Source organism: Hordeum vulgare, chromosome 2H, assembly GCF_904849725.1.
Source record: "Hordeum vulgare subsp. vulgare chromosome 2H, MorexV3_pseudomolecules_assembly, whole genome shotgun sequence".
NCBI lineage: Eukaryota > Viridiplantae > Streptophyta > Magnoliopsida > Poales > Poaceae > Hordeum > Hordeum vulgare.
Genome location: NC_058519.1, coordinates 340833430 through 340905518, shown reverse-complemented (window position 1 = coordinate 340905518; position 72089 = coordinate 340833430).

Sequence of the window (72089 nt, the reverse complement as noted above, 5' to 3'; positions counted from 1 at the left end):
GCCGTGATACGTCTCAAACGTATCTATAATTTTTGATGGTTTCACGCTGTTATCTTGTCAACTTTGGATGTTTTGTTTACCTTTTATATCTTTTTGGGACTAACTTATTAATTCAGTGCCAAGTGCCAGTTCCTGTTTTTCTGTGTTTTTGACTCTTTTCAGATCTGATTTTGGAACGAAGTCCAAACGGAATAAAATCCCCGAAATTAATTTTTCCAGAATGGAAGAAGATTGGGAGGCTTGAGGGCCAAGGCAGTGGGCCCATAGGGGGCCCACAAGCCCTGTTGCCGCAGCCAGGGGGGCACGGCAACCAAGCTTGTGGCCCCCCTGGCACTCCCCTGCCCTAGGTTTTTGCCTATAAATTCCCTAAAAATCTAGAAAAAATCAGGACATCCACGAAAACACTTTTCCGCCACCGCAAGCTTCCGTTTGCGCGAGTTCTCATCTGGAGACCCTTCCCGGTGCCCTGACAGAGGAGACTTTGGAGTTGGAGGGCTTCTACATCAACATCATCGCCTCTCCAATGACTCGTGAGTAGTCCACTTCAGACCTACGGGTCCGTAGTTAGTAGCAAGATGGCTTCTTCTCTCTCTTGGATCTTCAATACGAAGTTCTCCATGATCTTCATGGAGATCTATCCGATGTAATCCTCTTTGGCGGTGTGTTTGTCGAGATCCAATGAATTGTGGATTTGTGATCAGATTATCTATGAATTATATTTGAGTCTTTGCTAATTTCTTTTATGCATGATTTGATATCCTTGTAAGTCTCTGAGAGTCTTGGGTTTTGTTTGGCCAACTAGATCTATGATTCTTGCAATGGGAGAAGTGCTTGGTTTTGGGTTCATACCGTGTCTTGACCTTCCCAGTGACAGAAGGGGAAGCAAGGCACGCATCGTGTTGTTGCCATCAAGGGTAACAAGATGGGCTTTTATCGTAGATATGATATTTTCCATCTACATCATGTCATCTTTCTTAAGGCGTTACTCTGTTCTTTTGGACTTAATACACTAGATGCATGCTGGATAGCGGTCGACGTGTGGAGTAATAGTAGTAGATGTAGAAAGTATCGGTCTACTTGTTTTGGACGTGATGCCTATAGATATAATCATTGCCTTAGATAATGTCACGACTTTGCGCAGTTCTATCAATTGCTCGATAGTAATTTGTTCACCCACCGTCTACTTGCTTTCATGAGAGAAGCCACTAGTGAACACTACGGCCCCCGGGTCTATTCGCACCTATCGCTTCCACTTTCACTTTTACTTTGCTTGTTTACTTTGTTGCTTTCAGTTCTCACTTTGCAAACAATCTATAAGGGATTGACAACCCCTTCATAGCGTTGGGTGCTAGCTCTTTGTGTTTGTGCAAGTACTTGTGACTTGACGAGATCTTCCACTGGTTCGATACCTTGGTTCTCAAAACTGAGGGAAATACGTACCTCCGCTATGCTACATCACCCTTTCCTCTTCAAGGGAACACCAACGCAAGGCTCCAAGGCCACGGGGAAATCCTTTGCATGTTTGCCAAGGAAGTCCCTAAAGGCGTAGCCGTAGCAGAAGGATTCCTGGCGCCGTACCAGTGAAGATCTGTTGTCGCAGTAGCAGAAGGATTTCTGGCGCCGTTGCCGGGGAGATCATGTCAAGAATAGTCTCTCTTCAACGTGTTGATTTCTGGCGCATGGAGGAGATCTATCCAAGTAGGTGTCACAAACTCATCTCTTGCATTTACTTTTTTTTGCGAGTTGCCTCTCGTTTTCCTCTCCCCCACTTCACATTTGCCGTTTTCATTTGCCTTTCTTCTTTGCCGTTTTCATTTGCCTTTCTCCTTTGCCGTTTTCATTTCCCTTTTTGCCTTTTTGCCGTTGTCGTTTTCTTTTGTCCACTTCACTCGCTTGCTTCCTGCTCTTTCGTGTGTGGGGTAGTCCATCAATGGCTAGACCCACTACTCCAAAAGATACCCCTGAGAATGAACTTCTCAATTTCAGGCAGAATGAGGAAGAAAATTTAAAGGACGCTTGGTACAGGATTTGCAATGCTCAAAGTAGATCCACTCGTAAGCAATCCACTACCGTTCTTCTTCGCAGTTTTTATGTTGGAATCTCTCCTTGGAATAGGTATATTCTTGATACCATCATAGGCGGGAATTTTTTGGGGAGCCATACTGTTGACTCCTATGGAGCTATCATGAATTTGGTAGGCTCACCCCCGCTCATGGTTAATGGAACTACCTTAACCTTGGAACACGTGATGCAAAGGATTGACGCTATTGAAAACAAAATTGCCACAGTTGAACTTATTGAGGGTTTGAATAGAAAGATCCACAATCAAATTACTCAGTACGGATCCATAGTGGGAAATGTTTTGACAAATTTAAGGGAGAAGGAACCTATAGTTAATGATTCCTCTAGAATTGGCAAACTAGAAGATGTCATAACCAACTTGGGTTCCGCTTTTGCCGCTGTGCAAAATACTCCAAATCTCACTCTCAAAAAGACCTCAAGTCCGTTTTCGTTCCTAAATCTATCGGTGAGTCATCCAAGAAAGTTGAAGATCTTAAGATGATAAATGATCACACTACTTATGGTTTGAGCACCAAGGATGACTATACGTGATTCCATCACCTTATGCCTAGCTAAGGGCGTTAAACAATAGCGCTTGTTGGGAGGCAACCTAACGAATCTATCCTTTTTCTTTCTGTTTTGTGTTTTCCACACTTTCATAGTTCTGTTATGATTGTGTTTTTTGTGTTTCTTTTTGCGTTTGTGCCAACCAAAACCGTTATGATTAGTCTTGGGAAGATCGTTTGGTCATGCTAGAAAAAACAGAAACTTTCTGCTCACGAAAATAATTTTCATGTTTTTTCTGTAAGAGCTTTTGAGTTGATTCCTTTTTATGCTGATTGCTACACAATTTTTTTTGACCGCCTGCTATGCAAATTCTTTAGACTGTCGTAATGTTTCATAATTTTGGAAGTACCAGAAGTATACAAAGTATACAGATTGCTACAGACTGGTCTGAAGTTAACAGATTCTGTTTTTTTGAGTTGGTTGCTTATTTTGATGAAACTATGGATAGTATCGGGGGGTATTTACCATGGAAGATTGAATATGCAGTAACCCAGCATCAACATAAGTAGAATTTAAGTTTCCTACAGTACCTAAGGAAGTGGTGGTTTGCTTTCTTATACTAATGTTATCACGAGTTTCTGTTTAAGTTTCTTGTTGTGAAGATTTCAAGTTTTAGGTGAAGTTCTTATGGAAAAAAAGATAAAGAGTGGCAAGAGCTCAAGCTTGGGGATGCCCAAGGCACCCCAAGTTGATTCAAGGATGTCGTAAAAGACTAAGCTTGGGGATGCCCCGGGAAGGCATCCCCTCTTTCGTCTTCAATCCATCGGTAACGTTACTTGGGGCTATATTTTTATTCACCACATGTTATGTGTTTTGCTTGGAGCGTCTTGTATCGTAGGAGTCTTTTATTTTTGTTGTGTCACAATCACCCTTTCTGCACACCTAGAGAGAGAGACATGCACTCACCGTGATTTTGTCGAGCTTCACTTATATCCTTTGGTTAGACAAGTCAGCTCACATGTGCTTCACTTATATCTTTTGAGCTAGTTGCTTTTGCTCTATGTGCTTCACCTATATCCTTTAGAGCACGGCAGTGCGTGGCTTGGTAGTTGATCTATGCTATGAAAGTAGTCTCAAAAGGGGTAGTTATCCAAAGGGATACGAAAACTTCCACCTTCATGTGCATTGAATAGTTAGAGAAGTTTGATTCATCTCAACTAGTTTTGAGTTGTGGTTATGGTAATATTGAAGTTATATTAGTAAGGTGTTGTGGATCTAGAAATACTTGTGTTGAAGTTAGTGATTCCCATAGCATGCACGTATGGTGAACCGCTATGTGATGAAGTCTGAGCATGATTATTCTATTGATTGTCATCCTTTGTGTGGCGGTCGGGATCGCGCGATGGTTTATACCTTCCAACCCTTCCCCTAGGAGTATGCGTTGAATGCTTTGTTTTGATTACTACTAAAACTTCTGCAACAAGTATATGAGTTCGTCATGACTATTGTTGAGTCCATGGTTTAGATGCACTTTTATCTTCCACCATCACTATCTTCTTTAGTACCGTGCAATTTTCGCTGGTGCACAAAACCACCATTAGCCTCCCTCAAAACAGCCATCATACCTACCTACTATGGCCTTTTCAAAGCCATTCTGAGATATATTTCCATGCAACTACCACCATGACATGTGCCACCACTTCTACATTGCCATTGCATGATCGTCAGATAGCTAGCATGATGTTTCCATTTATGTCTATGCCATGCTAGATCATTGTCACGGTACACTACCGAAGGCATTCCATATAGAGTCATCATTGCTCTAAGTTTTGAGTTGTAAGTGTGATGATCATCATTGATGGAGCATTGTCCCATGTGAGGAAATAAAAGAGGACAAAGATGCCCACAAAAAATAAGAGGCCAAAGAGCCCACAAAAAAAATATGAGCGAAAAAGAGAAAAGGGACAATGCTACCACCTTTCCACACTTGTGCATATTAAGCACCATGATCTTCATGATTGAGAGTCTTTCGTTTTGTCACCACCATATAGCTAGTGGGAAATTTACATTATATAACTTGGCTTGTATATTCCAATGATAGGCATCCTCAAATTTGCCTTAGGTCTTCGTGAGCAAGCAAGTTGGATGCACACCCACTAGTTTTCTTTAAGAGCTTTCACATACTCTTAGCTCTAGTGCATCATTTGTATGGCAATCCCTACTCATTCACGTTGATATCTATTGATGAGCATCTCCATAGCTCATTGATATGCCTAGTCAATGTGACCATGTTCTCCTTGTTTGTCTTGGAACCTCCACCACACTCCACACCACTTATAGTGCTAAAACCCTGGCTCACGCTCATGTATTGCGTGAGAGTTGAAAAAGTTTGAGAAAGTAAAGGTGTGAAAACAATTACTTGGCCAATACCGGGGTTGTGCATGATTCAAATTCGTTGTGCAATGATGATAGAGCATAGCCAGACCATATGATTTTGTAGGGATAACTTTCTTTTGGCCTTGTTATTTTGACAGTTCATGATTACCTTGCTAGTTTGCTTGAATTATTATTCTCTCCACGTCAATAGGAAACTATTGTTTTGAATCTAATGGATCTGAACATTCACGTCACATAAGAGGAGTTACAAAGGACATCTGTGTTAGGCAGCATGAAAGCATCAAAAATTCATTCTTTATCACTTCCCTACTCGAGGACGAGCAGGAGTTAAGCTTGGGGATGCTTGATACGTCTCAAACGTATCTATAGTTTTTGATGGTTTCACGCTCTTATCTTGTCAACTTTGGATGTTTTGTTTACCTTTTATATCTTTTTTGGGACTAACTTATTAATTCAGTGCCAAGCGCTAGTTCCTGTTTTTTTTCTGTGTTTTGACTCTTTTCAAATCTGATTTTGGAACGGAGTCCAAACGGAATAAAATCCCTGAAATATTTTTTTCCAGAATGGTAGAAGATCGGGAGGCTTGAGGGCCAAGGCAGTGGGCCCACACGGGGCCCACAAGCCCTGTTGCCGCGGCCAGGGTGCACAGCAACCAAGCTTGTGGCCCCCCTGGCACTCCCCTGCCCTAGGTCTTTGGCCTATAAATTCACTAAAAATCCAGAAAACATCAGGGCATCCACGAAAACACTTTTCCGCCGACGCAAACTTCCGTTTCCGCGAGATCTCATCTGGAGACCGTTCCCGGTGCCCTGCAGGAGGGGACTTTGGAGTTGGAGGGCTTCTACATCAACATCATCACCTCTCCAATGACTCGTGAGTAGTCCACTTCAGACCTACGGGTCCATAGTTAGTAGCTAGATGGCTTCTTATCTCTCTTGGATCTTCAATACAAAGTTCTCCATGATCTTCATGGAGATCTATCCGATGTAATCCTCTTTTGCGGTGTGTTTGTCAAGATCCGATGAATTGTGGATTTGTGATCAAATTATCTATGAATCATATTTGAGTCTTTCCTGATTTCTTATATGCATGATTTGATATCCTTGTAAGTCTCTCCGAGTCTTGGGTTTTGTTTGGCCAACTAGATCTATGATTCTTGCAATGGGAGAAGTGCTTGGTTTTGGGTTCATACCGTGTGGTGACCTTTCCAAGTGATAGAAGAGGCAGCAAGGCACTCATCGTGTTGTTGCCATCAAGGGTAACAAGATGGGCTTTTATCGTAGATATGGGATTGTCCATCTACATCATGCTATCTTGCTTAAGGCGTTACTCTGTTCTTTTGGACATAATACACTAGATGCATGCTGGATAGCGGTCGATATGTCGAGTAATAGTAGTAGATGCAGAAAGTATCGGTCTACTTGTTTTGGACGTGATGCCTATAGATATAATCATTGCCTTAGATAACGTCACGACTTTGCGCGGTTCTATCAATTGCTCGACATTAATTCGTTCACCCACCGTCTACTTCCTTTCATGAGAGAAGCCACTAGTGAACACTACGGCCCCCGGGTCTATTCGCACCTACCGTTTCCACTTTCACTTTTACTTTGCTTGTTTACTTTGTTGCTTTCAGTTCTCACTTTGGAAACAATCTATAAGGGATTGACAACCCCTTCATAGCGTTGGGTGTAAGCTCTTTGTGTTTGTGCATGTACTTGTGACATGACGAGATCTTCCACTGGTTCGATACCTTGGTTCTCTAAACTAAGGGACATACTTATAACCGCTGTGCTACATCACCCTTTTCTCTTCAAGGGAACACCAACGCAAGGCTCCAAAGCCGCGGCGAAATCATTTGCATATTTGCCAAGGAAGTCCCTAAAGGCGTAGCCGTAGCAGCAGGATTCCTGGCGCCGTACCAGGGAAGGTCTGTTGTCGCAGTAGCAGGCCGCCACAAGAGCAACCCCCAGGGAAGGTGGAGGAGTTGGACTAGCGCTCCACCTCCCCCGAGCTCGGCCTCCGCGGCAACCTCGGCCCGTCGCCCTTCCTCCACCACGGGCGTTTGGGCGCCTTCCACCCCGGCACCCTCAGAAGCTGTGGCATGATCCGAACGGGATCCCCTTGCCGCCCTCACGGCAGACGGTGGCCGACCCCGTCCCCTAACCATGGTTAGGGGAAGCGCCACCAGTAGACAGAAGAAGATTCAGAAGGCCAAGATCGAGGAGTTGGAAGATTCAAGGGGAGTTGAGTGAGCAAAACCCCTCGCAAACCCCTCCCAATTTATAGGACGGGTCTCGGGGGCTAGCCTCCCTCACTCGAGAACCAACCACCCTCTACGACCAATCGCTCGAGCACACGGGCAAACAGAGAACCGCCCTGATGCGCCAATGCATGCACGGGTAGGCCCAACCACTATTGCGCCTTTCAAGGCCTCGACTGCCACATATCCATCAATGACTACGCATGCCACGCGCGTGGCGAGGCGTTTCAGGAGGTGAAGAGTCCACTCCGCGCACGATCTCCCACTTCGCGCATCTGATGTGCATCATGGGGAAAGGCAACCGTCAGCAGATCCAGCGGCAAAGGACCGTACACCTCTTTGGGCCTGGCCCAACAAAGCTCCGCGCGTGTGTGTGGCCCAGGTCTGGGGGCTCCTGTCGGTGCACTACAGACTGGGGTCTCTAGTGCCCCAGACTTGTGCACGTGCGCAAAGAGCCCATGACGGTAGGGCGCGGCAGAATCCATACAAGTAGCATCCTCAAGGAATCCAAGGCCCCGGCAAGCCTGCCTTACCGGAAAGACACCCAAGGCCACGTACGTCTAATGGACGTGATGAACGCACCTAGCGCAAGGCCCCGGTGAGCCTCCCTTGCCGGGAAGACAACCGAAGCCCCCAGCAAGCTTCCTTGCCGGGACGAAGCACCAAGGCCCCGGCAATCACCCTTGTCGGGATGACGTGGCAAGGTACTAGAGGGCGACCGCCCTTGCCCCACCGCCCTCGAGTTCCAGCGCATTCCGCATGCGCCAGCGGGGCGTCCAGGTGTCGAAACACCTGGACACATGTCTTCACCAGCACTTAGCTGACATGGACAAGACGTGCATTTAATGAACCTCATAGCGGTAGAAAGATAAGCACCGATATAGGTTCACTGTAACATCTCGTGAACCTACCATCAAGCATTGTAGGTGACCCCTTTGCCTGTAAAAGGAGGCCCTTAGCTCATTCATAAGGGGTTATACCTTTTCGATATTGGTCTAGAAGATGGTTATCATCACTGTAAATGAACAACAAAAGAATGCTTAATACGGTTAGACGAGCATGACATAGGGTTTTACGCGTAAGCGGACCGAACCTGGGTAAAAAGGCTTGGCGGGTGTTGATCGTTAGGTCTGCTCTCGACGTTGTTTTTCCCCTCCCTATGATCACAAGGGTATCACACTGATCCGCATAAGTGTAGACCTAGCATCGCCGACACACTCGGCGGGAAGTGTCACCAAAACGACCATTTTGATAGGGGATAAGACTGCGGCCTTCCCTAACAAAGATGGTCTTTGCATGCAAAAGTCCTTCTCCATGACGTGTTGGTTGGATTGAAGGTGACCTCCGTACCGCGAGCCCCCAACTTTTGTCCTCTAGCACCAATCGGGAAACCTTTGGGGGGCTTTGGGAACCCGCAGGTGGCTCGGGTCCCTTAACACCAATGGGGAAAGATTCTCTGTCCGTGCCTACTAGCACCGACCCTGGTGCCACGCAGCATGGCTCATGTCACCCACATGGGGAGGTTGGACCGTGCAATGATACGTCTCCAACGTATCTACTTTTCCAAACTCGTTTGCCCTTGTTTTGGACTCTAATTTGCATGATTTGAACGGAACTAACACGGACTGATGCTGTTTTCAGCAGAATTGCCTTGGTATTATTTTTGTGCAGAAATAAAAGTTCTCGGATTGACCAAAAAATTTACAGAGACTGTTTCTAGAAATAATAAAAAATATTGGCGAAAGAATCAACCGGAGAGGGGCTACCACCAGGACACAAGCCTGTAGGGCGCCCCCAAGGTCGCGCCCGTGGCTTGTGGGGTCCCTATGGCTCAACCAACCTCGTTTCCACTCATATATATTCCTATCCGGGGAGAAAAAAAATCAAGGAGAAGAGTTCATCATGCTTTACGATATGGAGCTGCCGCCACCTCCTATTTATCCTCGGGAGGGCATATCTCGAGTTTGATTTGGGATCCGAAGAGGGGAAATCAACGCCGTCGTCATCACCAACCATCCTTCACCACCAATTTCATGATGCTCTCCATCGTTCGTGAGTAATTCCATCATAGGCTTGCTAGACGATGATGGGTTGGATGAGATCTATCACGTAATCGAGTTAGTTTTGTTAGGGTTTGATCCCTAGTATCCATTATGTTCTGAGATTGATGTTGCTATCACTTTGCTATGCTTAATGCTTGTCACTGGGGCTCGAGTGCCATGATTTCTGATCCAAACCTATTAGGTTTTCATGAATATATATGTGTTCTTGATCCTATCTTGCAAGTTATAAACACCTATTATGAGTTATGATCCTCATCCCCCAGGGTGACAATAACGGGCATTCTTTCCGATGATTACCGTAGTTTGAGGAGTTCATGTATTCATTAAGTGCTAATGCTTTAGCCCGGTTCTCTATTAAAAGGCGACCTTAATATCCCGTAGTTTCCATTAGGACCCCGCTGCCACAGGAGGGTAGGGCAAAAGATGTCATGCAAGTTCTTTTCCATAAGCACGTATGACTATATATGGAATACCTCGCGACATTACATTGATGAATTGGAGCTAGTTCTGTATCACCCTATGTTATGACTGTTGCATGATGAATGCCATCTGACATATTTATCCATCACCGATCCATTGCCTACGAGCTTTCGATATACTGGCCTTTGCTAAGTTACTTTTCCGTTGCTACTGTTACAATCACTACAAAACTGCTACACTTATGTTTGCCACCGTTACCGTTACTTCCATACTACTTTGCTACTAAATACTTTGCTGGAGATATTATGTTTTGTAGGTGTGGTTTAATTGACAACTCAACTGCTAATACTTGAGAATATTCTTTGGCTCCCCTTGTGTCGAATCAATAAATTTGGGTTGAATACTCTACCCTCGAAAACTGTTGCGATCCCCTATACTTGTGGGTTATCAACACCTTTTTCTCACACTGTTGCCGGGGAACATAGCTTTATTCTCCGAGTCACTTGGAAATTATATCTGTTGATGACTATGAAGAATTAGAAAGACGCTAAAACCAAGATCTACCCCGCAACTATAAGGGCAGGTAAGGAACTGCCATCTAGCTCTGCATTTCATTCACCGTCTGTTATGAGTAAATTTGCGACACCACCACGTACTACTGAATCTGATATGTCGCAAGTAATTGATGATGCTACTTCTGCTATGCATGATGCTTATGATGATACTTTGCTTGATACTATTGTGCCACTTGGTGAATTTCTTGATGAATAAATTGCTACAGTGAATGCTAAAACTGATAATTTTTCTAAATGTGATGAAATTATTGAAACTGAACATCATGATGCACCTACTAGACCTAGCTCTCCTAGATATGAATTGCCTAATATACCTGAGGGTTATGTTATGTAAGGAGAAGTAGTTAGGGACTTTCTTGCTTGTAAGGATAGTGATGATCTTAAGAAATTGCTATGCAAGTGGAAGGAAAAATCTTTGACTGCTAGAATACAATATAATCCCAAGTTTGCCACTTCACCTCTCTGTGTTACTGATAAGGATTACAAATTCTTTGTGGATCCTGAGTTAATTACTTTGGTAGAATCTAATCCTTTCCATGGTTATGATCTGAAACTGTTGTGGGACACCTTACTAAATTGAATGATATAGCCACCCTACTTACTCATGATGAAAAAATTTGTTATTACTATATTCTCAAGCTGTTTCCATTCTCATTAAAGGGTGATGCTAAGATATGGTTTAATTCTCTTGCTTCTGGTTGTGTGCTTAGTCCCTATGATATGATTTATTACTTCTATGAAAAATATTTTCCCGCCCATAAGAAACAAGCTCTCTTGCAGGAAATATTCAACTTTGTACAAATTGAAGAAGAGAGTCTGCCACAAACTTGGGGGAGGCTTCTCCAGCTAATTGATATCTTTTATAATGGAATAACCGATGCTTCTAGGGACCACCTAGATAGTTGTGCTGGTTGTGTTTTCAGGGAATGAACTGTTGAACAAGCTGAACTATTATTGAATAATATATTAAGCAATGATAATGATTGGGCTATTCCCGAACCACCTCCAAAACCAACTCCGACGAAAAGAGGTACTCTATTCCTTAGTCTCGAAGATATGCAAGAGGCAAAGAAATCTATGAAAGAAAAAAGTAGTAAAGCCGAATATGTTAAGAATCTACCACCTATTGAAGAAATACATGGTCTTGATAACCCGACACACGTAGTAGAGGTAAATTCTCTTTGTTGATTTGATGAAGGTGACATTCCTTATAATAAGTATGCTACCCAATGCTTGGATGAATTTGATAACTTTGTTGCTAAACAAGAAAATTTCAATACTTATGTTAGTAGACAATTGAAACATAATGCTTACATGCTTGATCTCTTGGGTGACTATATGAGTAGAACTGTTAATGACCTTAGGCTTATTAGTTAACATGCTTCCATGGTAACTACTCAAGTAGAACAGGTACTTGAGGCACAAAATGATTTGCTCAATGAGATGATTAGTAAGAACAATGATTATTTTGTTAGAGTTGTGAGTAGAGGTGGTAGAATGACTCAGGAACCTTTGTATCCCGAGGCCCATCGTAAGAGAATTGAGCAAGAATCTGAGAGAGTTAATATTGATGTACCTAGTCCTTCTAAAAAAAAGAAAAAGAATGATGATAGGACTTTGCATTCTGCTAGTGAACATGTTATAGAGTCACATGAAAACCCAAATGATATATATATTTCTGAATGACAATGATGTGGAGATTGAACCTGCTGTTGATTTTGATAACCCAGAACCTAAGAATAAGAGATATGATAAACTAGATTTTGTTGCTAGGAAGCATGGTCGAGAAAGAGAACTATGTGTTCAGAAACCCATGCACTTTGCTCCTAAACCATCCAAGAAAAAGGATGATGAGGATTTTGAGCGCTTGGCTGAAAGGCTGAGACCTGTTTTCTTACGTATGCGCTTAACTGATATTCTGAAAATATCTCCCTATGCTAAGTACATCGAAGATATTGTTACTAATAAAGGAAAGATACCGAAAGCTGAGATCTCCACCATGCTTGCTAATTACACTTTTAAGGGTGGTATACCTAAGAAATTTGGAGATCTCGGAGTACCCACTATACCATGCTCCATTAAAGGAAATTATGTTAGAACTGCTTTATGTGACCTTGGAGCTGGCGTTAGTGTTATGATGTTCTCTTTATATCGTAGACTTGACTTGAATAAGTTGACACCTACTGAAATCTCTCTTTAAATGGCTGATAAATCAGCTGCTTTACCTATTGGTATTTGTGAGGATGTGCCTATTGAGGTTGCAAACATTACTATTTCAATGGACTTTGTTATTCTTGATATTCCCGAGGACGACAACTTTTTGATCATCCTTGGTAGACCCTTTCTGAATACTGCAGGGGCTGTTATTGATTGTAACAAAGGCAATGTCACTTTTCATGTTAATGGTAATGAGCATACGGTAAACTTTCCGAAGAAACAGTCTCAAGTTCACAGCATCAACTCCGTTGAAAAAATTCCAACATTCACTATTGGAGACTTTGAATTCCCTTTTTCTACATTCAAAAATAAATATGATACACTTATTGTTGGGGACATGCATATCCCCATTGAGGTAACCTATTGTTATTCGAAAGTTCTCCGGCTCCACATCATTCAAAAAAGTGTCAATAAGACTTGATCAACCTCATTGATGGACTCTTTTTGTTGGGCATGAGATGGGTGAATTTAGAAGGCACAACCTCCTGTACCCAACTTTTATTTTCTTTTCCGTAGTTTCAATTTAGTAAAAATGTTATTATTTCTCTGTTTTCTGTTTTATCCGTGCAATAGAAAAATGACCTGAAAGTAAAAGTTCTCAAAACTCCGTGAAAATTTAGTATGATTTTTCTGGAATATTTAAGAATTTATGGTACTAAGAACACATCAGGGGGCTGCACCAGCGGGCCACAAGCCTGCAGGGCGCGCCCCTCACTTGTCGGATGCATGTGGGGCCCCTTCACTTATTCCAATACCCATCCACTCCTTCTTCCTCTAAAAAAAATCCCACCATTTCTCAAACCCGTGTTTTAGCTCATCTTGCTGCCATTTTTGATCTCCCTGCTCAAATCCCCATTTGCAAAACAATCTGAGGGGATTGGTCATCGGTATGTAACTCCTCCAATGGTCCAATTATTTTTTGTTCTATTGCTTTATATATTGCAACATCTTGCTACTGTGGTGACCTTGTTCTTGAGCTTGCATGTCAATTTTTTAGGGTCCCAAGTAATTTTGATGCATGATATAGCTTCTAGGCACTTGTGGGAATAGTTGCTATAAGTTTGGATTGAGTTTGTTCATTTTTATGTGGAGCTACTAAAATTTTCATATTTATTTTTCGAAAAAAGTAAAATGTTAAGGAAAATATACCAAGGTGGTTCCTCGAGCAAGAAGACCCCGAGACTCGCGATACGCGACCCCGACTTTGAGCACCCAAGTGAAGCTCAAGTACGACCTTGTGAATGGTCGTCGGAATCATTCATGGTCCAGGACAAATTCAAGGCAGAATTTTACGCGTACGTACGGAATGCTGGCCTTGAAGATTTTGTTTCAGACTAGTGCAAGAAATATCATCAACTCATTGATTCCTTCATGCAGAGGTTTGAATTGTCATCCATGCGTAATACGCATTCCGTTCTATTTAATCTTTATGATGAATCTTATACTATGGACCTAGAGGACTTTAACCATGCATGCAAAATTCCACAATGGGGTAGCCATAGTGATCCTCATAAAGCCGAATATAATGATTTTCTTTCTAGCATCACCTTGGGAGAAACTAGAAATATTACACAGGCTACCTTGGGGAGCATTCACTTCCCAGCCATACATTATCTTGCTCTCTTCATGGGTACATGTATTAACGGTAAACATGAGCATTCCCACCTTTGTGTACCTGACCTTAGTATTCTTAAGAGTGCGGTCATGGGTGATAGACGATATAACTTAGGAGCTATTATTGCTAGGAGGCTACATAAAAATGCTAAGGACGGAGATTTTTTTGGTGGAGTTTATCCCACCCGTGTAGCCAATTATCTTGGGATACCTATAAGGGGGAATGATATTGAGCTACCACATGCTTTTCTTGATTATGAGGCTATAGTGCGCTACCAGTTCCTCAAGAGAAATGAACAACATCTCCTATACCGGCTAATTTTTGATAGGCATCATGATGTCCATATTACCCTTCCTGCTCGTGCCTTCTTTAACTTTCAGGAAAAAACAAAGGTACTTTATAGCCAGAGAGGAGGCAGATGAGTATGAGAGAGAGGCAAAGGCAACTCTCCTCCATGCTGAAGCAATTCAAGCGGCAGCTACCGCACCCCTGTACAATCCCAACTACGACTTTGGATATTATCCAGGCCAGCCATGGCCTTAGACCAACTTTGGCCAAAATCCTAAGCTTTGGGGAGTACGTATTTCTCACTGATATTACATTCAGGTTCACACACTCATTCCAGTTGTCGGTGTTCATACTTTTTGATTGTACCATCCATAGTAGTTTATTTCTTCGTTTCTTTTTCTTCTTGTGTTTTTCATTAACCTTGAGAAAATCTAAAAATTTAGTTCTAGCTTTACGTTCTAGTTTCTTTAGTTGTAGTGTTAAAAGAAAACCCAAAAAGATTTTTTCGTTCTTCTTCTGCTTATTGGGGGCTTCCCCGTGTAAATAGTTTTTCTTTGTTCTTTGGATCATGATGACATGCGGAGTGGCTCTCATATTCATTATCGTTTATCTATCAGAGAGCCCATACTACCTTGTCTTCTCCTTTGAGTTATTGCCTGCAGATTCCAGCTTAGTCCAATGCACGAACACTCTTATTATTATTTTCACACCGTTCGGTCGTGCAAGTGAAAGGCAGTAATGATGATATATGATGAAGTGACGGAGATGCAGAAAAGATGGTATGAATTTGTCCTATCTTGTTTTTGTAAATATGATTAGCTCATCGTTCTGGATTCAGCTCATTATGGATTGAACATGTTTGCAATGACAATTAGAGATTATAGTTACTTATGACATGCTTAAATATCCAGGAGTGAATAATGGTTTGTCTTGACTGCCCACATGCATATTAAAATAATTGTGATGTAGTATGATAAAATGGTATCCTCCTTTGAATGATTCGAGTGGCTTGACTTGACACATGTTTACGCATGTAGTTGAAACAAAACCAACATAGCCTCTACGATGTTTATATTCATGGTGATTTATATCCTACTCATGCTTGCATTCAATGTTGGTTAATCTCTAAGCATGTTTATGACTGTTGTCGTTCTCTAGTTGGTCGCTTCCTAGTCTTTGCTAGCCTCCACTTGTATTAAGCGGGAATACTGCTTGTGCATCCATTTCCACAAACCCAAAGTTCTTCCATATGAGTCCACCATGCCTACCTATATGTGGTATTTACCTGTCGTCACAAGTAAATTTGCATGTGCCACACTCTAAACCTTCAAATAAATATTCTGTTTTGTATGCCCTAATCACTCATGTGGTGACTAGGGGCTATCAGTATCTTCCATGCTAGGTGGATTATTCTCAAGATATGTGTTGATTCACTATTATTCAGGAGAAAGTTTCTAGTAATCGGGATGTCGAGTTCCATGCACAAAATTCAAATCAAATTTAATGAAACAAAACTCCCTGAGGATTGATGTTTGTATGGACGGTACCCGTGGATTCAGCCCGAGGATTGGTGGAGGGGGAGTAAAAACTTTACTCTTCTTTTTGGAAACCTCCTATAATGTATTTAGCATGGAAGATATTGAGATATCTTAGTCGTTTTGTTGACAATGAAAGCATACCACCAAATTTTTTGATTCATATCTATTTTAAAAGCTTGAGCTCTGGCACCTCTGCAAATCAATGCTTCCCTCTACGAAGGGCATATCTATTTTGCTTTATTGTTGAGTCACCCTCTTCTTATAAAAAGGCACCGGTTAGAGAGCACCTCCGTCATTTGTATGCTTTGTTATTAATTGATATTGAGTATGAGTATGACTGGATCTCTTTTACCATGAATTACAATGTCTATTTAGTCCTTGTTCTTCAGAGGTGCTCTGCATTTATGTTTTGCGGTCTCAGAAAGGGCTAGCGAGATACGAGTTTATGAAATTGTGTTATGATTGTTTTGATAAAATTGTTGGAAATATGCCCTAGAGGCAGTGATAAATAGTTATTATTATATTTCCTGTTTAAAGATAATCGTTTATTATCCGTGCTATAATTGTATTGAATGAAAACATAGATACATGTGTGGATACATAGACAAAACAATGTCCCTATCAAGCCTCTAGTTGGCTAGCCAGTTGATCAATGATAGTCAAGGTTTTCTGACTATGTGCAAGTGTTGTCACTTGATAACTGGATCACACCATTAGGAGAATCATGTGATGGACTAGACCCAAACTATGAACATAGCATATTGATCGTGTCGTTTTATTGCTATTGTTTTCTTCGTGTCAAGTATTTGTTCCTATGACCATGAGATCATATAACTCACTAACACCGGAAGAATACCTTCTGTTCGTCAAACGTCACAACGTATCTGGGTGACTATAAAGGTTCTCTACAGGTATCTCCGAAGGTGTCAGTTGAGTTAGTATGGATCAAGATTGGGATTTGTCACTCCGTGTCACGGAGAGGTATCTCGGGGCCCACTCGGTAATATAACATCGCACACAAGCCTTGCAAGCAATGTGACTAAGTGTAAGTCACTGGATCTTGTATTACAGAACGAGTAAAGATACTTGCCGATAACGTGATTGAAATAGGTATGCAGATACCGACGATCAAATCTCGGGCAAGTAACATACCGAAGGACAAAGGGAATGACGTACGGGATTATATGAATCCTTGACACTGAGGTTCAATCGATAAGATCTTTGGAGAATATGGAGGATCCAATATGGGCATCCAGGTCCTGCTATTGGAAATTGACCGAGGAGTGCATCGGGGCATGTCTACATAGTTCTCGAACCCGCATGGCCTACACACTTAAGGTTTGGCGATGTTTTAGTATATTGAGTTATATGTGTGGTTACCGAATGTTCCTCGAAGTCCCGGATGAGATCACGGACATCACGAGGGTTTCCGGAATGGTACGGAAACGAAGATTGATATATAGGATGGCTTCATTTGGTTATCGGAAGGTTTTCGGGCATTACCGTGAATGTACAAGGAGTGACGAATGGGTTCCGGAAGTTCACTGGGAAGGGGGCAACCCACCCGGGGGAAGCCCAATGGCCCTAGGGTGGCGCACTAGCCTTTAGTGGGATGGTGGGACAGACCAAGAGGACCTTGGAGCCAAGGAAATAAAACCAAATAAAAAGAAAAAAAAGAGGTGGGAAGGAAGAGAACGACTCCACTTTCCAATCCTAATTGGAGTATGATTGGAGTATGACTCCTCCTCTCCCTTGGACGGTGCACCCTTGAAGGCTTAGCCCTCAAGGCAAGCCTCCTCCCCCTCCCTCCTATATGTAGTGGTGATTTGGGGCTGATTTGAGAAAACTTTTGCCACGTGCAACTCAAATCTAGACACCATAGTTTTACCTCTAGATCGTATTTCTGCGGAGCTCGGGCGGAGCCCTGCAGGAGTAGATCATCACCACCACTGGAGCACCGTCAGGCTGCCGGAGAACTCAGCTACTTCTTCGTCTTGTTTGCTGGATCAAGAAGGCCGAGATCATTGTCGAGCTGTACGTGTGCTGAACACGGAGGTGCCGTCCGTTCGGCACTAGATCAGAACGGATCGTGGTACGGATCGCGGGACGGTTCGTGGGGATGATTGATACGTCTCCAACGTATTTACTTTTCCGAACTCTTTTGCCCTTGTTTTGGACTCTAACATGCATGACTTGAATGGAACTAACCCGGACTAACGTTGATTTCAGCACAATTGCCATGGTGTTGTTTTTGTGCAGAAATAAAAGTTCTCGGAATGTCCTGAAAATTTACGGAGAATTTTTCGGGAATAAAAGAAAAATACATGCCCAAAGATCAACCGGAGGGGGCGTGCCAGTGGGCCACAAGCTCACAGGCCGCGGCCACCCCCCTAGGTCGTGCCGTGAGGGCTTGTGGGGCCCACGTGGCACCACCGCCCCATACTTAGCTCTATTTATTCCGTCTTGCCCGGAAAAAAATCAGAGAGAAGGTTTTATTTACGATACGGAGGCGCCGCCACCTCCTTTTCTTCATCTGGAGGACAGATCGGGAGTCCGTTCTGGGCTCCGAAGAGGGGAAATCGTCGCCATCGTCATCATCAACCTTCCTTCATCGACAATTCCATGATGCTCTTCACCGTTCGTGAGTAATCTCATCGTAGGCTTGCTGGACGGTGATGAGTTGGATGAGATCTATCATGTAATCGAGTTAGTTTTGACGGGGATTGATCCCTAGTATCCACTATGTTCTAGATTGATGTTGCTACTACTTGGCTATGCTTAATGCTTGTCACTAGGGCCCGAGTGCCATGATTTCAGATCTGAACATATTATGTTGTCGCTAATATATGTGTGTTTTAGATCCTATCTTGCAAGTTGTAGTCACCTACTATGTGTTATGACCCGGCAACCCCGGAGTGACAATAGCTGGAACCACTCCCGGAGATGACCATAGTATGAGGAGTTCATGTATTCACCACGTGTTAATGCATTGGTCCGGTTCTTTATTAAAAGGAGAACCTTAATATCCCCTAGTTTCCATTAGGACCCCGCTGCCACGGGAGGGATGGACAATAGATGTCATGCAAGTTCTTTTCCCTAAGCACGTATGACTACATACGGAATACATGCCTACATTAGATTGACGAACGGGAGCTAGTTACATATCTCTCCGTGTTATAGCTGTTACATGATGAATCACATCCGGCACACTCATTCATCACCGATAGACTGCCTACGAGTCTTTTACTACTGGTCCTTGTTATGTTACTTTGTTCAGGCTTGTCCCTTGCTACAAAAGGGATTGGGCCACTTTGCTACTACTGTTGCTACTACTTTTACTCTGCTGCTGTTGTTACTACTGTTGCTACTTTTGTTACTCTGTTGCTACTGTTGTTCCTTGCTACTTTGCTGTTACTTGTTGCAAGACTTTTTCGACACCGTTGCCAGGGAAGAATAGTTCCCCGTCCACGTGCAACTTACTGGCTCCATTGATACAACTGTTAGGAATAGTCTGCCGTCAACAGATCTGTTTCTGACACCGTTGCTATCATACTACTTTGCTACTGATACTTTGCTTGCAGACACTAATCTTTCAGGTGTGGTTGAATCTGACAAACTCAGCTGCTAATACTTGAGAATATTCTTTCGTTTCCCCTTGTGGCGAATCAACAAATTTGGGTCGAATACTCTACCCTTGAAAACTGTTGCGATCCCCTACACTTGTGGGTTATCAAGAACATTTTCTGGCGTCGTTGCCGGGGAGGCACAACTATATTCTCTGAGTCACTTGGGATTGACGTCTGCTGATCACTATGAGTAATCCGAATGATCCAAGAACTAAAATCTTGCCTTCCACTACGAGGAGAGGTAAGGAACTGCCATCTAGCTCTGCACTTGATTCACCTTTAGTTTTGAGTAAGTTCGCGACATCGCCTCCTGCTAGAAATCTTGATATGTCACTTGTGCTTGATACTACCGTGCTTGATGATGCTACTTCTGCTGCCCATGATGCTATGCTTGATAATATGCCTGATGATGCTATGCTTGATACTATGTCTGATGATTCTATGCCTGATACTGCTTTGTCACTAGGTGCATTCCTTGATGCACATATTGCTAGAGTTGCTGCTAAACGTGATGATACTTCTGAAACTGCTGATGCTATTGAAGTAGAACCTGCTACTATGCCTGAATTGCCTGTTATGCCTGAACACTATGTTATGGAGGGAGAGATAGCTGAGGATTTTCTTGCATGTAAGCATAGCTATGATGTTGAGAGACTACTGCGCAAGTGGAAAGAAAAATCTCTGAACGCTAGGATGAAATACGACCCGAAGTTTGCTACTTCGCCTATCTTTGTGACCAATAAGGATTATGAATTATCTGTCGACCCTGAGTTAATCACTCTGGTCGAATCTGATCCCTTTCACGTTTACGAGTCTGAAATGGTTGTAGCCCATCTTACCAAACTGCACGATATAGCCACCCTATTCACTAGTGAGGAAAAGATCTGCCACTACTATATCCTCAAGCTGTTTCCTTTCTCGCTAAAGGATGATGCTAAGACTTGGTTCACTTCTCTTGCTCCTGGATGTGTGCGTAGCCCCCAGGATATGGTCTACTACTTCTCTGGAAAAAATTCCCTGCCTATAAGAAGCAAGCTGCCTTGTAGGAAATATACAACTTTGCTCAAGCTGAGGTAGAGAGTCTCCCACAAGCTTGGGGGAGGCTCATCCAGCTACTCAATGCTTTGCCTGATCACCCTCTTGAGAAGAATGAAATACTTGATATCTTCTATAATGGACTTACCGATGCTTCCAAAGACAGCCTAGATAGTTGTGATGGTTGTGTTTTTAGGGAACAAACTGTAGAACAAGCTGAGATTCTACTGAATAACATCTTGTGCAATGAGAATGCTTGGACTATTCCCGAAGCACCTCCTAAGCCAACTCCGAAGAAAAGATGTATTCTATTCCTCAGTCCTGAAGATATGCAAGAAGCTAAGAAATCTATGCGAGAGAAAGGCATTAAATATGAAGATGTCAAAAATCTACCACCTATCGAAGAGATCCATGGTCTTGATAACCCGATACAGGTAGTAGAAGTAAATTCTCTGCGTAGGTTTGATGAGAGTGATATTCCTTTTGATAAACCTGCTAGCCTATGCCTAGATGAATTTCATAACTTCGTTGCCAAACAACAAAGTTTCAATGATTATGTTAGCAGACAATTGGAACAGAATGCTCGTATGCTTAGTCATTTAAGTGCTTGTGTGGACAGAAATGTCAATGATCTTAAGCTTCTGAGTAAACATGCCTCTATGGTTACTACTCAGGTAGAACAAGTACTTAAAGCAGAAATGACTTGCTCAACGAGTTGAATAACAATTCTTTTAGAGTCATCACTAGAGGCGGTAGAATGACCCAGGAACCTTTGTATCTCGAGGGTTTTCCGAAGAGAATAGAACAAGATTCTCAAGAAGTTAGCACTGATGAACCTAGTCATCCTAGAAAGAAGAAGAAAGATGATAGGGATGTGCACGCTAGCAACCCTGTTACTGCTACACCTCAGAGTCCAAACGATGCCTCTGTCTCTGACGCTGAGACACAATCTGGTGATGAACATGAGCCTAATGATAATATCAATAGTGATGTTCATGAAGATGCTCAACCTAGCAATGAAAAACATGTCGAGATTGAACCTGTTGATCTTGATAACCCACAACCTAAGAATAGAAGATACAATAAGAATGACTTCACTACTAGGAAGCATGGTAAATAAAGGGGACCATGGGTTCAGAAACCCATGCCCTTTCCTCCCAAACCATCCAAGAAAAAGGATGATGAGGATTTTGAGCGATTCGTTGAAGTGATTAGACCTGTCTTCCTACAAATGCGTTTGACATATATGCTCAAAATGTCTCCGTATGGTAAGTACATAAAAGATATTGTGACTAATAAGAGGAGGATACCTGAGGTTGAGATTTCCACCATGCTTGCTAATTATACCTTCAAGGGTGTAACTCCTAAGAAACTAGGTGATCCCGGTGTGCCCACTATACCTTGCTCCATTAAAGGCAACTACGTGAGAACTGTTTTATGCGACCTTGGAGCTGGTGTTAGTGTTATGCCTCTCTCCCTTTATCATAGACTTGAACTGGATAAGTTGACACCCACTGAAGTCTCTCTGCAAATGGCCGACAAATCAACTGCTTTCCCTATCAGCATTTGCGAGGATGTGCCTGTTGTGGTTGCTAACGTCACTATCTTAACATACTTTGTTATCTTGGATATTCCCGAGGACGATGCCATGGCGCTCATCCTCGGAAGACCCTTTTTAAACACTGCAGGGGCTGTTATAGAATGCAACAAAGGCAATGTCACTTTCCATCTCAACGGTAATGAGCATATGGTGCACTTTCCGAAGAAACAATATCGAGTACATTGCATCAATGCTATCGAAAAGACTTCATCGATTCTTATTCGGAGCTTTGAATGCCCTATACCTCGTGTCAAGATGAAGTATGATTTGCTTGTTGGGGAGATACATATCCCCATTGAGGTGACCTAGTGACTATTCAAAAATTCTCCGTTCTCTTTTGCGATTCGGAAAGTTTTGTCGAGGAGGCTTGATCAACCTCACTGACGGATTTCTTTCGATGACCATGAGATGGATGAATCGAGGAGTCACATACTTCTGTTCCAAGCTTTCACCTTCGGTTGCTTAGAAGAAAAATGATAGGTTTATTTTAGTTTTCGCTATTTTCTGTTTTAGCGTCCGGCAGAAAAGTACCCCAAAAATAAAAGTTCTCCGAACGCCGTGAAAATCAAGTATGATTTTTTCTGGAATTTATGAAAAATTCTGAGACAAAGAGCTTGTCTGGGGGCCACACCAGTGGGCCATAGGCCCTAGGGGCGCGGGCACCCCCTGGCCTCGCCAACCAGGCTTGTGGGGCCCACAGGCACCCCTCAACTCATTCTTGCTCTCATCTAGTTCTCCTACCTCCAGAAAAAATCGTTTCGTAGCTCAAACCCATGTTCTTGCTCCTCTTGTTGGCATTTTCGATCTCTTTGCTCAAATCACCATTCTTCGAACTGTTTTGGGGAAATTACTCCTTGGTAAGTGACTCCTCCATTGGCCCAATTAGTTTTTGCTCTAGTGCCTTATACTCTGCGTATTTTTGCTGCCTTGGTGACCATCTTCTTGAGCTTTGTATGCTAATTTTAGCTGATCCCAAGTAGTTTTGATGCGTAATATGGCCTCTAGGCACTTGTGGGAGTAGTTGCTACGACTTTCATTGAGCCTTGTTCACTTTTGCTTAGAATCACTAAAAATTTCAGAAATTTTCAGAGATAGAAAAGGGAAAAGATGAGGAGGTTCTTGAGAGGCTCTTCAAGCCGTGACCCCAAGGATGATGGAAGTGAGAAGAAGCCCAAGTATTTGGTTCCTCAAGTCGCAGAAGTTCGAGCGTGTGAGTGGCCATGCGATGTGTACTTACCCGCCGCTGGAATTTATGAGGACTTTTATCACTTGGTGGAAAACGTAGGCCTTACCGCCTTCGTTGAAGATAAGTGTCCGCAATGCCTCCTCCTCACTAATATCTTCGTACAAAGCTTTAATTTCTATCCGAGGAAGAATAATCCTATGGTTGAGTTCAAACTTTATGATATCCCCGAGCGCATGTCACTCCAGAATTTTTGCAATGTTTGCAAATTACCTTACGTTGGGGATATTCATGAACCTCGTCCACGGGACTTGGAAGCTTTCATCGATACAATTGCTGTAGGAGAGGAGAGAGGAGTGTCTTGTGCTAGAGCTGCTAGCATTCATTTTCCCGTTCTTCGATACTTCTCACTATTTGTGGGAGAATGTTTGATTGGCCGTGGGAAGGCTGGGTCACTTAGTTCCCCAGATCTTGCGGTCTTGCGCGAAGCCCTTTATAATGATAAAACTTATAGCTTGGGCACTATAGTAGCTCAATGGTTGAACGTGAACCGTTCTAAAGGTGTTGTCTATGGAGCTATCTATGCTACCCGTTGTCGGGACCCCGATCCTAAGCCATAGGAATCCAGCCTGTAACACATCGCATCTCTTTGTGGTCTCACGCACGGTTATCCCCACGGCTGTACACTTACCTTAGCCGGGACCATTTGCGCCTTTTGACTCGCGTATGCAATTGTGTAGCTAGTAATCCAATGACAAAGAACCTGGATCCACATGTCTAGTCATAAACCAAAGTGGCAGTTCCGCACAGGGACATGCATACATGACCCAGCAAAGCAGGTGTCGGTCACCAGCGAATGTAGACGAGTTGTAGCAAGCTACAAGGACTCCATTACATCGCGTGACATTTCCCCAACGGGGACAGACACAACAGCTAAGAGGGACACATGCCGGTCAACCAATGTGCCCGGAGCAGTAGCGAACTACCATGGCTCGTTGGATCACAAAGGGGCATTTCCCTGTAAGGAATGCTACTAAAGCCTACGGCTAGGTAATCGAACCCCATACATATCAAGTACACCACACGTACGCATGGCACACCGATATGTATAGATACATCGATGGCATCACAACATAACCATGAACAGACAAACTTTATTTGGAAGGCTCGGAAGAGCCACACACATAATATTACAAAGTAGGGGTCTCACGACCCATCATCACAAGTCATACACACAGTTCTTACAAACCAGCGGAAGAGTAAAGCTGTCTGAGTACACATAGATGGAAAGATAAAGGCACATGGCCTGACTATCTACAGACCCACCCTAGGGGCAGATCCTAGTTCGGATACCAGCTACTCGTCGTCGTCGATGTCTAGGTAGAACCCTCCATTAGGGTCATTAACAACCTCTGCAACAAATTATTAAGCAAATGTGAGTACAGAGGTACTCAGCAAGACTTTAGGATAACTATCTACTCATGCGATGTATCAATAAGGAGTTGTGGGGTTTCATGCGGAAGGCCAGCATTTGACTCGTGGCTAGACAACTTGCATTTTTAAATAATTTTGATAACTTGATTTCTCGCACACGAGTCCACTAACACCACAGCAATACTCCATCGTGGAATCATTCCATCTCCATACGAAAATGCCGTCCACGACACTCACGCTTATCTTGACAATTTTATGAGTAGCCATTAAAGTTATCTATGAACAACATATGTCTCCAAGTAGTCCATATCCGCGGACGCGGCTATTCGAATAGATCATAACCCTGCAGGGGTGTACTTCTTCACACACGCTCTCGCCACTTATCGCCATGTGCATGTCATGCACCTCGGCAACCTTCAAGCGGAAGCCCAGCGAGGGAGTAGGCCACAACCGTTAACCATGCTAATACTTAGTCCAGGTCTATCGCCTATCTGAGGGTAACCCGCAGGTAAGGACGGCCGAGGTTTCCGCCACGGCCCCAAACGATGTGCGCAGGATTCCCAAGCCCACCATCAGGGTGCCACTTGGTACACCGTGCCACTGCCTACCGCATCACAACCCACCTCTCAGGTCAGCGCTATGCACGGCCTCCAGCATGACTATAAACACCACAAACTACTTGCAACTCCTGGACCGAGTACTAAGCGATTAATAAGTCGAGAGGGTCAATTAGGTATCCCAACGTGTGGTAGTATCTAGTCTTGGATTACATACACGGAACTCAGTTCCTAAGGACGGTTCCAACGAAACAACCCGCCATGTACTCCTACATAGGCTTTCACCGGTACCTTTACCAAATCAGGTTCAACGCACAAACTTTACTTACTAAACACATTCTCACAATTCTGTTCATCTCCCAGATGACAGACCATACACAACTCTAAGCATAGCATGCATAGCAGGATAAGGCACATCATGGCTCAAGCATCTATCAGGTATGCTAGGTTGCAAGGTTTAGCTATTTACTGTGACAAAGTGAGGTCAAGCAAAGGAAGTGGGTTCAACTAACGTGGCAAAAGCATTCGAAGCATTTGATCCTAATGCAATAAGTAAGTGCAGGAGCGAGAACATGGGATTTATCGAGATGATCAAAATGGTTGCTTGCCTTGTTGCTCAGCAGAGGGACAATATCCGTCAGTCGGATATTCGGTGGAATCCGGAGGAGCGGAACCTACCGATAGAAATGACATCAATCAATGACAATCATATGCAACAAAATGAGGCATGAGCATGGCATGAAGATGCAAGGTGGTATGCTAATATAGCTACCATTTATTAAGTTGAAGTTGATTTGATTCAGGATTCAAATTATTACTTCGAACGAGGTATTTTCAAATACCCTTTTAATTGATTCGACCTGATGCTCAGATCATCTTGTTTTAGCATGCATGGAAATGGTATGATGGGTTGTTGGTTGTTATTGAACATTGTTTGATCATAGTATTTGAAGTGGGATTCAAATGATTTTCATATTCCAACTCCAAAGCATTTATTAAATTTAACCTATTGATCATTTTACATGTTTGGTCAAGTTAACATTTTCAAACATGTTTGAAAATGACATATTCAGATTCCTTGGATTTTTCTGATATTTTTCATATATAAATTATTTCCATTGGAGTTACAGATTATTTTCTATGATTTTTAGAAGTTTTGGGTATTTTCTGGAATTCTTTTAAATCAGAAAACTCTTTACTGCATCAGCATGACATCAGCAGGTCCAACTGGCCGTTGAAAGAGAAACCTGACCAGTGGGACCCACTGGTCAGTGACTCAGGCTAGATTTTAAATTAGATTTAAGTTAATTAGTTAATTAACAGGGTAGGACCCACCTGTCAGTGTCTGATTAGTTTAATTAATTTTATTTTTATTAACTCTAATCATCCAGAAGGACGAGCCGTTCACCGGAGAGCTACCGGCGACGAGCTCCCGCGGCGGATCTCATCGGGCTCCGGTGAAAACAGAGCTAGAGGAAGGGATCGATGGGGTAAAGTGTGGGGAAAGCTGCGCAAGCTCACGGGGAGTGCAGGGGTAGCGCTAGTTTGCTCGGGGGTGGCCTGTAGAGAGAGAAACGCCGACGACGAACTTCGGTGACCCGAGGAAGAAGACGACTGCGTCTCGTCGATTCACTGCGTCTCGGCGTCGGGCTCGTGGCTAGAAAGCTTCAGGGAGCTACGGCGGATCTTCTGCGCGACTTAGGAGGGAAGGAGGTAGGCTAGAACGAGGGCGAGCTCGAGCTCTGCTCGGGCGCCAATGGCGGCCGAGAGGAGAGATAGCAAGGGGGAGATTGGGGAGAGGATGAGCTCTCGCATGCCTCGGGAGGGTTATCCCCTCGCGTGCCAGCGCGAAGCGGCGGCCAGGCAGGCAGGGAGCTGCATGGAGGCGCCGGGCGTCGCGGCGGCCACCTCCTGCTGCCCACTGGCGGGGAGGAAGACAACAGGGAGGAAGCCGGGCCGGGCCAGGTGAGCGACACGTAATCTTTTCCTATTTTTTCTATTTTGCTTTCTGTTTTGCTAACTAATTTGATTTGCTATTTGTTTTAGCTCCAAAATAGTTTATAAAAATATTTTGAACACACGAGAATATTAGTTGGAATATTTCCAACCTTTCCTGAAGTTTTCAACATTTTTGAAAACTTAAAAGTTTTTGAATTCAAATTTAAACTTGAATTCAGTGGCTTTTTGCATTTAAACAAAATTCCAAATTTGTTTTAAAAATAGTTTTCTTCCCTCATGATTTTCTTTCAAGAGTTATCAGAAAAGTTGAACTTTTCTTGAGGCCATTTTGGGTTCATTGATTTTAACAAGTTTGGAATTTCTTTGAATTTGAGAAGTGGCTAGGGTTTTTGAGTTTTGCTTGACCACTTGCCTTGATCTTGTTGAAATTTCTTGGATGCAATGCAATGAAGATATGAGCACAATGCTAAACCTTGGTTAGGGTTCCAGGGATGTGACAACTCACCCCCACTCAAAAGAATCTCGTCCCGAGATATAGAAGTCGTCGGGAATAACACGGGATACTCAAGTCGGAGAGGATCCTCTCTTTCCCATGTTGCCTCCTTTTCAGAATGATTTGACCATTGAACTTTAAGAAACTTGAGGTTTCGACATCGAGTGGTACGCTCAGCTTGATCAAGAATACGCACAGGGTATTCTCGGTATGAAATGTTATCTTGGAGATCAAGCGTTTTGTGGTCCACTTCACGGATAGGTTCCGAAAAGCAACGCCTGAGTTGCGAGACGTGGAAGACATCATGAACCTTGGAAATATGCGGAGGAAGTTCCAACTGGTAGGAAACTTCTCCTCGTTTGGCAAGAATGCGAAAAGGACCAATGTAACGAGGAGCCAACTTGCCCTTGATACCGAATCGATGGGTACCCTTCAAAGGTGTAACCCGAAGGTAAGCCTTCTCATCAACTTCAAAGGTCACAACCTTATGATGACGATCATATTGGCTCTTTTGACGAGACTGGGCTGTTTTCAACTTTTCACGAAAAATGCGAACCTGCTCTTCTGCATCTTGGATCATATCCGGGCCAAAGAGTTGCCTCTCTCCGGTTTCTGACCAATTAAGAGGTGTTCAACATCTTCGTCCATAGAGAACTTCAAAAGGGGCTTTGCCCAAGCTTGATTGATAACTATTGTTATAAGAAAATTCGGCGAATGGAAGGCACTTCTCCCAATTCATACTGAACGATATAACACAAGATCGGAACATATCTTCTAAGACTTGATTCACTCTTTCTACTTGACCACTTGATTGAGGATGGAAAGCAGTGCTAAAAGATAAGTGAGTCCCCATAACATTATGCAAACTATCCCAGAAGCGAGAAGTAAAGATACTCCCACGGTCTGAGTTAATCTCCAGGGGAACACCATGAAGAGACACTATTCGAGAGATATATAACTCTACTAGCTGGCTAGCTATTATACTCTCACGAACTAGAAGAAAATGAGCTACTTTGGAGAGACGGTCAATGACCACAAAGATAGCATTATTTCCTTTCTTGGTCTTGGGAAATCCGGTAATGAAATCCATACTGACTTTATCCCATTTCCATTCAGGAAAAGCTAAAGGTTGAAGGGTGCCAGCAGGCCTTTGATGTTCTTCCTTAACTCGACGACAAACGTTGCAGTTAGCAACGTACTCAGCGATTTCTCTCTTCATCCTAGTCCACCAAAACCTGTGGCGTAGGTCCTGGTACATCTTAGTACTACGAGGATGAATGGTGAGAGGAGAATCATGAGCCTCCTTAAGGATCAATTGCCGCAGACATTTGCTCTTAGGAACCACGAAACGGTTCTGAAAGAACACAACACCTTTCTCACTGATGGAGAAATCCCTAGCGTTTCCGCTAGCAATATTCTCCTTTATCTGGGATATACCCTTATCATAAGCCTGCACGACTATGATTTGATCCCTAAGAGTAGGCTTCACCACCAGGGTAGAAAGGAATCCTTGAGGAATAATATGAAGATTTAACTTCCGAAATTCCTCATAGAGATGTGGTTGAGCTCGTTGTAGCATCAAGTTGATACAATAAGACTTACGACTTAGTGCATCAGCGATAACATTGGCCTTCCCCGGGGTGTAAGTTATCCCTAAGTCGTAATCCATGATAAACTCAACCCACCGTCTTTGCCTGAGATTCAAATCCGGCTGGGTGAAGATATATTTCAGACTTTGGTGATCAGTGAATATTTCGCAACGATTACCAAGAAGGTAATGTCGCCAGGTTTTAAGTGCATGGACTACAACTGCAAGCTCAAGATCAGGTGTGGGATAATTATCCTCATGTGAACGCAACTGTAAAGATGCGTATGCAATCACATGACGATCTTCCATGAGAATGCAACCTAATCCTTGTCGCGAGGCGTCGCAATAGATAACAATGTCCTTAGAAAAATCTGGTGGTAGCAACACAGGTGCGGAAGTCAGGCGTCTTTTTAGTTCCTGAAAACTATGCTCACACTATGGTGTCCACTCGAACTTTTTATCTTTCTTGAGGAGTTCAGTTAGAGGCTTTGCAACCTTGGAGAAATTGTCGACAAAGCGGCTGCAATAGCTCACTAGACCAAGAAAACTCCTAACTTGCTTAACCGATTCAGGTTGAGTCCAATCAAGGACAGCTTGAACTCTCTCGGGATTGACAGCAGTACCCTTACAAGAGATTACGTGACCTAGATAGGTCACTTGTGGTAACCAGAATTCACAATTTTGAAAACTTGGCATAAAGGCAATGCTCTCGAAGTTTCATCAATACTAGCCTTAGATGCTCGGCATGTTCTTGTTCGTTCTTCAAGTAGATGAGAATATCGTCGATGTATACCACAACGAATTTATCCAAATACTCCATGAAGATTGAATTCATCAAGAGAGACAAGGTGGCTGGGGGATTGGTTAAACCGAAGGCCATGACGGTGTACTCATATTGGCCATAACGAGTGACAAAAGACGTTTTTGGAATGTCCCCGTTCTTGATCTTGATTTGATGGTATCCCAATCTCAAATCCATTTTTGAGAAGACTGAGGATCCAGCGAGCTGATCATACAGGTCATTGATCCTGGGGAGCGGATACTTGTTCCTTATGGTGACCAGATTAACTGGTCGGTAATCTACAACCATCCGATCCGTTCCGTATTTCTTCTTGACAAAGAGGACGGGACAAGCCCAAGGAGAAGAGCTAGGATGAATGAAACCTTTATTCAAGGCCTCATCTAGTTGCTTCTTAAGTTCGGCTAGCTCCAGGGGTGCCATCTTATATGGTCTTCTAGATATTGGAACAGTTCCCGGAACAAGATCTATCACAAACTCTAAATCTCTGTCAGGTGGAATTCCTGGCAGTTCCTCTGGAATAACATCCGGGAAGTCACGGACTACCGGAATGTCTTCAAGTTCCGGAAGAGGGTTGTCATTGAGGGAATAGTGTTGGCATTTGGCAACTCGAGTAGAGACATTGACTATCTCACCCGAGGGATGGGTAAGCTGAACATTTCTAGAATGAGTATCAATCTTGGCGTAGTGAGCTGACATCCAGTCCATACCCAATATGATATTAATATCCGAAGATTTCAGGGCTATCAATGATGCTAGGAAAACTAGCATGTCTACTAGAATTTCATTGTCATGGGTTATCCTAGAGGTTTTCCACTTACTACCAGGAGTTTGGACAACCAATGGAATTGGCATATCACAGAAAGACATGTTATGCAACTGTGCATAACTTTCTGAAATGAAGGAATGAGAAGACCTAGTGTCAAAAAGAAAAGACGCTGGGTGATGATTAACAAGGAGCATACCCAGTATGACGTCGGGATCCTCTGCAGCTTCTTCTGCTGAAACATAGTTCACACGGCCATGTGCAGGAGTTGGCTTCACATAGTAAGCTTTGCCCGACTTGCCTTGCCCGACGGACTTGCCGGGTTGCTTGGCACCCACATTCTGAGGACACTCACGGGAATAGTGCCCTTGTTCTCCACACTTGTAACAGATCACTTGATTGGCACGTGGTGCAGCATTGCTAGCTGGACCACCATAGGTTTTTGCCGGAGGGTTGGTTTGATTCGTCTGAGGCGCCACATAGGATGGCCTCGGAGTGTATCTTGGTGGCAGAGAACTGTTTGGAACCCACAGCCTGTGATTTGGAAACGCAGAACTAGACGATGAGCCAGAGTCACGGGAGTGCTTCTTTGTGGCTTCATAGTCGGTATGACCAGTCTCGGCACTGATTGCCTTGTTGACCAGGGCTTGGAAGCTTGTACACTCATGGAGGCGCAAATCACAATGAAGCTCAGGGCTCAGACCCTTACGGAATCTTGCTTTCTTCTTGGCATCAGTAGACACCTCCTCTGTTGCATAGCGGGCGAGGTTACCGAACTCGCGGCTATAGGCATCCACGGTCAACTTTCCCTGGGTGAATGCACAGAACTCCTCTCTCTTTCTGTCCATAAGGCACTCTGGAATATGGTGCAGACGGAAGGCTGCACTAAAGTCTGCCCATGTGGATGCTGGTTCAGTAGGACGCATAGCTTCAAAGTTCTCCCACCACAGATTGGCGGGTCCTTCCAGAAAATACGCCGCAAAGGTCACCTTGTCGGCCTCAAAAACATTCGCAGAGCGAATCTTACGTGAAATACTGCACAGCCAATCATCAGCGTCGAGGGGATCGACGGAGTGATGGAACTTTGGAGGATTCAGCTTCACAAAGTCATTGAGGGACACTGCAACATTCCTAGGCCGACGAGTTGTATTTTGCTCAATACGCTCTAACAGTCGGTTGGTCTCCCTTTTGTTTCTCTCTGCCTCAAGCATAACTTCCGCCAGAGAGGGCGGGTGAGGCAGTTCTTCCTGCGACGCCTGACTACCCTCGCCTTGCTCATGAGCAGGGGCACGGTTCAACCTGGTGAACAACATCCTGACAAACAAACTCACAGCTTAGACCAATATCATCATCAATACTAGCTCTGGATTAAGAATGCACTGAACACATGGAATGCGGAAATGAATATCCAAACAACATGGTAACAAGCAACTGCTATATATACACCATGGTTCATACACACCATTACATAGTTCAGTACAACCTTAACCGAGAAGCAAACTACTGAAGTTATGAAACTACTCATCAGAGGCTTACAAGCTTCCTATACATTATTTATCTACGCCTCTGGAATTCATTTCACGACACAAGCATACTTCACAAGTCACACAAGACTGTGAAAGTACAGCTACTACCATACTATCCTTCCACTCACGGTTCAGGCATCCGCATAGAACATCTCATAAAGATTGCCTCCATGGCCTGGAAGCTCAACCTGCGAATCAGGAAATACTCTAGCCTGAGATCCCTGGGATCCGTAAGGACACGGATGTGGCCTTGGTCCCCTGACTGGTGGTAGTAGAGGTCCCTGAAGAGGGGTGACTCCTCCTATAGCAGGCCAGTCAACATGAGCCGGAAGATGGGTCCTAACAGGGTTCAGCATCTCCATATCTCCATACCCTGTCTGGACTACAGGTGCCAGCTGCGTCAAAACCATCCACAGACGGGCACGTGTAGCATAAAGCTCCATACGGAGGGCACGAGCATCCCTGTCTCTATTCTCTAGCATCTCAGCAGTGGACTGCAGCAGTGGATCCTCCATAGAGTAATCAAAGTAGACCCCGCTGAGGTATCCTTCTTCACCTGGCTGAGAGGCAGAAACATAGCAGAACTCTGAATTCTGCAGTAGTGCATGTCTAGCCCTCATGATGGTCAGCATTGAATAGGCAGCATCTTGTACTGCCATGTCAACACTGCCTCCCAATCCATAAGACCAATGGATTGGCTCCTCAGCTCCAGGGTAATCTGGGAATACCCTAACAGTGCAGAGGTACTGGCTCGGATTAAAATCCCGGTACTGCTCCTCCACTGTGTACTCTGGGTACCAACGGTAACCGGACACTGACATCATCCTGACTAGCATGGCCGTATGATGCAGCACATCAATGCACCTTTTCAGACGAACCACCTAACGAGAAGGACGGCCAGGCATATGAAAATAGAGAGTAATGCAAAAGCATTAGAGCTCTGAATGCAAAATTGGGCAGCATAATGGCTGTAAATGCTCAAAAACAATTTTGAGACAACCCAAAAAATAGAATAGCGTAACCACTCAGCTATCAAGTTCAATTCTCATCATCAAACTTACTTCCCTTTTCCTAGGGATAAAAGAAACCCAAAATAACTCTCGACCTGTAGTCCTATAATCTACCGATCAGAAACACAAGCCTAGAAGAAGATGGGTAACCTAGTCCTTAATCCCCGCAGAAAAGACGAGGATGACCAGAATAGAATAACTTGAGAAGAGAACAAGAGTCTTACGTTCCCTTCCACAAACAATTCCCTTATATATAACTAAAGCAATTCTAGACTCAACTTCGACCAGTTTGGCTTAGTAATCCTATAGTCAGTCAGGCTCTGATACCAACGCTCTCGGGACCCCGATACTAAGCCATAGGAATCCAGCCTGTAACACATCGCATCTCTTTGCGGTCTCACGCACGGTTATCCCCACGGTTGCAGCCTTACCTTAGCCGGGACCATTTGCGCCTTTTGACTCGCGTATGCAATTGTGTCGCTAGTAATCCAATGACAAAGAACCCGGATCGACATGTCTAGTCATAAACCAAAGCGGCAGTTCCGCATAGGGACATGCATACATGACCCAGCAAAGCAGGTGTCGGTCACCAGCGAATGTAGACGAGTCGTAGCAAGCTACAAGGACTCCATTATATCGCGTGACATTTCCTCCACGGGGACAGACACAGCAGCTAAGAAGGACATATGCTGGTCAACCAATGTGCCCGGAGCAGTAGCGGACTACCATGGCTCGTTGGATCACAAAGGGGCATTTCCCTGTAAGGAATGCTACTAAAGCCTACTGCTAGGTAATCAAACCCCATACATATCAAGTACACCACACGTATGCATGGCACACCGATATGTCTAGATACATCGATGGCATCACAACATAACCATGAACGTACAAACTTTATTAAGAAGGCTCGGAAGAGCCACACACATAATATTACAAAGTAGGGGTCTCACGACTCATCATCACCAGTCATACACACAGTTCTTACAAACCAGCGGAAGAGTAAAGCTGTCCGAGTATAGACAGATGGAAAGATAAAGGCACATGGCCTGACTATCTACAGACCCACCCTAGGGCCAGATCGTAGCTGGGATACCAGCTACTCGTCGTCGTCGATGTCTAGGTAGAACCCTCCATTAGGGTCATTAACAACCTCTGCAACAAATTATTAAGCAAACGTGAGTACATATGTACTCAGCAATACTTTAGGATAACTACCTACTCATGCAATGTATCAATAAGGAGTTGTGGGGTTTCATGCGGAAGGCCAGCATTTGACTCGTGGCTAAACAACTTGCATTTTTAAATAATTTTGATAACTTGATTTCTCGCACACTAGTCCACTAACACCACAACAATACTCCATCGTGGAATCATTCCGTCTCCATAAGGAAATGCCGCCCACGACACTCACGCTTATCTTGACAATCTTATGAGTAGACATTAAAGTTATCTATGAACAACATATGTCTCCAAGTAGTCCATATACGCGGACGTGGCTATTCGAATAGATCATAACCCTGCAGGGGTGTACTTATTCACACACGCTCTCGCCACTTATCGCCATGTGCACATCATGCACCTCAGCAACCTTCAAGCGGAAGCCCAGCGAGGGAGTAGGCCACGACCGTTAACCACGCTAATACTTAGTCCAGGTCTATCGCCTATCTGAGGGTAACCCGCACGGAAGTCCGGCCGAGGATTCCTCCACGGCCCCAAATGATGTGCGCAGGGTTCCCACTTGGTACACCGTGCCACTGCCTACCGCATCACAGCCCACCTCTTAGGTCAGCGCTATGCACGGCCTCAAGCATGACTATAAACACGAGAAACTACCTGCAACTCCTGGACCGAGTACTAAGCGATTAATAAGTCGAGAGGGTCAATTAAGTATTCCAACGTGTGGTAGTATCTAGTCTTGGATTACATACATGGAACTCAGTTCCTAAGGACGGTTCCAATGAAACAACCCGCCATGTACTCCTACATAGCCTTTCACCGGTACCTTTACCAAATCAGGTTCAACGCACAACCTTTACTTACTGAAAACATTCTCACAATTCTGTTCATCTCCCAGATGACAGACCATACACAACTCTAAGCATAGCATGCATAGCAGGATAAGGCACGTCATGGCTCAAGCATCTATCAGGTATGCTAGGTTGCAAGGTTCAGCTATTTACTGTGACAAAGAAAAGTCATGCAAAGGAAGTGGGTTCAACTAACGTGGCAAAAGCATTCGAAGCATTTGATCCTAATGCATTAAGTAAGTGCAGGAGCGAGAACATGGGATTTATCGGGATGATCAAAATGGTTGCTTGCCTTGTTGCTCTGTAGAGGGACAATATCCTTCAGTCGGATATTCGGTGGAATCCGAAGGAGCGGATCCTACCGATAGAAATGACATCAATCAATAACAATCATATGCAACAAAATGATGCACGAGCATGACATGAATATGCAAGGTGGTATGCTAATATAGCTACCATTTATTAAGTTGAAGTTGATTTGATTCGGGATTCAAATTCTTACTTCGAACGAGGTATTTTCAAATACCCTTTTAATTGATTCGACCTGATGCTCAGATCATCTTGTTTTAGCATGCATGAAAATGGTATGATGGGTTGCTGGTTGTCATTGAACATTGTTTGATCATAGTATTTGGAGTGGGATTCAAATGGATGAAAACTGCGTCTCGTCGATTCATTGCGTCTCGGCATCGGGCTCGTGGCTAGAAAGCTTCAGGGAGCTGCGGCGGATCTTCTTCCTGACTCGGGAGGGAAGGAGGTAGGCTAGAACGACGGCGAGCTCGAGCTCTGCTCGGGCTCCAATGGCGGCCGAGAGGAGAGATAGCAGGGGGGAGATTGGGGAGAGGATGAGCTCGGGCATGCCTCGGGAGGGTTATCCCCTCGCGTGCCAGCACGAAGCGGCGGCCAGGCAGGCAGGCAGGGAGCTGCATGGAGGCGCCGGCCGTCCCGGCGACCACCTCCTGCTGTCCACTGGCGGTGAGGAAGACGACAGGGAGGAATCTTGGCCGGGCCAGGTGAGCGACAGGTAATCTTTTCCTAGTTTTTTCTATTTTGCTTTCTGTTTTGCTAACTAATTTGATTTGCTATTTGTTTTAGCTCCAAAATAGTTTATAAAAATATTTTGAACACCCCAGAATATTAGTTGGAATATTTCCAACCATCCCTGAAGTTTTGAACATTTTTGAAAACTTAAAAGTTTTTGAATTCAAATCTAAACTTGAATTCAGTGGCTTTTTGCATTTAAACAAAATTCCAAATCTGTTTTAAAAAAAAATTCATCCCTGATGATTTGCTTTCAAGAATTATCAGAAATGTTGAACTTTTCTTGAGGCCATTTTGGGTTCATTGATTTTAACAAGTTTGGAATTTCTTTGAATTTGAGAAGTGGCTAGGGTTTTTGAGTTTTGCTTCACCACTTGCCTTGATCTTGTTGCAATTTCTTGGATGCAATGCAATGAAGATATGAGCACAATGCTAAACCTTGGTTAGGGTTCCAGGGATGTGACACTCGTCTTGCCAGACACTTTGAGATACCCATTAGACTGGAGGAGGAAGAAGAGGTACTTCTTCCCGAGAGATATCTAGATTACGATAGCATGGTTCACCATGACTTTCTTGATAGAGATATAAATAGAAGGATGATTTATAACCTGGTATTTAGTCAGGGTACTCGTGAGACTATTACTTTTCCTGCTCCTTCTTTGTTCGATTTTCATGCAGGCAGGTACATTATTATGCCCTCGGACATCTATGCATATTGGGGCCTAGCCCAATCACAGGTGCCCATGCCCGAGCCACCAGTCGAGTACCAGATGCCAGTTTATCAGTGGGAGCCAGAGGAGCTCACACAGCTGTGGCATCCTCAATCCACTCCGGAGTATCCCGGAGCTGGTTATTTCCCTCCTTGGGAGTAGACCAACTTAGGCCAATAGCCTAAGCTTGGGGGAGTACATGTTCTCACGGACTTTACATTCTTGCTTATGCTTTCACTTTGTTAGTCGGTGTTCACACTTTTCCACTGTATCATCCATGCTAGTTTATTTTCTTTTTCTCGTTTTTCATTTAGTGTGTCTGTCTAGTTTGAGAAAAAACCAAAAATATTTTCTTTTTCTTCTTTTGCTTGTTGGGAGCTTTCCCGTGTAAATAGTTCCCTTTTCTTTGGGTCAAGGTAGAAGACCACGGTTACAATGTTTAGTGGCTCCTGCATGCATACCTGTTTAGCTTTCAAATAGCCATATTATTTTGTCTTCTCCTTTGTGTTTGCCTGCAGATTCCAGCGTAGTCCAATGCACGAGCACTCTTATTATTGTTCACATCATTCGCTCGTGCAAGTGAAAGGCAATAATGACGATATCTGATGAAGTGACTAAGCCTGGAAAAGCTGGTATGAACTCGATCTATTTTGTTTTTGTAAATATGACTAGCTCATCATGCCTGATTCAGCTTTGTTGTGAGAGAAACATGTTTGTAATGACAACTTAGAGATCATAGTTGCTTATGCCATGCTTAAATAGCTAGGAGCTTATAATGGTTTGTCTTGGATGCCCACATGAATTTTGAGATGACTGTGTTGTAGTATGATAGGATGGTATCCTCCTTTGAATGATTCAAGTGGCTTGACTTGGCGCATGTTCACGCATGTAGTTGAAACAAAATCAACATAGCCTCTATGATGTTCATGTTCATGGTGATTTATGTCCTACTCATGCTTGCACTCAATGATTGTTAATCTCAATGCATTTTGATGACTGTTGTCACTCTCTAGTTGGTCGCTTACCACTCTTTTGCTAGCCTTCACTTGTATTAAGCGGGAATACTGCTTGTGCATCCACCTCCATAAACCCAAAGTTGTTCCATGTGAGTCCACCATACCTACCTATATGTGGTATCTACCTGCCATTCCAAGTAAATTTGCATGTGCCACTCTCTAAACCTTCGAGAAATAATCTGTTTTAAATGCCCGAACCGCTCATGTGGTGACAGGGGGCTATTGGTATCTTCCATGCTAGGCGTGTTATCCTCGATATGTGTTTATTCACTATCATTCATGAGAAAGGGGCCCGTAATTGGAATTCCCAGTTCCATGCTCAAATCGAAAAGATAATTGCAAACAAAACTCCCCCAGGATTGATGTTAGTATGGACGGTACTCGAGGATTCAGCTAGCCGCGGAGTGTGATTGATTTGTGGTGGGGGAGTCAAAACTTTACTTTTCTGTTTGGGAACCGCCTATAGCATGTGTAGCATGGAATATGTTGAGAACTCTTAGTCATTGCGTTGACAATGAGAGCATGCCACCCAATATTATTATCTCTGTTTTCAAAGCTTGCACTATGGCACCTCTGCAAATCAATGCTTCCCTCTGCGAAGGGCCTGTCTATTTATGTTCCTGTTGAGTCATCCTCCTCTTATAAAAGCACCAATTAGAGAGCACCTCTATCATTTTTATGTTTTCTTTTAACTGTGTTGAGTATGACTGTGACTGGATCTTCATTGCCTTGAGTTACAATGTTTAGTCAGCCATTGGTCTTTGAAGGTGCTCTGCATTTATGTTTTGCGGTCTCAGAAAGAGCTAGCGAGATACCATCTATTCGTGCTGCTTCATGATTGTTTTGATTGAAGTGTTGACGTTTGAGACTTATTATTATTTGCTCGCTAGTTGATTATGGCATTGATATGAGTTTACCATGAGACCTAGATGTTATTTGCTTATGTGGTTTGCTTGTGATCTTGCTGAAATTCTGGTTATGAGTTAAACATAGTTGCAACAACAAGATCAAACAGAGTTCGTCAAAGTTTTTCTTTTGTTTCTTTCAGTTTTTCAACTGAATAGCTTGAGGACAAGCAAGGCTTTAAGATTGGGGGAGTTGGTACGTCTCCAACGTATCTACTTTTCAAACTCTTTTGCCCTTGTTTTGGACTCTAACTTGCATGATTTTAATGGAACTAACCCGAACTTACACTGTTTTCAGCAGAATTGCCATGGTGTTGTTTTTGTGCAGAAATAAAAGTTCGCGGAATGTCTTGAAAATTTACGGAGAATTTTTCTAGAATAAAAGAAAAATACCTACGCAAAGATCCATCGGAGGGGGTGTGCCAGTGGGCCATGCTACCTTGGCAAATATGCAAAGGATTTCCCCGTGTCGTTGGAGCCTTGCGTTGGTGTTCCCTTGAGGAGGAAAGTGTGATGTAGCACAGCGGCGGTAAGTATTTCCCTCAGTTTTGAGAACCAAGGTATCGAACCAGTGGAAGATCTCGTCAAGTCACAAGTACTTGCACAAATATAAAGAGCTTGCCCCCAACTCTATGAAGGTGTTGTCAATCCCTTATAGATTGTTTGCAAAGTGAGAACTGAAAGCAACAAAGTAAACAAGCAAAGTAAAAGTGAAAGTGGAAACGACAGATGTGAATAGACCCGGGGGCCGTAGTGTTCACTAGTGGCTTCTCTCATGAAAGCAAGTAGACGGTGGGTGAACGAATTACTGTCGACCAATTGATAGAACCGCGCAAAGTCATGACGTTATCTAAGGCAATGATTATATCTATAGGCATCACATCCAAAACAAGTAGACCGATACTTTCTGCATCTACTACTATTACTCCACACGTCGACCGCTATCCACCATGCATCTAGTGTACTAAGTCCAAAAGAACAGAGTAACGCCTTAAGCAAGATGATATGATGTAGATGGACAATCTCATATCTACGATAAAAGCCCATCTTGTTACCCTTGATGGCAACAACATGATGCGTACCTTGCTGCCCCTTTTGTCATTGGGAAAGTTCACCACACGGTATGAACCCAAAACCAAGCACTTCTCCCATTGCAAGAATCATAGATCTAGTTGGCCAAACAAAACCCAAGACTCGGAGAGACTTACAAGGATATCAAATCATGCATATAAGAAATCAGCAAAGACTCAAATATAATTCATAGATAATCTGATCACAAATCCACAATTCATCGGATCTCGACAAACACATCGCCAAAGAGGATTACATCGGATAGATCTGCATGAAGATCATGGAGAACTTTGTATTGAAGATCCAAGAGAGAGAAGAATCCATCTGGCTACTAACTACGGACCTGTAGGTCTGAAGTGGACTACTCACGAGTCATTGGAGAGGCGATGATGTTGATGTAGAAACCCTCCAACTCCAAAGTGCCCTCCGGCAGGGCACCAGGAAGGGTCTCCAGATGAGATCTCGCGGAAACGGGAGCTTGCGGCGGCGGAAAAGTGTTTTCGTGGACGCCCTGATTTTTTCTGGTTTTTTAGGGAATTTATAGGGTAAAGACCTAAGGCAGGGGAGTGCTAGGGGGGCCACAAGCTTGGTTGCCGCGGCCTCACCCCTGGCCGCGACAACAGGGCTTGTGGGCCCCCTGTGGGCCCACTTCCTTGGCCCTCAAGCCTCCCGATCTTCTTTCATTCTGGAAAAATTTATTTCGGGGATTTTATTCTGTTTGGACTCCGTTCCAAAATCAGATCTGAAAAGAGTCAAAAACATAGAAAAAACAGGAACTGGCGCTTGGCACTAAATTAATAAGTTAGTCTTAAAAAGATAAAAAAGGTAAACAGAACATCCAAAGATGACAAGATAACAGCGTCAAACCATCAAAAATTATAGATACGTTTGAGACGTATCAAGCATCCCCAAGCTTAACTCATGCTCGTCCTCGAGTAGGGAAGTGATAAAGAATGAATTTTTGATGCTTTCATGCTACCTAGCATAGATGTCCTGTGTAACTCCTCTTATGTCACGTGAATGTTCAGATCCATTAGATTAAAAACAATTGTTTGCCATTGACGTGGAGACAATAATAATTCAAGCAAACAAGCAAGGTAATCATGAACTTTCAAAATAACAAGGCCAAAAAAAGTTATCCCTATAAAATCATATAGTCTGGCTATGCTCTATCATCCTTGCACAACGAATTTAAATCATGCACAACCCCGGTATTGGCCAAGTAATTGTTTTCACACCTTTACTTTCTCAAACTTTTTCAACTCTCACGCAATACATGAGCGTGAGCCATGGTTTTAGCACTATAAGTGGTGTGGAGTGTGGTGGAGGTTGCAAGAAAAACAAGGAGAAGATGGTCACATTGCCTAGGCATATCAATGAGCTATGGAGATGCTCATCAATAGATATCAACGTGAATGAGTAGGGATTGCCATACAAATGATGCACTAGAGCTAAGAGTATGTGAAAGCTCTTAAAGAAAACTAGTGGGTGTGCATCCAACTTGCTTGCTCATGAAGACCTAAGGAAATTTTGAGGAAGCCTATCATTGGAATATACAAGCCAAGTTATATAATGAGAATTTCCCACTAGCTATATGGTGGTGACAAAACGAAAGACTCTCAATCATGAAGATCATGGTGCTTAATATGCACAAGTGTGGAATGGTGGTAGCATTGTCCCTTCTCTCTTTTTATTTCATTTTGTTTGGTGGGCTCTTTGGCCTCTTTTTTTTATATTTTATTTTGGTGGGCATGTTTGGCCTCTTTTATTTCCTCACATGGGACAATTGAAAAGACCTCGATGAAGCCTAGAGGGGGGGTGAATAGGCTATTTAAAAACTTCTTCGGATTTGGCTTGAACCTTATGCGGAAATAAACTAAGAGGGTACTTGTCAAGCACAAATCCTAAATGCACTAGGCACTACAACGTGTATCAACAACACGATCTACCAAGATGGACACAATACAGTTACTAACAAGCACAAGTAAGTTACACAAACTTACTTGAGCTATATCACACGACAAGTAGGTGAACAACACAAGATACTAGATCACACTATATCAACACGATGTATCAAGGGATGCAAGTATGAACGTGTGGATATAGAGGGTATGCTTGAATGATTAATCTTGTACAAGAAATGGCTAACACAATATAATGAGCACAAGCAATATGCAATGTATGTATGCTCAAATAACACAAGTAAACCACAAGTAAGGAGTTAGGGTTAAGGATAACCAAGGTCACTGAGACGAAGATGTATCCCGATGTTCACTTCCTTGGAGGGAAGCTAGTCACCGTTAGAGAGGTGGATGTTACCACGAAGGCACACGAACGCCACGAAGGCTCACCCTATTCTCCCTTTGAGATAACACCACGAAGGCGTTTCTCAACCACTAGTGGTAAGCCTTTGAGGTGGCTTCCAAACCCTCACAAACTTTTCCGGGGGAAATCACACGGATTGATTCCTCTCCGAAGAACTCCTACCGCCTAGGAGTCTCCAACCTCCAAGAGTAACAAGATCACGGGGAATGCTCAAAACTTGCTCAAATCACAAATAGCTTGGGTTGAGAGAAGGAGAGGGAGACGATCTATCTTTTGATTGGAACAACTCTCAAAGGGGCTCACAAATGCTCTTGGAATCTAAGATTTGGAGTGAGCAAATGTGTGTGAGGTGGAAATGTGTTCTTATGAGGAGAAGGCTATGTTGGGAAACCCTCTCACGAAGTGGGAGGGGGGTATTTATAGAGGGGAGAGAAAAAGAGCCGTTGGGGACACTTTAAGTCACACAGGGTCCGGACGTCCGACAGTTCTCGGAAGTGCGGGCGTCCGCGAGGGGTCGGACGTCCGACGGGGGTCGGGCGTCCGAGGCGTGTAGATACGACTGAAACTATTTTGAATTAAACAGCGACCGGACGTCCGACAGGGGTCGGTCGTCCGAGGCCTGAAGATACGACTGAACCTATGTTGAATTTATCAGCCACCGGACGTCCGGAGAGGACCGGAAATCCGAGTTATACAGCTAAACTTCTACTCGTGGTAGGTTCCGGATTTCCGACGGGTGTCGGACGTCCGGCGCTCGGACGTCCGGTGGGAGCCGGATTTCCGAGATATAGAACTCAACTTCTACTGGTGCAGGCTTCCGGATTTCCGGGTCTTGGTCGGACATCCGGGCCTCGGACGTCCAGAGGAAGCCGGAAGTCCAAGTTATATGGCTTTGATTTCTCTGGTATAGGATTCCGGATTTCCGAACTAGTCGGTCGTCCGGTCCTCGGACGTCCGGAGAAAGCCGGATGTCCGAGGCACTGGTTCTGTTTTCAGATAACAACAAAGAAGTGGAGATGTGGTCTGAGCAGAAAGTGATGATGTAGTTTGAGCAAGTTCATCGCAAAACCTGTGATCCTCTCTTAATAGTGCGGGATCCCTAAGGACTCAAGAATCATAAAAGAGTACTGATGATCCATACTTGAGTGTATACTTTTATTCGCTGATCATCACTCCGCACAACTAACGTCAAAGGAACTGATACCTTTCAGTTAGCCCTTTCACCTGAGCTTGATGTTGTTGTTCCTTCTTGGCTCAACTTGAAAGCAAGACATGATGAAGTCTTCAAGTAGCTTTCCCGTACACAACGCGGAAAGCCTAGCTGATGTATTCATCTTCATTTGTCCACCATGTGAACATCCACAAGAATCAAGCATGTAGTGCTCCGGAATGCTTATCTTGATCTTGTACTTGTTAGCACATGAGGTTGTCCTTATCAACATCCTTGTTAGCTTATGTTTCAATGATCTATTCATGCTGATCCACTTGAACTTGCACACCACAATCTTGATGACGATCACCACTTGATGTCATCCTTCATGGGTTGTATGAGATCTTCCTTTTGATGCAAGCCCAATGAAAGCACACCTAACCGCCACACAGGAGTCTCACAAAGACCATGGGTTAGTACACAAACACGTAATGGACAATGCTTACCATACCATGGGATCACTTGATCCCTCTCGGTACACCTTATACGCTTTGTGTGTTGATCATCTTTGATTTACTCTTTGTCTGAGATCTTGATCAACCTAGTGTTTCTATGACCATTCTTTGGATAATACCTTGAATAACATCTTGGTCATCATATAAACTCCTTGAACCCAACAGATAGACTTCAATAAGTGCCTATGGACAAATCCTATAAATATAACTTAAGGCAACCATTAGTCCATAGGAATTGTCATCAATTACCAAAACCACATATGGAGATATATGCTCTAACAATCTCCCCCATTTTGGTAATTGAAGACAACCACTTCAAGAGAGTTTATATAAAGAAATAAGCATGACCAAGCGGACACATACAAGGTAATAATGCATGTGTGCAAGATGTAAATGCTTACGCAATAGAAGCAAAACCCTCTAAACATATCCAAAGTAAACTCTCTAAACTTCTCCCCCATTGGCATCGATTGCCAAAATGGACGACAAGTTTAGAAAGCCAAAATAGTAGGTGGTCCTCCAAAAAGTGTGTACTTCTCGGCAAATGACTGCAGAAAAATACACAAATACAATGATAAGTAGTTGGAGGAAAACAAACTATATTGAGGACCCAAAGATTGCAAATAAAAGGATCGTATGCCACAAATACATACAAAGATGGAGGCAAGCAATCAAAGAATTCCAGATGGAACAAACAATCAGATGGTCCTTCGAACCACGTGAATAAAAGATATTATGATAGAAGCAAGCAATCAAAGAATTCCAGATGGAACAAACAATCATATGGTCCTTCGAACCACATGAATAAAAGATATTATGATAGAGGCAACATAGTGCTTTATCAAAAAATAGAGAAGCTCCCCATGATTTGTGCACTAATATGAGATTTTCGTATTTGACATAGGTGCACAAAATAGGATCGTTGCTCCCCCAGAATTAATCGAAACACACAACGAGTGCAAGAAGATAGATGAGACAATAGGAATATCAATTGCACAAAACTAATGGTTGAGCAACATGTATAGGAAGCAACTTAAGAATAAGCTCAACCAAAGTAATGTGTGTGAGTCATGGCAAAGCACTTGAGAAGACTTAAGATAAGGATGAGCATTGCTCATCAACATAGTCTTGATGAATATGAGATACAAAGTGCAAGACATATCATTCCCACACACACATACTAGAAAATGGGTTCACAAGCTTACTAATAAACAAAATAAGAACCAACGCTTGTGACAACCCATTGTGAAGATAGGAAGTAAGAATCTTTTCAAGAGGAGGGATACTAATTGAAAATGGCAAAACCCTCATCAAGACAAGCATGAGGAAAAATAATCTTCACGGCCAAAGAGTGCACCAAGATGTAGAAAAATAATATACGCACTCAAAACAAATCCTTTCACGTTGCCACCAAAAACCGAAAAAGGAAATGCAGCGATGGACGTGAAAGAAAAGAGGATATCAATTAGAGATGTAACTTCTCTCATGTGACCAAGATTCTAAGTAGAAGACAATCATGATGATATATATATCCACAAAGAAGGATGTACACATGAAATGGTTACGAAAAGGAAGAACACTAGATATCCAAAACGGGAAGTCATAAATATATCAATGAGATCTTTTGCTTGGAAGCATAGCACATGGCCTAATATTTTCTTATTGTATAATATGAACTTCCAACATACGAACATCAAAGACATCCCAACTAGCAGTAACACATCATCGTTCAGATGCTTTGAGAAAGCAAACAAGTACTACGAGAACAAATCAAGAGATTCATGCCATGATGCAACCTGGAAAAGAAAAGACAGGTTGGGTCCTTTGCAAGAAAAGAATGCATGAAGTGGATACTTGTTACCGAGACAACATTGGATTGATGTAGTAGATAGTTGTTCTTTGATCATCCTAACTTGGCTCCAATAATCACATGGTCTCAACATCTTCCTTATAGGTGAGCCGAGAATCCAATGCGTCTCCAGTTGTTCCTGGAACAACAAAAACAAACAAAATGGTGCCCAAACTCATTGGGACCAAAGAGTTAGAAAACCAGCAATACATAGGACAAACCCCACACACATATGTGCATATAGATATGAATTTGAATTTCATGCACACCTTAGCCAATTTATGACAGGGTGGAGTTTCCCTTATATATTGGGTCAAAAGAGGAAAGCAAGCAAAAGAAGTTGTATATAGTAGCTAGATACGCATGCTCAAGACTCTGAAGAATCAACTCAACACAAAGTTGATAAGTCATCAAAAGACAAGGTATCAAGTGATAATAAGATCCTAAAACAAAAGAACTATCATTTGAAGGATATCAATTAAAAGATACATCAAGGAATGAGATATCCATTGACACATGCCAAATAGAAGGCAACAAGAAACCAATTGAAGGAAAACAAACACGAGGTATCTAGTTTCCAAGAGAGAGCTAGGTTCCAACAAACAAAGCCCTCTACAAATTTTCATGATGGCACAAAGCATCATAAAGAGCAAGACTTGCCTCCCATCAACACACACTTGATGGGGATCAAATGATTTTATGATGGGTGAATAAAGAGAGTGTTTTTAAAGAGAATAGGATAGCTCCCCCAAGGGACGTGCATTATATAGAATTTGCATTTGAATACAAAACGCACACGATGGGATCATCACTTTCTCTATATCTATAACCACACTAGACATGTTAAAAATAGATTCATAAGAGGCAAGAAAGACAAACGAAACACAAAATCCAATGTAAAGATGATTAGCAATTCCAATCACATGATGGGAATACCAATTGTCAAGGACAAGAAGTATTTTTGAAATGATACTCATTGGTGGATCACCAATATATCCAAGATCATCTTTACCCATAAAACGCAAGCAAATGACACTTGTAGAGCTAACATGCCACCTAGGAACAAGATAATTTACAATATTAACATTAAGTGGCAATACGTCAAATGTACACATTTTCTAGGTTTGTAATATGCACACAGCATATTACCCCCCCATAATGTGATAAACCAATAACATTAACAAGTGGAAAATTAAAACCAACAAGAGATACTTAATGGACAATATATAATTTGAATTTCTCATGAGTAAGACATACCACATAGACTCTAGATAATCTTGAAGCATCAAAACTAAGTGGTATTCCCCATGTATACACATTTATAGGATTGTGAGGTGTGCAAAGCACATCACTCCCCCACAATGGGATAGTCCATTAATCTCTCACAAGAGCCAACAAAAATACAGACAAGATGCAAATAGGCTCAATACAAGACTCACATGTACATGATGTGCAAACCAACATACACATACTCGATTACTCAAGATAAGAAAGTTGGAAGCACAACATATGAAAACGCATGCAAGGTACAAAACCAAAACATGCAAAGGGGCAAGCACCTAACAATGTAAACAGTTTAAGTATAAGTTACCGTAAGGAGGCACATTGGATATAAGATAGAGACTCGATAATCCAAATGACTTGGCTTGAGATAATATGAATGATGAAGACCCCTTAATTCTTCATTATGTATCCAAGTCTCTAATGTCCTCCAAGGTCACCTATTGATCAAGTTTGAGATTGTTGGTCCCCAACTACGTTGGGTCCTAAGAGTTTAATCACAATAGGCTTGGCAACCCAAATGGTTCTTTTCTTGACACCATTTTGAGTACCAACAAAATGGCAAACACATTGCCAACCTTATCCTTCCCAAGGGAATACGTATCATCAATAGTGATTGGGTTGGATAAGTTACCTTTCGTGCAAGACAAAGCGACGTGACCCTTCTCACGACATAAGTAGCAACATCTAGCCTTTGTTTTCTTCCCAGTTGATTTCTCACCTTGGGGAGTGTTGGCTTGGGTCTTATTGGGGAGAGGCCTTCCTTCAACTTGTAGTTGAATATGTGATTGGGTTTGTGGCCGCTTCCGTTGTTGCTTGTGACTTTGAGACTTCTTCTTCAGAGGGCAAGATCTAACATGGTGCCCTTTAACTTTGCACTTGAAGCAAATGATTTTGGCCGAATTCTTGACTTGTTCTAGGCTCCTATTGTTCTTGTTTGAGTTTACTCCAAACTCATTTTTGTCATTTGGAGATGTTTGCTCACATAGGACGTTGTTGAGTGTGGGCATCCCTTCATGACACTGTTCCAAGTCTTTCTTCAAAGAAGTGACTTGAGCCTTGAGCTCTTTGATTTCCTCTGCACGGTTAGTATCAATGCAAGTACTAGAGGAAGTGTAAGCTTCAATGTTAGAGCAACAAGGCAAGGAAAGTAATTCATCACACGAAGTAGCAACATTATGAGTAGACGAATTACGAGGACTAGCACATGGAAAATAGTACTTTGACTAGAAGTAGTTCCATTGTCCACATGAGGCTCGCTTGATGTTACCTTGGTGATGATAGCCTCATGAGCTAACTTTTGCACATTAAGGGATGTTAGAAGATCGACATGAGAGCTTGTGAGCATTACATGGTTTTCTTCCAACTTCCCATAATTGCTAGTTAGTAAATCAACTTGAGCACGTAGCTCAACATTCTCCTTCAATGTTGATACTTCAAAAGAGACGGGGTTAGATGTACAAGTATCATCAACAATATGAGAGAGTAAGTAGCGATCAGAGACTTCTCATGAGTAGATCTTAGAGGTTTTGACGAGCTCTCCCTTGACATTCTTGCATCAAGGAGAAGGGCCTCAAATTCCTTCTTAAGTTTATCATGAGCAACTTCAATCTCTCCTTTTGAAGATCTTAAGTCTCTACATGCTTGATGACTCTTCTCAAGTTCATGTTCAAGTTGTTCACTTTTAGCTTGTTCATGATTAAGTGAATCATTACAATTTTCAAAGTAAGCAAGAACATCTTGGAATCTTTGAAGAGCATTATTTTTAGCTTTATGAAGAATTTTATTGATCACATAGATATTTTCGGTCAAATCATCATCATCATCCTCATCGCAAATATCATCGTTATTGCACAGGGAAGATGATACCTCATTATTACCTCTTGCCATGAGGCACATGTGAACTAGAGGAGTTGATGATGATTCTTTTGGTGAATCAGATTCTTCATTAGTCAAAGGTACTTCATATTTCTTGATTTCCCCTAAATGATTAGTCATAGAGCAACTAGGGAGAAACAGGATATTTTGATCAAGAGGACACGAGGAAGCAGGCATATCACCACAGACATTTGTCGAGGGATCTTTAGGTGAAATGCATGACCTATCAGCACAATAATTTACACTATGTGTGGTGCTAGATATGCTCGTGTCCATAGAGGCTATGACATTTTCATCAACATATATTTCTTCACTCACCATGTCATTACCTTGTGAAATTGAAGATGCTGAGGTGTGCAAGCAATCGAATATGGAAGTAGTGGTGGAATCTTTAAGATCGAAAAGAGTGAAGAGCTCATGCACCAACTCCTTTATCATAATACGATCTTCATCAAGATTGGACCCACCATATATATCTTCAAGTTTAGTCCAAACTTCATGAGCAGACTTGCAAGTCGAGATAGACTTAAACACTTCAGGACTTATAGTTCGATGAATGGCAAGAAAAGCTTCACAATCAAGATACATCTCATTAGTAGATGAAGATGCATCATCCTTTTTGTCGGCAATCCCTACAAGAACAATTCGTAAAGTATTTGGGCCCATGGCCCGAAAGTGATGAAGCATACGAATTCTCCATAGGGTATAATTTGTGCCATCAAAGTCAAAGATGCCATTGTGCACTAATCCAATAGTCGACATCGATACTCTCTAGGTCGTGAAACCTAATTAAAGAGAGACCTTGCTCTGATACCAATTGAAAAGACCTCGATGACGCCTAGAGGGGGGGGGGTGAATAGGCTATTTAAAAACTTCTTCGGATTTGGCTTGAACCTAATGCGGAAATAAACTAAGAGGGTACTTGTCAAGCACAAATCCTAAATGCACTAGGCACTGCAACCTGTATCAACAACACGATCTACCAAGATGGACACAATACAGTTACTAACAAGCACAAGTAAGTTACACAAACTTACTTGAGCTATATCACACGACAAGTAGGTGAACAACACAAGATACTAGATCACACTATATCAACACGATGTATCAAGGGATCCAAGTATGAACGTGTGGATATAGAGGGTATGCTTGAATGATTAATCTTGTACAAGAAATGGCCAACACAATATAATGAGCACAAGCAATATGCAATGTATGTATGCTCAAATAACACAAGTAAAGCACAAGTAAGGAGTTAGGGTTAAGGATAACCAAGGTCACTAAGACGAAGATGTATCCCGATGTTCACTTCCCTGGAGGGAAGCTAGTCACCGTTAGAGAGGTGGATGTTACCACGAAGGCACACCAACGCCACGAAGGCTCACCCTATTTTCCCTTTGAGATAACACCACGAAGGCGTTTCTCAACCACTAGTGGTAACCTTTGAGGTGGCTTCCAAACCCTCACAAACTTTTCTAGGGGAAATCACACGGATTGATTCCTCTTCGAAGAACTCCTACCACCTAGGAGTCTCCAACCTACAAGAGTAACAAGATCACGGGGAATGCTCAAAACTTGCTCAAATCACAAATAGCTTGGGTTGAGAGAAGGAGAGGGAGACGATCTATCTTTTGATTGGAACAACTCTCAAAGGGGCTCACAAATGCTCTTGGGATCTAAGATTTGGAGTGAGCAAATGTGTGTGAGGTGGAAATGTGTTCTTATGAGGATAAGGTTGTGTTGGGCAACCCTCTCACGAAGTGGGAGGGGGTTATTTATAGAGGGGAGAGAAAAAGAGCCGTTGGGGACACTTTAAGTCACACAGGGTCCGGACGTCCGACAATTGTCGGAAGTCCGGGCGTCCGCGAGGGGTCGGACGTCCGACGGGGGTCGGTCGTCCGAGGCCTGTAGATACGACTGAAACTATTTTGAATTAAACAGCGACCGGACGTCCGACAGGGGTCGGTCGTGTGAGGCCTGAAGATACCACTGAACCTATGTTGAATTTATCAGCCACCGGACGTCCGGAGAGGACCGGAAATCCGAGTTATACAGCTCAACTTCTACTGGTGGTAGGTTCCGGATTTCCGACGGGTGTCGGACGTCCGGAGGGAGCCGGATTTCCAAGATATAGAACTCAACTTCTACTAGTGCAGACTTCCGAATTTCCGGGTCTTGGTCGGACATCCGGGCCTCGGACATCCGGAGGAAGCCAGAAGTCCGAGTTATATGGCTCTCATTTCTCTGGTATAGGATTCCGGATTTCCGAACTAGTCGGTCGTCCGGTCCTCGGACGTCCGGAGAAAGCCGGATGTCCGAGGCACTGGTTCTGTTTTCAGATAACAACAAAGGAGTGGAGATGTGGTCTGAGCAGAAAGTGATGATGTAGTTTGAGCAAGTTCATCGCAAAACCAGTGATCCCCTCTTAATAGTGCGGGATCCCTAAGGACTCAAGAATCATAAAAGAGTACTGATGATCCATACTTGAGTGTATACTTTTATTCGCTGATCATCACTCCGCACAACTAACGTCAAAGGAACTGATACCTTTGAGTTAGCCCTTTCACGTGAGCTTGATGTTGTTGTTCCTTCTTGGCTCAAGTTGAAAGCAAGACATGATGAAGTCTTCAAGTAGCTTTCCCGTACACAATGCGGAAAGCCTAGCTTATGTATTCATCTTCATTTGTCCACCATGTGAACATCCACAAGAATCAAGCATGTAGTGCTCAGGAATGCTTATCTTGATCTTGTCCTTGTTAGCACATGAGGTTGTCCTTATCAACATCCTTGTTAGCTTATGTTTCAATGATCTATTCGTGTTGATCCACTTGAACTTGCACACCACAATCTTGATGACGATCACCACTTGACGTCATCCTTCATGGGTTGTATGAGATCTTCCTTTTGACGCAAGCCCAATGAAAGCACACCTAACCCCCACACAGGAGTCTCACAAAGACCATGGGTTAGTACACAAACACGTAATGGACAATGCTTACCATACCATGGGATCACTTGATCCCTCTCGGTACATCTTATACGCTTTGTGTGTTGATCATCTTTGATTTACTCTTTGTCTGAGATCTTGATCAACCTAGTGTTTCTATGACCATTCTTTGGATAATACCTTGAATGACATCTTGGTCATCATATAAACTCCTTGAACCCAACAGATGGACTTCAAGAAGTGCCCATGGACAAATCCTATAAATATAACTTAAGGCAACCATTAGTCCATAGGAATTGTCATCAATTACCAAAACCACATATGGAGATATATGCTCTAACAACAATGCTCCATTAATGATGATCATCACACTTACAACTCAAAACTTAGAGCAATGATGACTCTAAGTGTACCGTGACAATGATCTAGCATGGCATAGACATCAATGGGAACATCATGCTAGCTATGTTATGATCATGCAATGGCAATGTAGAAGTGGTGGCACATGTCATGGTGGTAGTTGCATGGCAATATATCTCGGAATGGCTTTGAAAAAGCCATAGTAGGTAGGTATGGTGGCTGTTTTGAGGGAGGCTAATGGTGGGTTTTGTGCACCGGCGAAAATTGCACGGCACTAAACAAGATAGTGATGCTGGAAAGTGAAAGTGCATCTAAACATGCTCAGAAAGCATTCAACTAAACATGCTCATATACTTTTGCAAAAGTTTTAGTATTAATCGAAAGAAAGCATTCAACGCATACTCCTAGGGGAAGGGTTGGTAGGTATAAACCATCGCGCGATCCCGACCGCCACACAAAGGATGACAATCAATAGACTAATCATGCTCAGACTTCATCACATAGCGGTTCACCATACGTGTATGCTACGGGAATCAACAACTTCAACACAAGTATTTCTAGATCCACAACACCTTACAAATATAACTTCAATATTACCATAACCACTACTCAAAACTAATTGAGATGAATCAAACTTCTCTAACTTATTCAATGCACATGAAGGTGGAAGTTTTCATATCCCTTTGGATAACTACCCCTTTTGAGGCTACTTTCATAGCATAGATCAACTACCAAGACACGCACCGCGGTGCTCTAAAAGATATAAGTGAAGCACATAGAGCGAAAGCAACTAGCTCAAAAGATATAAGTGAAGCACATGTGAGCTGAATTGTCTAACCAAAGGATATAGGTGAAGCTCTTCAAAATCACGGTGAGTGCATGACTCTCTGTCTTGTTGTGCAGCAAGGGTGATTGTGACACAACAAAAATAAAAGACTCCTATGATAGAATACGCTCCAAGCAAAACACATAACATGTGGTGAATAAAAATATAGCCCCAAGTAACGTTACCGATGGATTGAAGACGAAAGAGGGGATGCCTTCCCGGGGCATCCCCAAGCTTAGGCTTTTACGACATGCTTGAATAAACTTGGGGTGCCTTGGGCATCCCCAAGCTTGAGCTCTTGCCACTCTTTATCTTTTTGTCCTTAAGAACTTCACCCAAAACTTGAAAACTTCACAACACGAAACTTAAACAGAAACTCGTGATAACATTAGTATAAGAAAGCAAACCACCACTTCCTTAGGTACTGTTCAAAACTTAAATTCTACTTATGTTGATGTTGGGTTACTGTATTTTCAATCTTCCATGGCTAATACCCCCCGATACTATCCATATTTTCATCAAAATAAGCAACCAACTCAACAGAAACAGAATCTGTTAATAGCAGACCAGTCTGTAGCAATCTGTATACTTCGTATACTTCTGGTACTTCAAAAATTCTGACAAATTACGACAGTCTGAAGAATTTGCGTAGCAATCAGCAGCAAAAAGAATCAACTCAAAAGCTCTTACAGAAAAAAAGGAAAATTCTTTTCGTGAGCAGAACGTTTCTGTCTTTTCCAGCATGACCAAACGATCATCCCCAAGATTAATCATAACGGTTTTGCTTGGCACAAACGCAAAAAGAAACACAAAAAACACAATCATAACAGAATTATGAAAGTGTAGAAAACACAAAACAGAAAGAAAAATGATAGATTCATTGGGTTGCCTCCCAACAAGCGCTATTGTTTAACGCCCTTAGCTAGGCATAAGGTGATGGAATCATGTATAATCATCCTTGGTGCTCAAACCATAAGTATCCCTCATCATAGATTCATAAGGCAATCTTATTTTCTTTCTAGGAAAATGCTCCATGCCCTTCTTTAGGGGAAATTGAAATCTAATATTCCCTTACTTCATATCGATGATAGCACCAATAGTCCTTAGGAAAGGTCTACCAAGAATAATGGGACATGAAGGATTGAAATCTATGTCAAGTACAATGAAATCCATGGGTACATACTTCTTATTTGCAACAATAAGAACATCAACGATCCTTCCCATGGGTTTCTTGACAGTAGAATCCGCAAGATGCAAATTAAGAGAACACTCTTCAATCTCATGAAAACCAAGAATATCACATAAGTACTTTGGAATCGCGGAAACACTAACACCCAAATCATAAAAATCATTGCATTCATAGTTTTTGATTTTGATTTTGATAGTAGGTTCCCACTAATCATGAAGTTTTCTAGGTATAGAGACTTCTAATTCGAGCTTCTCTTCAAGAGATTTATCATAGCATCTACGATATGTGCGGTAAAGGCTTTGCTTTGGCTATAAGCATGTGGAGAGTTTGCAATGGATTCCATCAAGGAAATGCATTCAAACAAGGAGAAACTATCATAATTGCATTCCTTGAAATCCAAATTGGTAGTTTCATTACTCCCCAAAATTTTGATTTCTTCTACTCCACTCTCCACACCTTTATCATCAAGATAGGCGGGCTCCGAATCATTGGGGCGTTTTTCAACCAAAGTGGATTCATAGCCAGCCCCTTCATAAATAGATTTGACACGCGAAAACAAAGATTCAAGAGGAGTCACACCAAGCACTTTAAGATGTTCGTGATTTGCATCACTAGAACGCACCCTTTTAAACCATTCATGCCTAGCGCGAATTTGGGCGGTTCTTTCTTTGGTCTTATTCATAGAGACACGCATAGCTTTTAAAGTTTCATCCAAGTTGACCTTGGGAGGAGCACATCTAAATTTCAAAGCATCAATATCACAAGACATCCTATGAAAGCTCTTAGCCAAATCGTCTATTTTGAGTAGTTTTTCCTCTATGGACGCATTGAAAATCTTTTGAGAGTTGATGAACTCTTTGATATTACTCTCTAAATCAGAGGGTAATTTGTTATGATTTCCATAAGTGTTGTTGTAGGAATTGCCATAATTGTTAGAGGAGTTACTAGGAAAAGGCCTAGGAACATAGTTTCCTCTAAAAGCATTGTTGTTGCCAAAATTGTTCCTGCCAACAAAGTTAACATCCAAACTAGCGTTGGTACTCTCAATCAAGGAAGATAGTGGCATGCCATTAGGATCTAAAGGAGCATTTCTACTAGCAACCAAATTCATCAACTCGTCCATCTTAGCACTATGCGAGTTAATTTCTTCTATAGCGTGTACCTTTTTGCTAGTAGGTGACCTTTCAGTGTGCCACTCAGAGTAGTTGGTCATGATATTGTCTAGGAGTTTTGTAGTGTCTCCTTACGTGATTTCCATGAACGTTCCACCTGAGGCGGAGTCCAAGATATTGCGAGAAGCGAAATTCAAACCAGCGTAAAAGATTTTTATAATCATCCACAAACTCAAGCCATGAGCGGGACAATTTCTAATCATTAACTTCATCCTCTCCCAAGATTGTGCAACGTGTTCATGATCAAGTTGCTTCAAATTCATGATATCATTACGTAGGGAGATAATCTTAGCGGCGGAAAATACTTGGATATGTAAGCATCTTTGCACTTATCCCAAGAATCGATACTATTTTTAGGCAAAGAAGAAAACCAAGTTTTTCCACAATCTCGCAACGAGAAAGGAAAAAAGCTTCAACTTAATCATGTCATTATCCACATCTCTTTTCTTTTGCATATCGCAAAGCTCAATGAAGGTATTGAGATGGGATGCAGCATCTTCACTAGGAAGGCCAGAGAATTGCTCTTTCATAACAAGATTCAGCAAAGCTGTGTTGATTTCATACGATTCCGCACTAGTGGCGGGAACAATCGGAGTACTAATAAAATCATTATTATTGGTACTCGAGAAGTCGCAAAGTCTGGTGTTTTCAGCCATGATGAATTCAACAACAAACAAGCACACAAGCAAGCAAGAAAACCGGGAAAAAGGCAAAGGGCAAAAGAAAAGGGCAAAGGAAAACGGCAAAAAGGCAAATGAAAACGGCAAAGGAGAAAGGAAAATGAAAACGGCAAATATGAAGTGGGGGAGAGGAAAATGGGAGCCAACTGGAAAAAAAGGTAAATGCAAGAGATGAGCTTGTGACACCTACTTGGATAGATCTCCTCCCCGCGCCAGAAATCAGCACGTTGACGAGAGACTATTCTTGAATGATCCTCCCCGGCAATGGCGCCAGAAATCCTTCTCCTACTGTGACAACAGACCTTCCCTAGTACGGCGCCAAGAATCCTGCTGCTATGGCTACGCCTTTAGGGACTTCCTTGGAAAATATGCAAAGGATTTCCCCACGGCATTGGAGCCTTGCGTTGGTGTTCCCTTGAATAGGAAAGGGTGATGAAGCACAGCGGCGGTAAGTATTTCCCTCAGTTTTGAGAACCAAGGTATCGAACCAGTGGAAGATCTCGTCAAGTCACAAGTACCTGCACAAACACAAAGAGCTTGCACCGAACGCTATGAAGGGGTTGTCAATCGCTTATAGGTTGTTTGCAAAGTGAGAACTGAAAGCAGCAAAGTAAACAAGCAAAGTAAAAGTGAAAGTGGAAACGATAGTTGTGAATAGACCCGGGGGCCGTAGTGTTCACTAGTGGCTTCTCTCATGAAAGCAAGTAGATGGTGGGTGAACGAATTACTTTCGAGCAATTGATAGAACTGCGCAAAGTCATGACATTATCTAAGGCAATGCTTATATCCATAGGCATCACGTCCAAAACAAGTAGACCGATACTCTCTGCATCTACTACTAGTACTCCACATGTCGACCGCTATCCAGCATGCATCTAGTGTATTAAGTCCAAATGAATAGAGTAACGCCTTAAGCAAGATGACATGATGTAGATGGCCAATCTCATATCTACGATAAAAGCCCATCTTGTTACCCTTGATGGAAACAACATGATGCGTGCCTTGCTGCCCCTTCTGTCACTAGGAAAGGTCACCACACGGTATGAACCCAAAACCAAGCACTTCTCCCATTGCAAGAATCATAGATCTAGTTGGCCAAATAAAACCCATGACACGGAGAGACTTACAAGAATATCAAATCATAAATATAAGAAATCAGCAAAGACTCAAATATAATTCATAGATAATATGATCACAAATCCACAATTCATCGGATCTCGACAAACACACCGCCAAAGAAAATTACATCGTGTAGATCTCCATGAAGATCGTGGAGAACTTTGGATTGAAGATCCAGGGGAGACAAGAAGCCATCTAGCTACTAACTACGGACCCGTAGGTCTGAAGTGGACTACTCACGAGTCATTGGAGAGGCGATGATGTTGATGTAGAAGCCCTCCAACTCCAAAGTCCCCTCCGGAAGGGCACCGGGAAGGGTCTCCAGATGAGATCTCGCGGAAATGGGAGCTTGAGGCGGGGAAAAGTGTTTTCGTGGATGCCGTAATGTTTTCTGGATTTTTAGGGAATTTATAGGCCAAAGACCTAGGGCAGGGGAGTGCCAGGGGAGCCACAAGCTTGGTTGCCACGGCCTCCCCCCTGGCCGCGGAAACAGGGCTTGTGGGCCCACTGCCTTGGCCCTCAAGCCTCCCGATCTTCTTCCGTTCTGGAAAACTTTATTTCGGGGATTTTATTCCATTTGGACTCCGTTCCAAAATCAGATATGAAAAGAGTCAAAAACACAGAAAAACAGGAACTGGCGCTTGGCACTGAATTAATAAGTTAGTCCCAAAAAGGATAAAAAAAGGTAAACAAAACATCCAAAGATAACAAGATAACAGCGTGAAACCATCAAAAATTATAGATACGTTTGAGACGTATCAGGCCACAAGCGCACAGGCCGCAGCCACCCCCCTAGGCCGCACCATGAGGGCTTGTGGGGCCCATGTGACACCACCGCCCGCAAACTCAGCTCTATTTATTCCGTCTTGCTTAGAAAAAAATCAGAGAGAATGTTTCATCGCATTTTACGATCTGGAGGCGCCACCACCTCCTGTTCTTCATCTGGAGGACAGATCTGGAGTCCGTTCTGGGCTCCGGAGAGGGGAAATCGTCGCCATCGTCATCATCAACCTTCCTCCATCGACAATTCCATGATGCTATTCACCGTTTGTGAGTAATATCATCGTAGGCTTGTTGGACGGTGATGAGTTGGATGAGATCTATCATGTAATCGAGTTAGTTTTGACGGGGATTGATCCTTGGTATCCAATCTGTTCTAGATTGATGTTGCTACTACTTGGCTATGCTTAATGCTTGTCACTAGGGCCCGAGTGCCATGATTTCAGATCTGAACCTATTATGTGGCCGCCAATATATGTGTGTTTTAGATCCTATCTTGCAAGTTGTAGTCACCTACTATGTGTTATGACCCGGCAACCCCGGAGTGACAATAGCCGGAACCACTCCCGGAGATGACCATAGTATGAAGAGTTCATGTATTCACCACGTGTTAATGCGTTGGTCCGGTTCTTTATTAAAAGGAGAACCTTAATATCCCGTAGCTTCAATTAGGACCCCCCTACCACGGGAGGGATGGACAATAGATGTCATGCAAGTTCTTTTCCCTAAGCATGTACGACTACATACAGAATACATGCCTACATTAGATTGACGAACATGAGCTAGTTACATATCTCTCCGTGTTATAGCTGTTACATGATGATCACATCCGGCACACTCATCCATCACCGATCCACTGCCTACGAGTCTTTTACTACTGGTCCTTGCTATGTTACTTTGTTCAGGCTTGTCCCTTGCTACAAAAGGGATTGGGCCACTTTGCTACTACTGTTGCTACTGTTGTTACTCTGCTGCTGCTGTTACTACTGTTGCTACTGCTGTTACTCTGTTGCTACTTCCGTTCCTTGCTACTTTGTTGTTACTTGTTGCAAGACTTTTTCAACACCGTTGCCGGGGAAGAATAGTTCCCCGTCCACGTGCAACTTACTGGCACCATTGATACAACAATTAGGAATAGTCTGCCGTCAACAGATCAGTTTCTGACACCATTGCTATCATACTACTTTGCTACTGATACTTTGCTTGCAGACACTAAGCTTTCAGGTGTGGTTGAATCTGACAAACTCAGCTGCTAATACTTGAGAATATTCTATCGTTTCCCCTTGTGGCAAATCAATAAATTTGGGTCGAATACTCTACCCTCGAAAATTGTTGGGATCCCCTACACTTGTGGGTTATCAAGACTGACCGAGGGACGTGAATACGTTCCACTACATCAACTGCGTTTCTGAACCCTTCCTGTTGTGCGATCTACAAGGGTACATAGATCCAAATCTCCTCTCATAGATGAACATGACCATGATAGGTCTTCGTGTGCGTAGGAATTTTTTTGTTTCCCATGCAACGTTCCCCAACAGTGGCATCATGAGCTAGGTTGATGCGTAGATGTTATCTCGAGTAGAACACAAAGGGTTTTGTGGACAGTGATGTTCGATTTGCTACCCTCCTTAGTGTGTTCTCGGTTCAGCGGTATTGTTGGATAGAAGCGGCCCGAACCGACATTATTCGTACGCTTACATAAGACTGGTTTCATCGCTTGACATGCAACCTCATTGCATAAAGATGACTGGCGGGTGTCGGTTTCTTCAACTTTAGTTGAATTGGTTTTGACCGAGGCGGTCCATGGAGAGGTTAAATAGCAATTTGCACATCTCCATTGTGGTTTTTGTGTAAGTAAGATGCGATCATACTAGATACCCATAGCAGCCACGTAAAACATGCAACAACAAATTAGAGGACGCCTAACTTGTTTTTGTAGGGTATGCTTGTGATATGATATGGCCAATGTCATGATGTGATATATTGGATTTATGAGATGATCATGTTGTAATAGTTAATATCGACTTGCACGTCGATGGTACGGAAACCGGCAGGAGCCATAGGGTTGTCTTTAAACTAATGTTTGTGTTTGCAGATGCATTTACTATATTGCTATGATGTAGATTTAGTAGTAATAGCATAAGTAGCACGACAACCCCGATGGGGACAGGTTGATGGAGAACATGATGATGAACATCATGGTGTGGCGCCGGTGACAAGAAGATCGTGCCGGTGCTTTGGTGATGGAGATCAAGAAGCACAAGATGATGGCCATATCATGTCACTTATGAATTGCATGTGATGTTAATCCTTTTATGCACCTTATTTTGCTTAGAATGACGGTAGTAGTATGAGGTGATCTCTCACTAAAATTTCGAGATGAAATTGTGTTCTCCCCGACTGTGCACCGTTGCTTCGTCGTTTCGAGACACCACGTGATGATCGGGTGTGATAGACTCAACTTTCACATACAACGGGTGCAAAACAGTTGCACACGCGGAACACTCGGGTTAAGCTTGACGAGCCTAGCATGTGCAGACATGGCTTCAGAACACATGAGACCGAAAGGTCAAGCATGAATCGTATAGTTGATATGATTAGCATAGAGATTCTTACCAGTGAAACTATTCTCAACTCACGTGATGATCGGACTTGAGTTAGTGAATTTGGATCATGTACCACTCAAATGACTAGAGAGATGTACTTTTTGAGTGGGAGTTTAGCAAGTAATTTGATTAGTTAAACTCTAATTATCTTGAACATAGTCTAAGTCCACTTTGAAAATATTTTTGTTGTAGATCAATGGCTCACGCGACAGTCACCCTGAATTTTAATACGTTCCTAGAGAAAGCTAAGTTGAAAGATGATGGAAGCAACTTTGTAGACTCGACTCATAGTATTAAGTTGCTCCTGCAAGCTGGGAAGAAGGATTATGTCCTTAATGCTACTCTAGGAGATGAACCACCCGCCGCGGCTAACCAAGATGTTAAGAACGCCTGGTTAGCACGCAAGGAGGACTACTCAGTAGTTCAATGTGCAGTCTTTTATGGCTTCGAGCCGGGACTTCAACGTCGCTTTGAGCGTCATGGAGCATTTGAGATGTTCTAGGAGTTGAAGTTTATCTTTCAGAAGAACACCCGGATTGAGAGTATGAGACCTCCGATAAATTCTATGCTTGCAAGATGGAGGAGAATTCGTTTGTCAGTGAACATGTGCTCAAAATGTCTGGGTACTGAAACATTCTAGCTGAGCTGGGGATTGAACTCCCGCAAGAGGCTATCACTGACAGAATTCTTCAATCACTGCCGCCAAGCTACAAGAGCTTTGTGTTGAACTATATCATGCAAGGGATGAACAAGTCACTCGGCGAGTTATTCGCGATGCTAGAAGTCGCAGAGTCAGAACTCTGTAAAGAGCATCAAGTGTTGATGGTGAATAAGACCACTAGTTTCAAGAGAAACGGCAAAGGAAAGAAGGGTAATTCAAAGAAGAGCGGCAAGCCTGTTGCTAATCCAACGAAGAAACCCAAAGCTGGACCTAAGCATGAAATGGAGTGTTATTATTTCAAGGGCCTGGGTCACTGGAAGCGCAACTGCCCCAAGTATCTGGGTGATAAGAAGGCGGCCAAGGAAAAATCAGGTATATTCGATATACATGTTATTGATGTGTACTTAACCAGCTCTCGTAGTAGTGCGTGGGTATTCGATACATGTTTTGTTGCTCATATTTGGATCTCGAAACAGGAACTGCGGAATAAGTGAAGGGTGGCGAAGGATGAAGTGACGATGCGCATGGGAAATGGTTCCAAGGTTGATTCAATCGCCATCGGCACAGTTTCACTTCAGTTACCATCAGGATTAGTTATGAACTTAAATAATTGTTATTTAGTGCCTGCGTTAAGTATGAACATTATATCTGGATCTTGTTTATTGCGAGACGGCTACTCGTTTAAGTCAGAGAATAATGGTTGTTCTATTTCTATGAGTAATATCTTTTATGGTCATGCACCCAATGTGAGAGGATTGTTCATATTGAATCTTGATAGCGATAATACACATATACATAACATTGAGACCAAAAGAGTTAGAGTTAACAATGATAGCGCCATGTTTTTATGGCACTGCCGCTTATGTCATATTGGTGTAAAGCGCATGAAGAAACTCCATTCTGATGGACTTTTGGAGTCACTTGACTTTGATTCACTTGACACGTGCGAATCATGCCTCATGGGCAACATGACTAAGACCCCGTTCTCCAGAACAATGGAGCGTGCAAGTGACTTGTTGGAAATCATACATACCGATGTGTGCGGTCCGATGAGTGTGAAGGCGCGTGGCGGATATCATTATTTTCTCACCTTCACTGACGATTTGAGTAGATATGGTTATGTCTACTTGATGAAGCACATGTCTGAAATGTTTGAGAAGTTCAACAAATTTCAGAGTGAAGTTGAAAAATCATCGTAACAAGAAGATCAAGTTCCTACGGTCTGATCGTGGGGGTGAATATCTGAGTTTCGAGTTTGGTGCTCACTTAAGACAATGTGGAACTGTTTCACAGTTGACACCTCCTGGTACACCACAGCATAATGGTGTGTCGGAATGTTGTAATCGTACTTTATTAGAGATGGTGCGAACTATGATGTCTCTTACCGATTTGTCGTTATCGTTTTGGGGTTATGCATTAGATACAACTGCATTCACTTTAAATAGGGCACCATCAAAATCCGTTGAGACGACACCATACGAACGGTGGTATGGCAAAAGACCAAAACTGTCGTTTCTTAAAGTTTGGGGATGTGATGCTTATGTCCAAAAGCTTCAGCCTGAAAAGCTGGAACCCAAAGCGGAAAACTGCGTCTTCATAGGTTACCCAAAAGAGACAGTTGGGTATACCTTCTATCTCAAATCCGAGGGCAAAGTGTTTGTTGCTAAAAATGGAGCTTTTCTCGAGAAGGAGTTTCTCTCGAGAGAATTGAGTGGGAGGAAGATAGAACTTGATGAGGTTGTCGAACCTCTAATCCCTCTAGATGGTGTCGCAGGGCAAGGGCAAACCCCTGTTGCTGCGGCTCCGGTTGATGAGCAAGTTGATTATGATGATCATGAAACTTCAGATCAAGTTGCTATCGGACCTCGCAGGCCGACAAGATCACGTACTGCTCCTGAGTGGTACGGTGATCGTGTCTTGATAATTATGTTGTTGGACAACAATGAACCTGCAAATTATGAAGAAGCAATGGTGGGCCCGGATTCCAACAAATGGCTAGAGGCCATGAAGTACGAGATAGGATCCATGTACGAGAAAAAAGTGTGGACTTTGGAAGTACTACCTGAAGGCCGCAAGGCTATTCAGAAAAAAAGGATCTATAAGAAGAAGACGGACGCACACGGTAATGTGACTGTTTATAAAGCTCGACTTGTGGCAAAGGGTTTTTCACAAGTTCAAGGAGTTGAGTACGATGAGACTTTCTCACTGGTAGCGATGTTTAAGTCCGTCCGAATCATGTTAGCAATAGTTGCCTTTTACGATTATGAAATCTCGTAGATGGATGTCAAAACGGCGTTCCCAAACGGTTTTCGTAAGGCAGAGTTGTATATGATGCAACCCGAAGCTTTTGTCGATCCAAAGAATGCTAAAAAGTATGCAAGCTCCAGCGATCCATTTATGGACTGGTGCAAGCATCTCGGAGTTGGAATAAGTGGTTTGATGAGGTGATCAAAGCATTTGGGTTTATACAAGTGGTTGGAGAATCTTGTATTTACAAGAAAGTGAGTTGGAGCTCTGTGGCGTTTCTAATATTATATGTGGATGACATATTGCTGATTGGAAACAACGTGGAGCTATTGGAGATCATAAAGGATTACTTGAATAAAAGTTTCTCTATGAAGGACCTAGGAGAAGCTGCTTACATTCTAGGCATTAAGATCTATAGGGATAGATCGAGACGCCTGATAGGACTTTCACAGTGCAAATACCTTGATAAAGTTTTGAAGAAGTTCAAAATGGATCAGTCCAAGAAAGGGTTCTTGCCAGTATTACAAGGTATAAAATTGAGTAAGACTCAGTGCCCAGCAACTGCGGAAGATAGAGAACAAATGAGTTCCTTCCCCTACGCTTCAGCCGGAGGTTCTATCATGTATGCAATATTGTGCACTAGACCAGACGTCAGCTTGGCCATAAGTATGGCAGGCAGGTATCAAAGTAATCCAGGAGTGGATCACTGGACGACGGTCAAGAATATTCTGAAGTGCCTGAAAAGGACTAAGGAAATGTTTCTTGTTTATGGAGGTGACAAAGAGCTCGTCGTAAAGGGTTACGTCGATGCAAGTTTTGACACCGATCCGGATGACTCTAAGTCGCAAATCGGATACGTATTTATTCTTAATGGGGGTGCCGTAAGCTGGTGCAGTTCCAAGCAGAGCGTCGTAGCAGATTCTACTTGTGAAGCGGAGTACATGGTTGCCTCGCAGGCAGCAAAGGAGGGTGTCTGGATGAAGCAGTTCATGACAGATCTTGGAATTGTGCCGAGCACACTAGATCCATTAACTCTGTTATGTGACAACACGGGTGCCATTGCCTTAACAAAGGAACCAATGTTTCACAAGAAGACCAGACACATCAAACGACTCTTCAACCTGATCCGCGACTATGTTGAAGGAGAGGATGTGAATATTAGCAAAGTGCACATGGACCTGAATGTAGCAGACCCACTAACTAAACCTCTTCCACGGGCAAAACATGATCAACACCAAAACTGTATGGGTGTTTGATTTATTACAATGTAAATCACATGGCGATGGGAGGACTAGATTATTGACTCTAGTGCAGGTGGGAGACTGTTGGAAATATGCCCTAGAGGCAATGATAAATAGTTAATATTATATTTCCTATTTAAAGATAATCGTTTATTATCCATGCTATAATTGTATTGAATGAAAACATAGATACATGTGTGGATACATAGACAAAACAATGTCCCTAGCAATCCTCTAGTTGGCTAGCCAGTTGATCAATGATAGTCAAGGTTTTTTGACTATGTGCAAGTGTTGTCACTTGATAACTGGATCACATCATTAGGAGAATCATGTGATGGACTAGACCCAAACTATGAACGTAGCATATTGATCGTGTAGTTTTATTGCTATTGTTTTCTGCGTGTCAAGTATTTGTTCCTATGACCATGAGATCATATAACTCACTGGCACCGGAGGAATACCTTGTGTGCATCAAACATCACAACGTAACTGAGTGACTATAAAGGTGCTCTACAGTTATCTCTGAAGGTGTCCGTTCAGTTAGTATGGATCAAGACTGGGATTTGTCACTTCGTGTGGCGGAGAGGTATCTCGGGGCCCACTCAGTAATACAACATCACACACAAGCCTTTCAAGCAATGTGACTAAGTGTAAGTCACGGGATCTTGTATTGCGGAACGAGTAAAGAGACTTGCCGGTAACGAGATTGAAATAGGTATGCGGATACCGATGATGAAATCTCGGGCAAGTAACATACCGAAGGACAAAGGGAATGACATACGGGATTATATGAATCCTTGACACTGAGGTTCAACCGATAAGATTTTCGGAGAATATGTAGGATCCAATATGGGCATCCATGTCCCACTATAGGGTATTGACCGTGGAGTGCCTCGGGGCATGTCTACATAGTTCTCGAACCCGCAGGGTCTGCACACTTAAGGTTCGGCGATGTTTTAATGTAGTTGAGTTATATGTGTGGTTACCGAATGTTGTTTGGAGTCCCGGATGAGATCACGGACATCATGAGGGTTTCCGGAATGGTCCGGAAACGAAGATTGATATATAGGATGGCTTCATTTGGTTACCGGAAGGTTTTCGGGCATTATCGGGAATCTACCGGGAGTGACGAATGGGTTCCGGAAGTTCATCGGGAAGGGGGCAACCCACCCGGGGGAAGCCCAATGGCCCTAGGGGTGGCGCCCCAGCCCTTAGTGGGATGGTGGGACAGCCCAAGAGGGCCTTGGCATCAAGGAAAGAAAACCAAAGAAAAAGAAAAGAAAAAGAGGTGGGAAGCAAGAGAAGGACTCCACTTTCCAATCCTAATTGGAGTAGGATTGGAGTAGGACTCCTCCTCTCCCTTGGACGGTGCACCCTTGAGGTCTTGTCCATCAAGGCAAGCCTCCTCCCCCTCTCTCCTATATATAGTGGTGATTTAGGGCTGATTTGAGACAACTTTTGCCACGTGCAACTCAGATCTAGACACCATAGTTTTACCTCTAGATCATATTTCTGCGGAGCTCGGGCGGAGCCCTACAGGAGTAGATCCTCACCACCACCGGAGCGCATTCACGCTGCCAGTGAACTCATCTACTTCTCCGTCTTTATTGCTGGATCAAGAAGGCTGTGATCATCATCGAGCTGTACGTGTGCTGAACGCGGAGGTGTCGTCGGTTCGACGCTAGATCGGAATGGATCGTGGGTAGGATCGTGGGACGGTTCGTGGGGCTAATCGAGGGACGCGAAGACGTTCCACTACATCAACCGCGTTTCTTAATGCTTCTTGTTGTCCGATCTACAACGGTATGTCGATCCAAATCTCCTCTCGTAGATGGACATCACCATGATAGGTTTTCGTGTTCGTAGGAACTTTTTTGTTTCCCATGCAACGTTCCCCAACAAAAAATATTGTCATCTGAGATTTATTATTATCACTAGATAGTTGATTATGCCATTGATATAAGTGAATATGATACGTAAATATTATTGTGAATGTGGTTAGTCTATAATCTGAGCTGAAGATCTGAACATAAGTTAGATATATTTACAAAAATAAGACCAAACAGAGTTTGTAAAAAGAATTATCACCTTCAGTTTATCAACTGAATTGCTTGAGGACAAGCAAAGTTTAAGCTTGGGGGAGTCGATACGTCTCCAACGTATCTACTTTTCCAAACTCTTTTGCCCTTATTTTGGACTCTAATTTGCATGATTTGAATGGAACTAACCCGGACTCACGTTGTTTTCAGCAAAATTGCCTTGGTGTTATTTTTGTGCAGAAATAAAATTTCTCGGATTGACCTAAAATTTTACGGAGAATGTTTCTGGAATTAATAAAAAATATTGGCGAAAGAATCAACCGGAGAGGGGCCACAATCCTGCAGGGCGCGACCCCCCTAGGTCGCCCCCCTGGCTTGTGGGGTCCCTATGGCTTCACTGACCTCCTTTCCACTCCTATATATTCCTATCCGAGGAGAAAAAATCAAGGAGAAGAGTTCATCGCGTTTTACGATACAGTGCTGCCACCACCTCCTATTCTTCCTCGGGAGGGCAGATCTGCAGTGTTATTTGGGCCCCGGAGAGTGAAAATCAACGTCGTCTCGTCACCAACTATCCTTCATCACCAATTTTATGATGCTCTCCATCGTTTTTGAGTAATTCCATCGTAGGCTTGCTGGACGGTGATGGGTTGGATGATATATATCATGTAATTGAGTTAGTTTTGTTAGGGTTTGATCCCTAGTATCCATGATGTTCTGATATTGATGTTGCTATGACTTTTCTATGCTTAAGGCTTGTCACTAGGGCCCGAGTGCCATGATTTCAGATCTGAACCTATTATGTTTTCATGAATATATATGTGTTCCTGATCCTATCTTGCAAGTTATACACACCTATTATGAGTTATGATCCTCATACCCCAGGGTGACAATAACTGGGATTTTTTCCGGTGATTTCCGTAGTTAAAGGAGTTCATGTATTCATCAAGTGCTAATGCTTTGGTACGGTTCTCTATTAAAAGGAGGCCTTAATAGCCCTTAGTTTCCATTAGGACTCCGCTGCCACAGGACGGTAGGGCAAAAGATGTCATGCAAGTTCTTTTCCATAAGCACATATGACTATATATGGAATGCATGCCTACATTACATTGATGAATTGGAGTTGGCTCGGTATCACCCTATGTTATGACTGCTGCATGATGAATGCCATTCGATATAATTATCCAAAATTGATCCATTGCCTACGAGCTTTCCACATACTGGTCTTTGCTAAGTTACTTTTCCGTTCCTATTCTTACGATCACTAGAAAACTGCTACTGTTACGTTTGCCAAAGTTATCGTTACTTCCATACTACTTTGGTTCTAAATACTTTGCTGCATATATTAAGTGTTTCAGGTGTGGTTGAATTGACAATTCAGATGCTAATAACCCCGAGAATATTCTTTGCCTCCCCATGTGTCGAATCAATAAATTTGGGTTGAATACTCTACCATTGAAAACTTTTGCGATCCCCTATACTTGTCGCAACCTCGGCAGGATGCCCTCGGCAAGTTCGCCCCTCGGGGGAGGATCATAAGGAGGCACCTTCTTCATGCGAGCCTCGTGGGGAACGGCCTCGTGGGGAACTCAATGATAAACACCTCGTGAGGAGGAGCCCTCACGAGGGCCGGACTCTTGGGCCTTAACATGGAGCATCCCTGGGACCACACCATGCACTGGGACCTAGGCCGCACGCAGGCGTGCCTGGGTACCCCCGGTCCCAGAGCCCCAATAGTAGCCGCCGAGCCCGCGGCGTTTACGACCCACCAGTCGGGGTGCAAGACTGTCACACCGTGTTTTTTACTTCACTTCAATTGTAGTTTCAAAATCTGAACTTATTAAAAAAATCAAAAAAAACAAATGTTGTGGGTGCCATGATTGTCATTGTTTGTATGTATGCTTGAATGAGTTGATCGAAAAACCATATTTTTATAGCATTTTATTTTCAAAAGGTTCTTTTTCTTATTTTGACTATTTCAAAACCTTGCTTTGGGTTTGCACTACAAGTCCGTGATGTCAAGGGAGTGCCTTTACCCAAAGATGGAAATCTGGTTATAGAACTATTTTAAAACTCCAAAATATTTATATAATTATTTTTCATAATATTTTCCTATTTTATTTGCATGTCCATTTTTTAGGCTAGAAATGATATTTCTGTATGAAAAATTACTTTTGTACCTTAGAAAATCTGAGAAAATTTGGAGATACTCACTGGACATATATTTTCCAGACCTAAGAGTTTCAACCCATATTTATGTCCAGAATATTTCAGCAAACCCTTGAAAACCTATTTTGTCTGTTTTAACCTTTTGAAATATTGCCAAAGGAAATATTTCCAATAAATTCCTAGAAAATTCCAGCAATGTTCCCAAGCTATATCTGGGGGCCATGCCAAGTTTCACATCATTTCAAGGTGGTTTGGTTCACCAAATAATCGTAAAACCCTCTCTGTCCACAATCAAGTTGAAGCAACTCTATAGAGCAAAGTTTGTCCAAATGGCTTGAAACTTAGCAGGAGTTTTCAACACCCCAAATGAGGAGTCACTACCAAAAATGGGATTTGCAGGGAATGATCTACCCACATTCTCTTTGGAAGGGACATATCTGCCCATTTGGGGGTGATTTCACGTTTGCATTGCCAAACTTGTCCAATGAAGCTCAAATTTGGTGGAGCATCCAATTTTTGCATCAAACTTAATCCAGTTAAGTTTCATCACCAGTGGTGAAGTATAGCTACCCCAAACACCTGTCGAAGACCTTTTGCCAGCTTAGTAAAACAGCTCTTACCTCACTCCACACCCATACACTTTCCTCCAAACTCATAGACGAAATAGCCAGCACCACTCCCCAACTGCATATGAGTGGCCCCTCCTTGATTCCAAGCAGAAGAGCCAAAATCCCCATTCTAGTTTCTGGTTCAAGTCTAGCATCATCTCTTTATTCACTTCCCTTTACCAGCACGGAGTCTCTCGGCTCTCAAACGGCTAAGGATCTTCCAGTCCAGCCCCAAGACACACCAGACACGGCCAAGGCACCCTAGAGCATCCAAGCATGCCGTGGCATGCCAAAACTGCGCTCTGGCATGATACAAGGCGCACCCGAGGCAAAGGTGGCCAACCCCGGCTGGTTCGAGCCTCCCCTTGATGCCTCTCCGCGTCCCCGACAACCCTCCTTCATTAGAGCGGCCTGAGGGCCCCTCCTCCCTCGCTTTGTTGACCGGAGCGAGACATGCCCGCGAGCGCCAGATTTGGCCAGAAGAGCGTGTCCACGCATGCACGCTCCTCCTCGCTTCCTCTCCCCATCAGTGAGTCAGACGCGTCCTAAATCACGTCCACAATACTGTGGTTTCAACTCCAAGCTCTCTCTGCTCCTCTTGCGAGCCCTGGTGAAACCACCGGCGCTTCCCGCTCGGTGCATAGTCGAGGGCCTATAAATAGGCCTTCTCTCTCGCTCCAGCACCCTCACCCAACTCCTCCAGAGCCTAAATCGATCCCCTAGCCACTCCATTCGAGCACATCGAGCTCCAGTGCTCGAGATAGACCGAGGCCCCGCCGCTTCGGAGCTCCGTCGATCTCGGGCTACAAGCTAGCTCCCGCGCTCCTCTCTTCTCCTCCGAGACCGTAGTGAGCTCACGAAGCTTCCCCACCATTTCCCCGAGCTAATCCCTGCCCGTAGCACCCACTTCATCCACCTCCCGCATCAGCTCCGCCGCGGCCACCGTTGTCCCTTCGACCACCAGCAGGTAGGTGACGACGTGCTGGTTCCATTCCTGCCATCATTGGGGCTCGAGGGCGTCGGTGTCGTCGCCGGCGTGCGTCCCCTCCCCTCTGTCCAGAGGTGGAAGACGACCCCGACATGTGTGCCCCACCTGTCAGTGGCTCATCTCTCTCCTCTCTATCCTGTGAGCCGCTGACCGCATGGCCCCACGCATTAGATTTGAACCTGATGGCACGCGCGCTTGGACTGGCTGGCTGATTGGCCAGCTGGGCCGGCCCAGCCACAGGCCGAGCCAGGCCAGGGGTGAGCCCTTTTCTTTTTCTGTTTTAATCCTGTTTTAAAAGATTTTTGTAGAATTTGTTATCCAATAATACTTAATTTTTTTCGACCACATTTCCTCTTAAAATGAGTAGAATTTAATAGAACTGCTAGGAAAATTATTGTGACAACTTTTCTGTATAGAGATAATTAAAAGGCTTATTTTGAATACTTTAGCTTCTATTAAATTGAATTTTAAAAATAATCTTTTACCCAAAAACAGAGACAAATATTTTCAAAATTATAATATAGATTTATCGGAATAGGGTAACATTTTTAAAGTGAGTTTGTGCTCTGTTTTTGAGTGAGCTACTTATTATTTTATTATCTACTACGACGATAGATTCCACGTTTGATGAAGGAGTTGGACTCGAAGATCCCGGATACTTAGCTGATCAAGGCAAGCATTTCTTTGACCATGTTTGAGCAAATATTATATTGCATGCTAGTAGAGCAATTATTCCCGTTTCATATGATCATGAATATTCGGTAAATCATCGATACGATGTTTCCGATGGCTCCTCCGGAGCACTTGCATTTGAGCATGATCCTACCACCTATGAGGGTCACGCTAATATCATGTTGACAAGTAGACCTAAGCATAGTAGAAGCATGAGCATGATGATGGTAAATATCAAAGGTTTATGAAAACCCCGTCGGGTGCCACTAATGCCCGAGGGTGATGATGAGATAGGTGGCCACTTGTGAAGAAGTGGTGCACCGGGTATTTTGGTGTGAGTGGTTTCGGAAACAGGAATAGATTTATGACGTGTTGACCATCCCAACCTTACATGTACGACCACGATACCCCTTTGTTGGACGGGGCTTTGTTGATTACTTTGGTCCGTGCTAGCAAAGAGCCACATTACTAGTGGCGGGAGTGATATGTGGTCACTC